Source organism: Vigna radiata, chromosome 6 (assembly GCF_000741045.1).
Source record: "Vigna radiata var. radiata cultivar VC1973A chromosome 6, Vradiata_ver6, whole genome shotgun sequence".
Classification (NCBI taxonomy): domain Eukaryota; kingdom Viridiplantae; phylum Streptophyta; class Magnoliopsida; order Fabales; family Fabaceae; genus Vigna; species Vigna radiata.
The window spans coordinates 35,543,218-35,613,904 of NC_028356.1; the positions used below are offsets into that span (position 1 = coordinate 35,543,218).

Here is a 70,687-nt window from a genome sequence, read left to right on the forward strand (position 1 = left end):
CGACACAACTACTTTCCAGATCTGAAGAATGGTTGGGATTCATGTTGTTCAAGAGGTGAAATTCTTAGCAAAGAAAGAGGATCGAAAATGGAGAGGGTCGTGCTGCAACTTTCGATAACGATATTGCAGTGATTGTGAAGAGGAAGATGATGGATGGTCAGTTGAAAAATAAATTTAATCCACCTATGCACTTGAAACTGTACCACCTGGAAGCGTCTGCATGTCACATATTCAAAGACTTCATGGCGTTATTTGAATTTAACAGAAATGGTCTTATTGAATCAAATTGACAAAATTAGGAACCTAATTGATCACTTTCAAAATTGAAGGACCCAATTGAAACAAACCCCCAAATATAGGAACCTCTGAACCTATTAAACCATAAAATTATAATCACTTGACTTCACCCAGGTTATCCTGAAATGGACAACCTTACTTATAATTATTACTACACGTGATCAATAAATAATAAACGAATTCTATATTTTTATAAAATTAAAAAAAAATTAAATGGATTTTTCCAATCGATTTATCTTAATACAATCTATTTGTGATTCAGTTTATTTAAAAAAAATCCATTTATTTGAGTCATGAATTTAATTACCCGTGAACGCTTACATTTTAAGTATTAATTAATATTTTTTAATCCTTGTTACTAGAATAAAAAGTATGAATTAATAGAGCAAAATAATTTCATAATTTCGTTCAATCATATACTATTAAATATGATAAATTTATTGAATTTTATGATAACTATCATATTATATTAATAATAAGAAGAAGAATTTGTTCTTCAATAATAGTATATATAAGATTGTTTTGCATTATTAAATAACAGAATAAAACAGTTTTTCAATTCAACATTATGAACAAGAAATTCTTATAAATAAACATGTTAAAGAAAAATATTTCAAAAGTTGTATGATTAAACAAAATAAAACGAGTTAAATTTGTTTTGCAAATGACAGTTTTGTGTTTGTTTATAGTCTTGAATTGAAACTATTAGCAGCTATATCCAACAAAAGAAGATAAAGAGAATAATGATTAATGAAAAGAAAAAAGACGTAAATAGCAATGCGACAAAACCAGTCAAAGGAAACAACATAACACAAACCGAAATCAAGAATAGTAAGAACAATAATACAACGTTGCAACTCTACAACCTAATCAATCAAACTTTGGATTTCATAATGAAAATTCAGCTTTCTTTTTATTATTTTACAATAAAGAAACTCTTATAAATTATTTAAATTATTATATTTTATGATCATGATAAAATAAAGCAGAGAATTAAAATAAATAAATAAATAAATTTTTTAAGCCTAGAAACCCTAAATAATTGAAGAGACTGTGCAAGACACATTTTCCAAACCCTAAATTACATAATCCCTCACCCACCTTCCTAGAAGCTCCCTTGAATTGCACTCGTGCATGAACCTCACACTCTTTTTTCTCATATATAACCAAAATCAGACTGACTCAAAAATCAAATCGAAAAAGTAAAATGAGAAGATTCAAACAATGTTCTTCTTCATTCTCTTCTCATTATTCTGCTTCTGAATCCAATCCTAGTAATAATCATAACAGCAACAATGGTGTTAGAGTAAGAGGGACGTGGAGTGCGGAAGAAGATAGGGTTCTCACTGGGCTTGTAGAGGCCCATGGGCCGAAAAACTGGGCCTTGATAAGCCTACACGTAAAGGGCCGTTCTGGGAAGTCTTGCAGGCTTCGGTGGTGCAACCAGCTGAGTCCCACGGTGGAGCACCGACCGTTCACCACGCGTGAGGACGCGATTATCTTGCACGCGCACGACCGGTTAGGGAACAAGTGGGCAGCCATTGCGAGAATGCTTCCGGGACGGACCGATAACGCCGTTAAGAACCACTGGAACGCCACGCTCAAGCGCAGGGTCTCCCAACGACGTCGTTTTGGGGATGACCCATTGACTGCGCTGACTCTGGCGCCGCCGGGAAGCGGCGGCCGAGGTTGGACGGCGGGGTTTCGCGATGTGGTTGCGAAGGAAGTCAGAGAATATGTGTCTTTCTCGTTTTCCGACAACTTGGGCTCTAACGAGAAATTATCCAAATACTAATTTTTATTCCGTAATGGAATTTATGTTGTTAAGACTTGAAGTGTTCAGAGTAAATTTTATACTATTTATTAATATAAAATTAAATTTGTAATTAATAATAAATTTTAATTATGTGGTAATTTGTTATTAATATAATATTATAAAAACTAAGAGAAACACATTTCTCCACATTTATGTAAGAAAAATAAAGAAATTGTTATGACTAATCAAAATTAGTAAAACAATAAAAATTAAATTATATTGATTGAAAATTGATATTTTTTTTATATTATTCTATCAAAATATATATATATTTTATTAGTGTTTTTTTTTAAATAAACAGTTATTATTTGAAATATAAGAAACGTGTTAGAATTGTGCAATTCAAAATGTTTTTTTATTTTTTTTATTATATTTTGTATTATTTTATTTTTGATTTGGATAAATATGGTTAGAATAGAGGGTGAGGTTTCTTACCTATGATTTCCATTTGTTGGAGATATCACATTCATCTTCTTATGTGGGTAATGTGAATGTTGATATGTATCTATACGTGAAATTGAATTCTAAAGGATAAAATTGTACTGATTGAAAATTGACTTTTTTATATATAAATTTATATTATTCTATCAAAAGATACATTCTTTACCAGTGTCTTTTTTTTAAACACGGTTGTTCGAAATATAAGAAATGCGTTATTGAATTGTACAATTCAAAATGATTTTTATGTTACTTTTTATTTTATGTTGTATTATTTTATTTTTGATTTCGATAAATATGGTTATAATAAAGGGTGATGCCTCTTACCTATGATCTCCATTTGTCGGAGAGATCATATTGATCATCTTATGTGGATAGTGTGAATGTTGACATGTATGTGGATGATGTATCTATACATAGAATTTATAAGAGATAAGCAAACGTATCACATTCACAAATTGTGTTGATACTTTTGTTAGAATTTTTTAAGATGGTAAAGTTATCTAAGAAATTATGAAAAATGAAAAAACCCTACCTGATCGTAGGCGATTGAGAAACAATTGTCAGATAAGAACAAATCGACAATTAAACAAATAAAATCTACTCTTATAAAAAAAAGCAAATAAAATTAAATCTTCTTAAACAATGAAAACTTTTACAAAATTCAAAAAAAATCAACTGTTACCCCACTAGGATCATCCCAGATGAATACGTATACACCCTCAAGTGCATCGCTATCCAATCTTATTCATCCCTTTTGAAAGGGAAAAGGGAAAAGATTTGTACCTTTAGGTTGCAGAGTGTTATACCTTTGCTTCTCTTTCCAAGTGTTCTCAGAACTTTAGATGATGGTGGTAGAATCTTCGACAGTTCGGCTACGACTGAGTGCAGCAAAGCCTTCGACGGCGGCGAACCTTCAAGGGCGATGAGACTTCAACATTAGCGAGCCTTTAACATAGTGAGAATGGAATGTAACGAGATCAGGAATAAAAAACCTAAACCACAGTTAACTAGTTAACTGTAGTACAAACAGTTAACTGCATAAAGTTGATAAAGTTGAGTTTTTTAAACTGAACTAAAAAATAGGTTAATTACTTTTAAGTATACTTTAGTTTAGTTTTTTTTTCTAGTATAATAGAGTATAGATAATTGTAATCTAGGATAGTTTCTAATCTTACTCTAATACCATATTAAGTCTAGCTCAACTTTACAAAATCGACTTGTAAGATGAGATTTGCACCTCACTTATTTATTATAATTTTGCCTTATCTTTGATCAATGTGAGACTTTCAACATTTTTTATTAGTTAAAAGGTTTAATACCTATTTTGGTCTCTCTTTTGGGAGGGTTTGTTCAAAGTGGTTCCCCTTTTTTAAAAAGTTCACTTAAGCTGAGTAAATAGGTCCTTTTTGGTAACGGCGTTAACTTTGTTAACGACAGATCTACTAGGTGGCTAATACCTGATGATGTGACATTGTTATGTGTTTTAAAAAAATAAAAAATTGTGACGTGTAAATTAAAATAGTTAGGGTTAAATTAAAAAATGAAATTTGGGTAAATAATTAGGAATTTGAATTGTTCGAATTAGGGATTGGGATTGGGAAAAATTCCTTATGAAACTGTAGGGGTTCATGGAAATTGGGAATCAATTGCACAGATTGGCAATACAATTTGAAAAATTAGGTTCATTCACATCTAACATTAATACAATCGCGAATTAAGCATCATGATTTTTGCAGGCTCTGAATTGACATCCTTGTTGGTTAAAAAGATGTTTCTCGTGACTTAGATATTGTTCTCAATGATGCTTCTACCTTCCGTTCGGCTTCTTGTGAAGTTGGTTTAGACAAGATCATTTTTTTCTTTTCTTCTTCAGAGGTGTCACTGTCATCCTTAGTCACCGTGATCCATGGCCGCATCCACTAGCATCTCCATTGATGCCACCACATCAACCACCACCGAGAACCCGAAATCGCGATAAACAGAACCCAAAATGCGAATCAAAAACCCAAATAAAAATTTTTCCTTTCTTCTTCCTTGTGGTTGGGTTTCGCGGGAGGGAGGCGAGCTCCGACGACAACGGTGTTGCGCTGGCGCTACGATGACGTGACAACGACGCGTCCTCCCTTCTCATCTCGCAGTGAGTGTTGTAATGACGAGATTGATTTTCTGGCAACATTGCGATAAGAGTTTTGATTTAGGTTTCTTGAATCCTCTCTACAGATTTTTGATTCCATGATTTTGGCTAGGGTTTTAATTTGGGTTTCTCTGTGCTTGTAATTTTTAAATTAAAAAATTAAATAGTTAGGTTACCCCAATTTCATTTTTTAATTTAACCTTAACTATTTTAATTTATACGTCACAATTTTTTATTTTTTTAAAACACATTACAATGCCACATCATCAGATATTAGTCACGCAGCTCTGCCATTAACAAAGTTAACACCATTACCAAAAAGAACCTATTTGTTCAATTTTTGCAAAAGTTGGGACTTAATGAACTTTTTAAAAAGAGAGGACCACTTTGAACAAACCCTCCCAAAAAAGGGAACAAAATAAATATTAAACCTAATTAAAACAATTCTTAAATAAAGTAGTTTAATAATTATTACTAAATATAAAAGTTTATTTTAAAATTAAACAATATTTAATAATTTAATAATATAAGTAGATGGTGTTTTTTTTTGGCAATATTAGTTAAGATTATTTTTTAATCAAAATGTCAGATATCATCAACTAAAGTTAACAAGAGTTTTTTTTATTGATATTGGTCGATGGATATTTTTTTAAATGATATCGTCTATAAATAACTTGATCAACATTAAGTAAAAATGTTGTTTCTTTTTCTCAAATTTTTTTTATTAATTTTGGTTAAGAAACTTCACCAATACTAAACCGATTAATCATGTCAATAAAAAGAACAGATTAATATAATCAAATTTTTTCAAAAACTTTTTCATTTGATATTATAAAGAAAGACTTGATCAACTTTTGAGAAAAAAAATAACACAATGATATCCTTTGAAAAACATTTTTATCGATATCAACGGAAAAATAAACTCCCATTCGTAGAGAAAAATTAGTTTTGTTTACGTTGGTTGAAAAAAACTCTAACTAATATAGGTCAATAAATAACTAACCAATATACACAAAAAATAATTTCAATAATGTAAATTGAAAAATAACTCCTATCAATAGTGACAAGAAAATTACTAACTTAAATTAGACAAGTAATAGATAAATTATTATAGATAAAACAACTTTGACTATCGTGTAATAAAAATAATCATGTTGTGAATGCCAATTACGAAAATCCATACCATGTATAAAATTCGAAGCATTCTTTATCTTTTTACCTGATAATAAATTACTACAAAAACAAGCCAACGACAGCATTGGAAACCCTGGAATACATCAAAATGTCAAAGGAATAAAAGAATGTTTTACAGAAATCATACAATGTATATTTACACGTGAATTTCTTAACTGAGAACAAGTCTAAATAACAGAGCCTCACTTTCGTCATGTACAGAAAAAACATTACTCAAAACAAACCAATATGAATTTTATGATTTCTTTTGCCTCAATCTTTGAGAGTACTTTTAATAAAAATAAAAAATCATGAATGACCGGCTTTTAGATCCCTGCATTACTTATTCAGCAGTGGAATTTATGCAACTTTTAAGCGTGATGAGATGCTTCAGAAATTTGTGATCATTCTCATCATGGTGGAAATGTTTCTGGAATTTTCAGCAGACATGTAATTGAGGGTACCAGGTTTCAATGTAGATTGAAGAATGTTCACTTCTGGAACATGAGAGTGACTAAAAGGTATAATATGATTAGACTCCTTGTGGTCATTGATTTGTTCGGAAGTATCACTGCAAAATGCAAATCAACAGAGAGAATGAAACTTCAATCAGACACCAGTGATTATATTTATTAAATTTACATTTTTTATTCACAAAACTAATACCCCACTAGTTTCTGAATCTTGTTAAAACACCGTGAGCTAATGGAGGCTTGAATTATGCCACTTCTGGTGGTGGTGGTGTCTCTAGGACTAGCTGAATTACCCTGCACAACAAACATTTTGAACAACGTAAGAAGGACTCCTTCCTGTCGAATTTTTCCTCTTTCTTTTTGCATTAACACCAAGCGTGTGTCGGTTTATGTATTGTCATTCATGATAAAGTATGCTTTTCCAACACTCTTTTTTGACATATTCTTTTATTGAATGAAATTCAAGTGAGTGATTCGATTTCCCATATGGAGTGTAATGCACAAACTAGTTAAACCTACACAAATTTCAACCAACATGAGGCAATGTACAAGAAAGAGAATATTAGAAACTGTACTGCTAAGACCCTTTTGGACAGTGTCAATGACTCAGATGGAAGAATTAATGAAATAAAGTTAACACTTACTCCTGGTCCAAGGTCTCCTCTAGGAAAGGATTGTGGATGACCTAGAACATCTTGATCATATAAATTCTGCACAAAGGCATGCTTAAGAAGAGTTGATGAAGATGGTCGATCTGCAGGGTCCCTTTGGAAACATTTTTGGAGGAAATCCTTTCCCACTGATGATAATGTTTCGGGTATGGGAGGGGACTCTTGCAGTGCCTTGAACATGGCTGAAGCCTTACAAATGAAACATAATAAAGTAGACTTTTTCTCATTCTTCTTGGAGTAGAATTATAACATGAAGTCATACCAAAAGAAGTGAAAAGAAGAACTGAAACATAGAATATATGACCACTTTTATATTGAACCAATAGTTAACATTCATAAGGCTTGGCTAAGATGAGCCAACAAGAATAAAAAAGGTGCTCACCCCTTCAGCTTCACTCCAAGGAGGTTTTCCTGTTAACATCTCTATAATGGTGCACCCTAAGCTCCATATGTCAATTCCCGTGACAACATCAAGATTAGATTCGTTCTTTATGGAACCTTTCACGACCTTCAATGGACAAATTATTGTCAAAAGGGGCATGTTATTACTACACAATAGATAATTTGAGCTATAAAATACCTCTGGAGCCATCCAGTAAGGACTACCCTTTAGAGAAAGATCATACGAATTCCCCATCAGCTGGAAAAAGCAGATTGGTCAGATTGCAAACCACCAGAAACAAAAGCAGAAGACACAAGCTTCAATAATAATGCAAACCATAAAAGACAAATAACATGAATGAGGTGATTATAACCAGATCAGTAGAACAGCTATACCAAACTAAAAGTATATGTAAATCTAATTAAAAGTATAGAATTTAGTAACTTACAATTTTCGCTAGCCCAAAATCTGCAAGTTTCACAATGCCGGATTCATTGACCAGCAAGTTTGCACCTTTGATGTCTCTAAAGAACCATAGCAATCATTTAAAAAAAAAAAACTTCAATTTGCAAGGCCTATCAGAGTTAATTAGCACTACATAATGGTTTTTTTCATCAAACAATCCTTGTTACCTGTGTATGGTTTTGTTACTGTGTAAGTAAGCTAAACCAGAGAGAATATGCCTTGTAAAATTGCGAACTACAGATTCTGTCATAGCTCCACAATGCTCACGCATAAATTTACTGATTGATCCTGGATGGACATATTCCATATATATGTACAAATGATTGCCAACCTGAAAGTACAAATGCCTCAAAAGTCAACACGTCAATCTAATTTACAATCACAAACACACATAAATTTTCATTACTTAGCATAGATTATACTTGAAACAAGAAGTTAACAAACCAACAATTAACTCACTATTTCACTTCCGTAATACCGCACAATGTTGGGGTGGTTTAGTTGATGGAGAATTTTGATTTCCTGTAACAATAAACTTTTACTGATTGCAGTCTATGTACCATCCATTTGAAGAATGTGCAAAAGTATAATATAATCACAATGGAAAAGGAAATATTAAGATCTAGAGAAGCATAACTAAATTATCATCCTAGTCTTGAACTCTAGGCTTCTCTTTACCCTACTTTTCTTTTCTCTGCAGAAAACATTTTTTGGATTACTTATACTAGTTATCAGAACAATGAATTGAAAAACAAAATGTAGTAAAAGAAGAAACCGAGTCAAGTAAACAGGAGGGAAAGATGGAAACATGTCAGAGCCGTTTCCAATATTACATACAATTAAGGATGAAAATAATATTCTTCCGATGTTCCACTATACATTCCAACTTTTCCTGAACAGATGAATTTTTCTTGTGTAACATTTACATTAGAAATTAAATTCCAGTTGTATGTGTTTAACTTCAATAGAAACTGCAGAGCAATAGTTAAGATCAATGGTTGACGCTAATAAATTCTTACCACAAGATGAAAACTAATTTCTTGTACCCATATTTTTCGACAGATTACTAAGCATATACATATATAACTAAGGGAAGAACCTGGTCCAGTTGTTTCATGCACTCAGCAGATGTAGGATCATCAGGAATTAAATTGATCTCCTTCATTGCACACGAGGCTCCATTTTCCCTGTTAGATAAAGTAGTAAAGCACATGAGTAACTGTACAAAAAGGTAGATGATTTAAACTAGTAACTATTGGAAAAACAATAAGAATTAAATAGTTACAGGTTGGTTGCATGAAAAACACTTCCAAAGGTTCCTCTTCCAATAAGTTTTCCTTTCTGCCATTGACCTTTGACTGAAGGCATATTTTCGGTAGCGTGATGGATGGTACTGGATTGATGCAGCACAGATAATTGTGCAGGAAATGAAGCTCTAGGAGGAAGAGGCAAGGGATGTGCATCAACATGGTTATTTTCAGGGCACACCTTGGACAAAAATTTATGGTTCTGAGATCCCTCCTCAATTTTAGGATTGAAGTAACGAGTGAGGCTTAGAGGGCAAGGAATAGGGGAATGGTCTGGACTATGTACACTTTTAGCCGATAACATTTTCAATTTGTCATTAACTTCTGAAGAGAAGTTGAAGGTAGAATCAAAGAAGTCTATGTTATTTGATCTATATGGACTAGTATCAGGACTAGTGACCACACTTGTTGGAGCACTCTTGGGCTTGGCAGCAACACCCAAATTCAAGTGGGGATTAACTTCAGAGTCATTACCATGAGATGCTGCTCTTCGATTTTTCAATGAACTATGGCCTGTATTTACAACAGCAACATAGGAAGGCAAGCATGTTCAACATTCAACTCTTGAGGCATAGAACAACAATGGAGAAAAGAAAATACCTGTCAAGAAACTTGCTGCAGGAATATGCTCTCTCAGATTGTATTTTGCATTTGCAGGAGTAGAATCCAAATGGAGTGTAGGTTTTGCACGTGTCACTGCATCGTGAGGCAACGCCTTCCTGATAAATCATTGCAACAAATCAACATGTCGCATAAACATAAAGCACAGTTGCAGACTCTATTAAAGGTTAATTACTGAAGCAGATCCCAATTGTTAATTATGTATACAATACAAGTAATACATTCTCCTTGCTCATAGCAAAGCAAGTTCTAGAGATCAACTTCCATACAAAAACCAATATTAAAAAATAAAGGGTCACCAACTCCTCAGAAAACATTAATGTAATTTGACAGCATACACATTCTTACATTGCCTTAAAACATTATTTCACAATAACTTTTCCTTGATTAATCACTCCAGCCATGTTCACACCATTTCTTATCAAAGACTCAATTAATCTACAGACTGATTATTATATAAGCAATAAAATTGGTATACAGATAGTACCCTGGCAGTAAAAAGGAAACAGTTTTTCAAACTCTAGCCGATTGTGGGATCCATTAGGATAGGAAAAGTAAAAAACAAAAAGAAAAGTAAAAGGAATTACGAACACTCTTTTCCTTTTGCTTATGATATTAATATACGAAAGCTCTCACAATACACATACTTAATTGACACTGTTTTTTTTTTCTTTATCACATAAAACTACCTATGAAGTTTACAGTTTTTTTCTCTCTTTATCTCTAGGCAAAGATTGGCACATGCTATGCAGGAATCGTTCTTCTAACCAACAAAAATACACTGGTTTGATTTCTTTTCTTCTTATAAGGTATACATGTGTTATTAAAATGAAATGTCTACCAACTTTGCGAGTAATAGATTAGCACGAGCCATGCAAGAATCATATAACCTACAAAACATAAACTAATTTTATTTCTTTATGTCTTTTTTTTCCCAAGTAATATTCAATTTTGCACTTCTTTTCAACCATATTATATAGTGTGAATATCTTCGGAGGTTACTGTTGCAAGCTTTTGAATTCAAAGCCGTTACTGCACTTGCATGCTTGTTTTCAATTTTGTACATTGAATTAGAGTACAAAGCATTTTGAACGATGAAGCAAAGTTTACCCGGAAGAAGAAAAATTAGGATGTTCTAAGGAAGCAGAGAGGGGAGGATGTACGGAAGCGGAGCTGACCGACTTGGCTCGACGGGTCAACGGCGCTTCAGGGAGAGGCAGCGGTTGCGGCAGACTAGAGAGGGAGCGGTGTCCGGAAGCGCAGCGGGGCTCCGGCGAGGCAGAAAAAGAGTCGGTGGAGTGGAAGAAGGAGAAGCCAATGTCATGGTCGCTGAGGTGGCGGAGCTTCCTCTGCCTGGTCAACCGCCGTGTCGGAGTGCTGTCATCGGGTCCGGCATCGTTGAGGTGGGCTCCGGTGGAAAGCGATTTTCTGGAAAGAGGCATCGGAGAGGGGTGATTGTTGGTGAAAGAGGGTTGTGTATTTAACAATTGGTGGTTGCAATGGAACTATAACATTGCGAAGCAAAACTATGGAAACAACCTACGCTGTTTTGGGTAGACTTTGGTTCCTAATAATTTCCATGTTCCAACGAGGATTGTCTTGTGTCTGGAATAACACATACTGCACTGTCTTCGCCATGACTTTCTGTTGACTGTCGTTTTTCTCTTCTTGGACGGTAATACAAACTCTAACAGTAACTACCTTCTACTGTCTAATTACCAGACACAAACTAATAAATTTTTACATTTATTTTATAAGATATTACTGATATGAAAAAATATAAATTTTTATATTTGTAAAAAAATAAAAATAATGCAAATTAAGTATAATAATATTCTCTGTGTGAAAGTATCTGTTCTATTATATGGATCCAGAGATAATTGTTTTTACCTAGAGTGAAAGTTTATATAATATTGACATGTTTTAAATATAAATATTTTGTAGATCATATCGGTAACATATATTTTAACACTCAAAATAATATACTTAAGAGTGTCATTAGTATAATGAACCGTGTTTTATATAAAAAATTATTTAATTTAATTCTAGTAAATTTTTAATACATATACAAATTTTTAAAATTTAAGCATCACAACATTTCCGATTTTATAATTTTTTTATATATTGTATATACAATTTGACATGTGGAATATTATTTTAAAATGTTGTTGTTAAAACATAAAAAATATTAAAATCCTTAGATTAAAATAATTATATTTATTTATTTTAAAAAAATTTAAATTAAAATATATTATAAGAACAAAGTTTAAATTTTTACAAGTGATAGAACGAATAAGAAAAATATGTTTGTGTTTATGTGTTGGAGAAAATAGACGTTATGTATTTCCTGTGCTGTAGAAAAGGCAACCGACACCTTGACACGGATTTGTGGAAAACGCCTCTCCAAACCAAATACAAGTAAAACCTTTATTACTCTTTAAAAAATAATATATATATATATATATATATATATATATATATATATAATTTAAATTCAATTTTAATATATGTACTCTTAAAATGTAAAAAAAATATAGATATTCCCTAATTACACGTGTTATATGTCATAAATAAAAAGTGATAAATGAAAAATAGGTTAAGAAATTTACTAAATATTAATTGCTACATTTGTTTTAGCAAAAATATCTACAACTATGCTTGTTTGAGAAACTAAATAAATTAGGAAGATTTGATGAATATTGACAACAAGAAAGAACAAAGAAAGTAGAGGATAGAATGATCATCATTACTTACTTACGTATTTTAAATAAGTTTCTGTGTTGAGCAATATAAACAATAATTTTGATTTTGGTTCTCTTATATTTTTAAAAACTTTATTTTACTCCCTAAAAATTGAAAAAAAGTTTTAATTATTAAATTTTAAATTTGTTGGACAAAAGTTAAATTTTTTAAAAGATTTAATAATTTGATAGGTTCTATTTTTGGGTCAAAATCTCAAATAGAATTCCTACTTATTTGTTTTCTCAAATTGGATTCTTATTTTTTAAAAATTGAAACAAATTGAGTTTTATCGTTAAATTAGACAAATATCGTTTAAGTGTCCTGATTGTGTTTTTTTTAATGATGTGACATAGTTTATATGGTAATAAGGATAATGTGATTTGTAATTTTTTAATTAAAAAATTAGGAAAACTCTAATTCAGTTAAATCCTTTCTTCAAATTCATATTTGTGAAAATAAATTAGAAAAAAGTGAGAGTGTTTTGAATTAGGGTTTGTGGCAAAAATGGATAATCAATTGCATATTTGAGTATTTCGAATTAGGGTTCAAGCTTTGTGTACAAATATGGTACCAACTCTTAAGCCTCCTTTCATAACATTCAAGGACACATGATAATTATCTTCTAATCCTTCTTCATTGTTTTTATGAGTGATAAATTGCACATATTCATTATGATTATCAAGTTCAAAATTTGGGATATCAATAACTAAAGGTGAATTTTTCATCACAAAAATAACATAAACCTTTTTTTTTCTCCTCAATTGCATCTCAACGGGTGTAATAGTTTTTACATTTGAATTTTTTATTGGAGGAGTGGTAGACGTGGGTAGAAGCGATGGTAAGGACCGTTTAAGTGTAATTTGTGCTAAATTAAGATTTTACTGGTAGATGAAAGTGAAGAGTATATGTGATTGTAATTGGTAGAACGTTACTTTTCTTCATACAATTTGACTAAGAAAATTGTTCTAAGTAGGTTAATAAGACATTGAGCCACAACATCCCTTTCTGACAATACAATTTAAGCCACTTAAAAGGTAATTCAACATAGATGCATCAGTAAGACCTTTAGATTTATTTGCTAGTGCCATGAATTTCAAGTAATATTCTGAAAGAATACTTGACTTATACAGTTTGAAAGGTTCTGTCATGGGGGAGTCAAAAGGAAATGGTTCAAAATGGCTCTCCAAAACTCAAGTCAGATCTAATCAAGTCAGAACTACTGACACACATTGCAATATTTGGAACCATAGAATCACATTTCTCTCAAAATGGATTTAAGCTATATCCATTCTCTCTTGGTAAGGAGTACAATGATAATTGAAAAAGTTCTGAGCCTTAAAGATCCATTATAAAACTGGAGTTATGCCATTAAAGTGAGGGAATCCCAGGGAGATATCGCATACCAACGACGTAAAATCACACAGTGTCATTATCAACGATGAACTATTTGAGTTCGAATCATCATTGTATTGAGTCTTGCCTTGATTCAACAAATCTAATTATTTTTGCATCTAGTCCATTCGATCGTTGTTTGTTGTTTGGAATTGGACGATCAAATCTCAATTAGCTTTATCAAGATCCGATTGTTTCTCGACCCAATTCAAAATGGAAGTGAGTTGGGTTTGCATATCTTTCATATCAGTGTTCTGAGTCATTGATGACGATAAAAACACCAATGAAACAGTAAAATTATATTGATAATGAAATTACCACAAATAGCTATAATATGAGTTTTTATTACAACAAACTAAAAATGAAATATAACACAACACTCCCAGTTGATTCTCAAAAGTTCTACATAGAGAAAATAAAAAAAGAGATAAGGTAACAATATTTCAGAAAGAATAAAAGGATTAGTCAACATAGAAAGAAAGAGAACACAGAAAAGGTTAATACCAAAAACCAAAAACCTGGTCTCTTAATGATCAAAATCTTTTAAAAGCACATTCTCCTATCTCTATCTCGTGCTTCTCCTTATATCCTTCTTCTATTGGTCCTCTTTCACTCGTCCAATTCTTTCAATCGAATTTCTCGCATAATTTGATTTCTCCATTCTACTTGTTACAATTAAAAGTTTAAATTTATATTATTTTTTTATACTATGTTGTGTAAGTTTTTTATTGCAAAAAACATCATTAATTAAATAAATATTATAAACATTTTATGTCACTTATTACTTAAGGTACAAAATCATATATAGTTATCCTTTATTTTTCAATGTTTTACTAAGTCATTTTTGTCCTTAGTATGTTATTACTAGTGACAATAAAAGAAGTCATTTTGAAATGCATATAAAACTCTTAGAATGTCTAGACTCACACGTGTTGGATTATACTTAGAATATATATATATATATATATATATATATATATATATATATATATATATATAATATTTTATATATTTGATATTTCAAAAGAAAATTATACATTTATATACAAATTTTGTGATGTCCAAAATATTTGTTAAATATCCGTCATGATATTTTAAAAAATAAAAATGTAATTTAATTATAAAAAAAAAAAGTCAACCCATTCCCAACCGTTGTGGTGAGTTAGATTAGGCTAATCTTATAATGCACTAAATTCAGTAAAAAAAAAGATAATTCTTTGGATAGGAATAAATATGACACCGAAAGAGTTTATTCGTTTTAACCGAAAATTGGTTCATGATTTTGAAGAATTGGATAAATTTTTTAACTTGTTATTACAATTTTTTACTAATTGTAACCGTGATAGACAAAGACTCAAAGTTTTATATATTTTTTGCTTAAAAAATTATTTTATGATTATTTAAAAGTTTTAAATTAATAAAAAAAATATCGTTTATTTTGTTAAATTTTAGAATTTGGAGGACGGATTCCTAACCAGTCACATACACCTAAACACCATCTTTCCTAACATTTTCAAATATTGAAGCATACTAAACAATTTCAACAGATCTTGTTGACACAACAGGGGCAAAGCTAGGATTTCAAAACTCATGGAGGTGCATGGAGAAAATTTTGGGAGGTGCAAAATGTAAAAGCCTTCCAATAGCCACCCAACCCCAAAAAAAAATCAAAAGGTAAGGAAATGTGTAAAAACCGTGTACCCTACCCTCCAAAAAACCGCAACGCAAAATTCGCCGGCGAAATTTATTACCGGCGGGAAACCTGGTCGCCGGAATTGGCACGCTTCATCGGAGCCTATGAAACCAAAGCCGTTCATATTCACGAAACGTTATTCAATTCCATCGATATTTTCACGATATTTTCCCTTCTCCACTCACAATCGCCATTCCTTTGACGACTCCGTTGCAGGATGCAGCGCCGTTTATCGTCACGCGCTCCAATTCCAGCGCCCCGCCACTATTCGGTGGAGCCCGCGTTTGGAGAACTCCGCCAGCTTCATCGGCTCTGTCACGCGCGAGCTGGCTCGTGTTAACTCAAAAACCGGTTACTTCGGAGTTCATACTGTGCTCAGGGTTCGAATATCCAGCCAACCAAACAGCTCCTATATACGGTGCGTTCTATTTTTTCTGAAATTAAAATGATTTCAATTCAATGAAATTTGCAGTGTTTATTGCTTTGGTCGGGAGATTGTGACAGAAACTACATTATGCTGTGCCTTTTGTTTACCAGGGTGCTTCTGATGATGCGGAACAGTGTGGCAGAACTTGCTTTGGAACACTTGAAACCAAATGATTTTATTTATGCTTCAGGTTCTTTGTGGTCTTACACTAAACCTGATGCCGGTGGAATCCCTCGGTTGAATTATAAGGTTATTTATACAATTATCTATTCATAGATGTCTGATAACTTATGGGATACTTACTTTGGATGTTAGAGCAAACTAAAATGATACCCGATTTGATGTTGTCGTTTATCGTTTATAGTAATCAATGTATTTCTTGGATGATCAGTGTAGTCTATTTCAATCAAATAGAGGGGTTAGCGTATTGCCTCTTAAGATTTAATGTTCATGTTTCTAAATTCCTATCCTTGAAAATGTATTCGTGGTGTTCGTATGCTCAAATTGCTCACTTATCATTACACTTTTTTTTTCTTAACTTGCATAACATAATTTGATATTTTTCCCTCTTTTGTGTGTAAATTTTGCATTGACTTACAGCTAGATGTGAAGGAGTTCAAGTTTGTTACTCAAAGGTCTGGTTATCAAGGCCACAAGAAGTCGGAATCAGCTAAAGGTATGTTTTGTTGATTGCTTAAGTTCATACAAATGCTAAAAACTGTTGTTTTTCTTTGATTTTTTCATCTTGTTTGGAAGTACCAAAACATATTTCCCAACCAGGTCAGTAATTGATGTCAATGAATTAAGACAAATTCTTATTTACGAACAAAGTTTCTAGCATTGGCAATATTTATTTTCTATTGATAGAACAAATTTTACTTTAGCCAAAAAAACGCAGATTTGGATGCACATTAATTTTGTTAATCTAGTGAGTACAGAGGAAAAGGAATCTTGGGAAATCTTATGCATTTTTATGCATATTAAGTAATCACATTTTTTCTGGGAAGTACTATTACTAGACAGGCGCTGTTGTGCACTTCAAGACATATAAATCCGGTGGGCTATATATTTTGGGATAAACTAGTATTCTGTTATCGTTTTCATACCCCTTTTTAAATTTTTTCTTGAACAGGCTTCTCGGTGGTTCTTGATTGAGTTGGTTGTACAATTTTTGTGGTTGCTTCATTAGTCTTAAACTGATTTATTTTCAATTTTTAATGCATTTTCCTGGTCTTATTCTTCTTATCATAAACAAAAAATATAGCAAACGTTGGCATGCAAAATAATCAAAATCGGCTTCACCTCTGGCAAGTGTTTTTTTCCAATCCAAATGAGTGGTGGGATCAAAGAAAGCGCAAGTTAAATTCAAAACAGCCTGATTTTAAGCACAAGGATACTGGTGAAGTTCTGTGGTTAAGTACATATGATCCTCCATGGGTTAGAAGGCAACTCCAATTGCTAGACTCAAAAATGGCTGGAGGACCAGTAGGTCATCATCATTCTCGTGTCTCAAACTGGGATTACGATGATTAGTCTATATGGCTAAAAGACGATGTGTGTCGGTAATGGAACTTATTCTCTATAGCTTTGTGCATACTCTTAGCATTTGGAACGAAATGTACAGCAGAGTGATAGTGGCACCATTTATTAAGAGAATGGAAATCACTATGATAATGATAGTGACCATATTCTACGGGCAAACCATCTCAGCTGTGAGAAAGCTTGGCCCTGTTGATAATTACTCAGAAGCCTGAAAGAATGAAAGAGGTAAAGTTAATGACTCGAATTCTTGGTCTAACCTGAAAAGGTTGTGGTTTGACCAATTTGGTGAAGAAAGATTTTAAAATATTTCTTTAGTATTTGGTTTTAGTTGAGTGGTCGGGTCGATAGGCCCGAGACAAGAGCCCACTACTAATCCTGGTCGGTCGTGCGAGGCTCCATCCCTATGATTTGGACCTTTATGTTTTGGGTTAGGATTTTATAAACACTAATATAATACTGCTATAGCATTTTTTGTTTTTTCATCTCTCTGTGAATTGTTTCTTGTTAAATCTGTGTTCATTCTTTCTTTATACCTATTCCACATTATTTCTATAAAAAATAAATCATGATAATTTATTATTAGTTATGGTTAGGTAAACCCGTAGTATACCACATTTGTGTGTACACATGCATCAATGATAAGGTTACGAGGTTTGAAATCTTCGGAACTCCTTGTTAAATAGGTTTGAGAACTTAAGATGATGTTTGTCAATTCTCAGATGGTGGGAGCTTCACGTACTGTTTTTTTTTTTTTTTTTGACAGACTACACTTATGTAAGACATATCATACTTGCACATAAACTGTTTTCTGCCTTGTGCTACTTAACTGTGTTGGAGTCCGTTATTATTTATGACATTACCAAGTGTCTTATTACTTTTTCGTTTTTTTCTTACCACTTCAATTTTCCATGGCCAAATCATGTAGTATCAGCAGCATCAGATCCGAGTACCATTTATAAAGAATATAAGTAATTCCACCCTTCAACCTTATAAGTATCATAAATAACTCTTGAAATATTAAAAAGCTTTCAAATTTATTTTTGAATTTGATTAGAATATGTTAACTTGAGGATTACAATGATGAATATTTGATATTTCAGAAATTACTTTAAATAGTATCATTACTTTGAATATTACTTAGGAAAGAGAGTGATAATTGGGGATCAAAATTAGTGGTCTATTCAAACAATTAATTCTTAAGTGCATGAGAAATATACATTTAGAAGGACATTTGGTTTTCCTTCTAGCTCCTAGAACATCTTTAGTGTAGCCTTAAATTTAAGACTTCAAGTTTCATAAGAAAAATTTATATAAGCATGTTGATATGATACAATACAACGAGGTCTTAAACATTTAAGAACTAGATCATTTATAAATTTTTAAACTCTTGAGTATTAAGAATAAAAAGAACAAATTTTCAGTATGTATCATCATATCTTTATTATGCTAAATTTTAGAGGGAATTGAACTGCAAATAAAATATAAGAGTAAGCTGTTGATTAAAATTTGTATGAATTGTTTTAAAGTGACATGAAATGGATGAATCCGTTTAAAGTAGAATAAAACTTCATCAGAGTTTTTATATAAAACACTTGTATGGTAGATGTTCTTAATTGTAAGTTCCAGGTGTGAAATACCTTGCCATCATTTTCATGACAAATTAGAGATTGCTTTACACTGGGAAGTAATTGCAACCGTTCTTTATATTCACTTTATTTTTTTCTTTGCTTTCTGAATTGAAGACTTTAGAGGTGGAAGTGTGTCTTGGTGGGTGGTCATCACTTGGTCACATATAGTTAGCATATTTTTCTTTTTGGTGGTGGTTCTACTTCTGTCTTAATGGCTTGTTATGGAAATTTTGAAAAGCCTGATTAAAGCGATTCACATAAGAGAGTGTGAAAACTGAAAAGTGTTTTCTTTACAAGTTTTCTGAATGTTGAGTGCAATTGTAACCTTTAAGTTTTCACATTATGAACTTTTGGACGTGGTCATGTTCAATCCTTAATTGACTTTAGTATTATAGTGGATGATGTTGCTTCAATAGGGAACCAAATGCAAACCTACCTCCCCCAAGACAAAGTCGTTATATACCACTTTTTCTCATGTAACCAAAAGGAAAATTAAAGTTATGTTCTATGCACGACCCAAGTTCTTTTTTTTAGAATATGTATCCTCTGTTTAAGTTTACCTTGAACATAAATACGTAAGTTTAAAATTTACAAATGAAAATTTTTGTAGCAATTATTTTATATGTTCCCTTTATAGGTATAAATTATATAATTTCTAATTAATCACTTAATGCGAGTTACATACTATGCTATAATATTTATATTCTTTATTTATATTTAGATTAGCTTAACCCGAGTGATATGATTTAGCAAACTCAATAAAGTGCTAATAAACAAAAAAACACTTCAGATGGTCCTAATTAAAAGATACCAATTTGATTCAGTAGGGAATAATATAGTCTATATCTAATAAAGTATACATCATATCAAATAAATAAAGAAATAATATAAGAAATATTCCACTAGAAATAAAGAAACTCAAAACCAATTATTAATGACATTAAAGACTAAGCTTTGATGTCTTTTTTGTCTCTATTTTACACACAACTTGACAATATACATTTTTTTAGAAAAATAAATTAAATATTAAATATTTATTTGGTTTGTATAAAATGGGAGGTACACCAAGAAAACACAAATATAACTTTCATCTTCTAGTTAGGTATGTGATAAGTGGAATATAAATTCCATGGACCTATAAAGTAAAAGACAAATAAACAATATAGAAAAATATCAACACAAAGATTCAGGTCTGCCACTCGAATTTATCTTTAAAAAATCATGAAAACATTAATAATAGGTTAAAAGTTTATTATCATGGAATTTAGTGTTTAGGTATTTTCCATGATTTAAGGTTGGTGAAGGGCATAATGGTCATTGCAGAGGTCAACTCGTCTTTTATAGATTTATGACTTATCCTTCAACAATTATGGCTTCCAATAGTTAGTGATCATCTTTTCATTTTACATTTTCTATCTAATTTTTAGTATACACTCATTTTTGCACTATTTTAATTCTGCACTCTCACTTTTCACAATCATGCTCATTTCAATTCAACTCGATTTTTATGTGTTTGTTATGCAAAAATGATAAATAGAATTAGATGAGACAAATTCACAAATATTTTTCCATTTTTCTTTTACTAAAACTTTTTTTTCCTGACCGATATTATTTAAGATAAACATAATATTTAATTAAGTGTATATATATATATATATATATATATATATATATATATATATATATTGAATTCATCAATATATTTTAAAGTAAATATGTTTTCATTATTTAACTTTTAATAAAAAAAATGAAATTAATCTATTTTTAAAACTTAGGTCTAATTTAGTTTCTTATTTTTAAAATTATATTATTTTAATTAAATTTATTAAATTTATTTAAAATTTTAAATATAGTAACATTTGATTTATTTATATTATTTGATATTTTTTTAATATTAATTAAGAAAAATATTTAAAATATCAAATATATAAAATTTAGTTAAAAAAACTAAATTCATCTGTTTCTAAAAATAAGTAACTAAACGAGTTTAAAGTTTGAAAAAGGAAGTTATTTAAATTTTTAAAATTAAAAAATAAAACATAAAGGAAGGTATTTAAGTTAATTTAGTGACATTATTAAAAATAATTATTACTTATGAGATATTGTATGTTGTTGAACTCAACTTCGTAACAATTCTGGTACTATTATTTAAAAATGTGATAAATGATGAAAAGAGGAGGAAATAGTTAAACAATTCTTAATCTTTATTAAACATTTTGTATTTAATGTTTATTTTCCCTTTTAATTCTTTTATTAAAAGTTATCTTTGTTTTTCTCCTAGAACCAATAACTTTTAAGATAAACATAATATCTAATTAAATCTATTTCGACCCTTTTTTTTCCTTTATTAAAATTTATCCTTTGTCTTCTATTGAAGCAATATTTTTTAAGATTAAAGTGGGTATTTATTTATTCTCTTTGGGAAAGTTAAGCCGTCTTCTAGAATGTTGCAGTGCCTCCACTCTTCGTCCAACAAGTACTTATCTAAAATAAAAGTTCCTTTTTCAGGAAAATGAAAATCAAGACAATCAAAAGAAAAAAAAGTAGTTATTTAAGCTACTTTTATTTTTTTTGGAAAATGATACTTTGACACAAATTTTTTACATCAATATCGTGTCACGTTCTCATTGGTTGAAATTTAAGAAAATAAAAGAAATTAAAAAATGACGTGAATATTGGATTAGTGGACGTTTGAAAGATAGGAGAAGGAAACATTTCAAATTTCATTTTCCTGAGAAAGAAATCCTAAAAAGAGAAAGTCTCTCTTCCAACAATAAAATTTCGTTGTCACCGTGGTTCGCCGTTGAACGGCCACTGGAGGATTACCCAAACTCTACCGTCGATCATCTTGTGTAAAAAATTTGTCACACTCAGAAGGAGTCAAAGTATTATTTTCCTTTTCATAAAGTGAGTGAGTCATCTCCACTGAAAACTCAAGTAGTGAGAAGTTAGGAAAAATATTGAAAAGTGTTCTTTAGGTTCTGATCATCACTGAATTTTCAAATTCCCATTTCATTAAAAAAAAAGGGGTAAATTTGATGTAATATAGATTAAATAAATACTAATTTCAAAAAAGAAATTAGGCTGGGTTACCATTTTTTCTGTTTTTACTTGATTTCTTATTTATATATTTTTTATTAATTTACCAAAAATTACTTTTGGGTAAATATTTGTGCTTTTGAAAAAAAAAAGTTCATGTTTTTAAAGCAAATTTGTTCATGATTAGATTAGGGTAGATTAGATTCGTTATCTAGGTAATATATTCTGTTTTTTTTTTCACCTTTTGTAGCCTCACTTTATCTTTGTTTTGATTTTGCATTTATGTTATTTAAGATTTCTTTTATTATGGATATTTAAGATTAAAGTGTTATATTATAAAAATAACTTTAAGTGTATAAGAAATGCTTTGCAGTTTACCAAATCGGAGTTAGATGTTATATTTAGTTTAATTTATTATTCTTTTTTAATGTCATTTTATTTATCAACTGGGAAGATAACACTGAAAGTAATAAACTCACAGTAACACTTTTTATGGAAAAATAAGATATGTTGGCAAAAATTACTTAGAAACAAAAATAAGTTTATACAATTCAAGGTTAACGACTTCACATTATTTACATAGAAAAGATTTAGAAAAAGGTATCGGTATAAATAAAAAAATATGTTTCAAAATTTCTAATCTAATATTTTTATTTAATTTTAAATTAAAAAATTCGATTAATTAAAAATAATATATATTAAAATTCATTAATTATCTCTGTTTTCTTGTTTTCTCCTCACTTCACAATAATACATGTAATGTAAGGTTTGTTAAAAATAAAGATAAAAGATAACATAACAAGAAGCTCAAGACATGAATAAGGAATCACGTCATTTTTCTCACACTTCCTATTAATATGTATAACACTTCTAGAATGGTCAAAATGCCATAATCAAAAGAAACATTTTATTTTTGGTTTAATACCGCTTGATCCCTAGTGTGGGAGGGTTTGTTCAATATGGTCCTACCTTTTTTTTTTCATTACAATTGATTCCATTTTTTGAAAAAACCGTTCAATTGAGTCATTTTTGTTCATAGTGGTCCCATATTCAAGTTTAAATTGTTTATTATAGTCTTTATTGTATACGATGATGACATGATTTTTAACATAACATTATGTTAGGACGGTTGGATAGGTGAATGCATGAAAGAACTTATTGACGTCGTAACTAGCACAGTTAGAAAATTGANGTCGTAACCAAAAAGGAGTCAATTGAACAGTTTTTTCAAAAAGTGGGATCAATTGTTACTAAAAAAATGTAGGACCATATTGAACAAAACCTTCCAAACTAGAGACCAAAAGCGGTATTAAGCTTTTATTTTTCTTACATAACTGAGGTTGGATATAAAGTGTTTGATGTATTAAACCTAATTTGAAGAGCATCAAAGTCTAACTATGGACAGAATAATTGTTTAGGACAATAATATTTTAACAACTCTTTCTTAACAACTTTTTTATAACAGGATACGTGTCATCATTTTATTGGTCTGTTTAAATTTATTTTAAAAAAGTATTTGAAACATACCCATCACAAACTTCACAAGTGAAAAAATTGTGAAAATTTTTTTGTTAAAAAGACTTTTTCCAATTGTTTATTGTAGTTTACTTATCTTAGTGTTGGACAGTGACTAATAGAAAGAAGTTAGTTTAGGAAAGAAGAGCGAAATAACGGAATAGAAGAGAAAGAGTAACGAATGTTTCAGGAAACAGAGGAAAACAGAGCATAAGAGAGTGACACTCAGAGTGCGGGGGCTCATACCACATAATGGCCCTCAATGACTTCTTCGCCGGAGAGATCGCGACGGAGCTTCTCAAAATGCTCATCAGCATCTCCCGGAAGTCGCTCCTCTGCCGCGCCAGTGCCGACCAACTCATCACCTACATCCACGAGCTCCTCCCCACCATCGAGGAGATAAAGTACTCCGGCGTCGAGCTCCCCGCCCTCCGCCAGTCCCAGCTCCACCGTCTCTCGGAGCTTCTCCGGTCCGGCGTCGAGCTCTCCCACAAGGTCCTGGCCTCCAGCCGCTGGAACGTTTACCGCAACCTCCACCTCGCCAAGAAGATGGACAAGCTCGAGAAGACCGTTTCGAAGTTCCTCCTCGGCCCCATGCAGGCCCACGTCATGGCCGACGTCCACCACACGCGCTTCGAGATGGCGGAGCGCTTCGACCGCGTTGACAACTCCGTCCGCCGCCTCGAGCAGTACTTCGGGAACATTAAGATTGGTGTCGGCGGCGGCGGCTGGGTTGAGGAGGCTGTCAGGAGCGTGGATGAGAATGTTGTTGACGGAAGCTCCGCCGTGGGGTTGGAATTCGGGAAGATTAAAGTAAGGGAGATGATTGTCGGGAGGGAGGATCTCTGGGTTGTCGGGATTTCTGGGATTGGCGGCTCCGGGAAGACCACTCTCGCTAGAGAGGTCTGCAAAGATGACCAAGTTAGACGTGAGTTCATCTCGTGAAGTAAAGTTCCTTAATTTTTAAACTCGTCAAAGTTATTTATGATCAAAGTCAAACTTTTTCCTTCGCAATTCGTGCAATAAAAAGATAACATATATGATCAAGGAAACTGTTTATCGTGGTTCAACTTGTACGATACTGTTCCATGCATGGGTTAGTTGGTGTGGATTTTTTCTTCGCATGAATCAAATGTTGCATATTGTTTAGGCTTCAACCAGTTATTTCAAGTTGGAGTCATGTATGTATATCTGTTGCTTACTGCGATTCTGTATTACGTCAAGTGGGATTGTTTTCTGTAATCGATTGCTTTGGTCTCTGGAAATAGTGTTAGAAGATGAAATTTTAGTTCTGATGAAAAGTTAATGAAAAAGAAAACTTGCATACAAGTTCTGTGTATATGATTGGTTTGAGAATAGAAATGGGAGTTGGTGCGAGGAAATTGAGTTTATGAAGTGATGGGTTTTTGCTTAGTAACTTTGGTTATTGTGGAAAGCGTTTGACAATTTTTTTGCAGGTTATTTCAGAGAGAGGATTTTGTTCCTGACTGTGTCGCAGTCTCCAAACGTGGAGCAACTAAGAACGAAGATTTGGGGGTACATTATGGGAAATGAGAGATTGGATTCGAACTATGTGGTTCCACAGTGGGTGCCGCAGTTTGAGTGCAAAAGTGAAGCAGCTCGAACTCTGATTGTTTTGGATGATTTGTGGACATTCTCTGTGATGGAGCAGCTTGTGTGCAGAATACCTGGTTGCAAGTATCTTGTGGTGTCCAGAACTAAATTCCAAACGGTGTTGAATTATGAAGTGGAATTGCTGAGTGAAGAAGATGCCTTGTCTTTGTTCTGTCACCATGCTTTTGGACAGAAATCAATCCCTTTAGGTGCTAATGAGAATTTGGTGAAGCAGGTAATGTGTGGTTTGTAACTGTAAACTCTGCCACTGCATGGCATGTTTGGATTCCCATTAGATACAGATTCATGTTAAATACCATCTAAAAGATCTTAGGAGAATGTACACATGTTTGTTTCTATGTTAAGAAATTATTTGAGTTCCAAAACTGGTTCGAACATGAAGCAGTAAACAAGTAGAGTGCTATGCATGGACTTTACTCATTTTTTTTTTCTTGTGTCTAATGGCAAATAGGTTGTTACTGAGTGTGGAAGGCTTCCTTTGGCTCTTAAGGTGATTGGAGCTTCTTTGCGAGATCAACCTGAGATGTTTTGGTTAAGTGTTAAAAACAGGTTATCTCAAGGTCAAAGCATTGGAGAATCCCACGAAATCAATCTGATTGAAAGAATGGCAATCAGTATCAATTACCTTCCAGAAAAAGTCAAGGAATGCTTCTTGGACCTGTGTTCATTTCCTGAGGATAAAAAGATCCCTTTGGATGTACTCATCAACATGTGGGTGGAAATCCATGATATTCCTGAAACAGAAGCTTATGCCATTGTTGTTGAACTCTCCAACAAAAATCTTCTCACCTTAATGAAAGAACCTCGGTATGCAACATCAAAAATGCTCTAAAAACTTGGTTTTCTTGTTTTACCTGTTTCACTCTAACACCCTTTTTATGTTTTAATCTACCAGTGCCGGAGGCATGTATAGCAGTTGCTTTGAGATATCAGTTACTCAGCATGATATACTACGAAACCTAGCCATTAATCTGAGCAACCGTGATAGCATTAATGAACGCCGGCGGTTAGTAATGCCAAAAAGAGAAAATGCAATTCCTAAAGAGTGGTTGAGATACAAGCACAAGCCATTTGAGGCTCAGATTGTTTCAATTCATACAGGTATATCCCAATTACCCTCTGAAAAATGGCCTTCTTATCTTCTCTTTTCTTGCTTCTGTTGTTCTTTTTTGTGATGAATTTCATATTTTTTGCAGGTGAAATGAAAGATGTGGACTGGTGTAATATGGAATTTCCAAAGACAGAAGTTTTGATCATTAATTTCACATCCACTGAGTACTTCTTACCTCTCTTCATCAACAGAATGCCAAATTTGAGAGCACTGATAATAATAAACTACAGTGCAACATACGCTTGTCTTCACAACATTTCAGTTTTCAAGAACTTACCCAACTTGAGGAGCCTCTGGCTTGAAAAAGTTTCCACCCCAGAATTATCAGGCACTGTGTTGGAAAACTTGGGAAAACTATTTATTGTCCTCTGCAAGATCAACAACAGATTGGTTGAAAAAGAGGTAGATCTAGCCAAAGTCTTCCCAAACCTCTTTGACCTCACTCTTGATCATTGTGATGATCTAACCCAGTTGCCTACAAGCATCTGTGGAATGAACTCACTTCAAAACTTGAGTCTCACCAACTGCCACAATCTGACTCAATTACCTCTTGAACTGGGGAAACTAAAATCTCTAGAAATTCTTCGTTTATACGCTTGTCCTGATCTGAAAACACTGCCTAATAGCATATGTGAGATGATGAGATTGAAGTATATTGACATATCTCAATGTGTGAACCTGACATGCTTCCCTGAAGAGATTGGTAGACTGGTAAGCTTGGAGAAGATTGACATGAGGGAATGTTCCATGATCAGAAATGTACCAAAGTCTGCATTGTCATTGCAGTCTCTGCGACTTGTAATTTGTGACGAAGAGCTATCTGGGATTTGGAAAGAGGTTGAGAAGGCTAAGCCTAATGTGCTCATTCAAGTATCAGAGCAGCACTTTGACTTGGACTGGCTTAAAGAATGACTCATTTCTGTCTATGTTCTTGTCATCTTTTACTTTCCAATTTCGTGTGAATACTTGTATATAACTTCTATTTTACATGGAAATTATCTTTCAATTGAAAATCTAAGTTACATATTAAATAAAAGTTACAAAATTATTATACTAAGAGAAATGACTTTAATTATTATATATAAAGATTTAAAATATGTTTTTAGTTTCTAAATTTGAAATAAAAATTGAAATTTGTGTATGTTTCAAATTTTATATATTTTGATTTCTAAATTTTAAAAATAACAAATATAGTTATTTTTGTATAACAACATTAATTTTATTAGACATGTTAAACAATAGTTGAAATCGACATTTGAGCTGAAATATTTCAAATGGTATTATAAACTGCTCAAAGTTACTTTAAAGTATGTTTGATACATAAAAAATTTAATGTGATTCGACTAAAAAAACTGTAAATTGATAAATTTCAATCTATCCAAATATCTTTTATTTTTATTTTTTAAATATAAAAATACATTTTGGAAACCAAATCTAATCAAGTATAGTATTTCTTACAAATAGTTATATTTTAAATAATAAATAAAATATCTTTTTAGTTTCTTTAATTTTGTATAAGTTTAGTTTCTGATATTAAACTTATTTTGAAACTGAACAATATTATTTACTTAATTTAATTTTATAAAATTAATTTGTAAATAAAATTAAGATATATTCAAATCATTATTTTTCTGATATTAAAATAAGTTTTAAATCTAATTTAATATCATAAAATTAATTTAGAAAATAAATTTGTAATCTCTTATATATTATATTTATATACTTGCTATAAAGGATCCATTAGATGGTTTTCCGTACCTACGTATAAAGAAACTGAGGAATTTTCTCTTGTCGAAAAAATATCTCTCGGAAAAATGGTATGAATATTATATTATTATATAAAGTAATTGAAATTTATATTAATAGAAACAAAGAAGGGCATAGTGAGAACTTTCGTGGAAATGCACAAAGTGCGATTTTTAATTTGTCTTCATATAATTACATGTGACTTTAATCACTCATCTTTTTCTACAGGACTTTTTTTTTTTTTTTTTATTTCTAAATTTAAAAATAAAGATAAAATTTTATATTATTAGAAGCTAGTGCATTTTATCCTAAATCTGTTTCCAGATTTGACGAAACATTTTGATATTGAAAGTCTCTATCAATGGCATTGATGATTGCAAATAGTAACCAATGGAGTGCGTGAAATAGGTCAAAATTACACATTTCATTGTTGAAAATGAAATAAACATTATCAGCTTTTGAAATTTAAGACTTACTTTACTTTAGTTTAGTCAGAGCTAACATCCCTTTTCTAACTATTTATTTCTCAAGATAACAAAGAGACACAGATTACATAATATATCATATACTAAGGAAATCGACAGAGACTCATGAATATTCTAATCAGTTATATAATCTGATTAAAAAAAATAGAAGAAGCAAATGATATTACGTAATTACTTACATATCATTGTCTGTTGCATTTTTAAGGATTTTCTTTTATTAATTTAGTGTTTAGGATTTTGGATGAGATTAAAATTTCAATTTTATTAATTTTGTTTAAATTTTGTAATGATTGAAGTAATTATTATGTCTGTTTATTAAAATAAAAATTAATATTATAATTTTTTTATTAATAATAATTATTTATTGAATCGACTATTTAATTTGAAAAGAATATCACAATTTTTTTAACTAATTTTGATGGTTACCAGTAAATAAATATGAAAGTAAAATAAAAACATTAAAGACAGTTGAAAAAATGATTAAAAGTAAAAATACCAAAGTGTTTCTAGAATATATACTTGAAGTTGTGAAGTATGACAAAGTACGAGAGTTAACTAACAGTTTGCGGTGTTAGTTAAACGTATGTTCCCAGATCCAACGGTTGGAAATGAATGTTGTTTCCCCTACAAAAGTTGATCACGTCACGTGTGCCTGAACGCTATTGGTGTACTGAGAATTGAGAAACGATGATTGGCAACTGAAGGACAATAGCGTCATTTCGCAAGAGCCACCATTTGCTGACTCCTTTAATACCAAGAAAGAAGAAGAAAAAGGAAGAGAAGAAGAGCACCACCACCACCACCATGGCCCTTACGGACCTATTCACCGGAGAGATAGCCTCCGATCTCTGGAAAATGCTCATCACAATTTCCCGAAAGGCCCTGCGCTGCAAGTCCAGCGCGGAGCAACTCATCACCTACGTGCGCGAGATTCTTCCCACCATCGAGGAAATCAAGTACTCCGGGGTGGAGCTTCCGGCGCCGAGGCAGTCTCAGCTAGACCGCCTGTCGGAGATTCTGCGCTCCGGCGTGGAGCTTTCGCACCAGGCGCTGTCCTCCAGCCGCTGGAACGTGTACCGGAACTTCCAGCTGGCGAAGAAGATGGAGAAGCTGGAGAAGCACGTGACGAGGTTCCTGCAGGTGCCCATGCAGGCGCACATACTGGCCGACGTGCATCACGCGCGGTTCGAGATGGCGGAGCGGTTCGACCGGGTGGAGGCGTCGAACCGGCGGATGGAGCGGTTTTTGGAGGAGATGAAGATCGGAGTGAACGGCGGTGGGTGGGTGGAGGAGGCTGTGAAGAGCATGCAGGAAGATGAGACGTGGGTGGAAGGTTGCAACGGGAATAACGGTTTCGGTGTTGGGTTGGATTTCGGGAAGAAGAAGGTTATGGAGATGGTTTTCTCTAATAATGATGCTGATTGGATTGTCGGGATTTGTGGGATTGGTGGCTCCGGGAAAACCACCCTTGCCAGAGAGCTCTGCAGAGACGACCAAGTCCGATGTAAGTCCACCATTCCACCTTCACCCATCATAAAAAAAAAAAAAAATTAATAATAATTTCTTTCCTTCTTGGTAATGTGAATGCAGCTGACGGAACACTAAATCAGTTGTTTCAGTTAAAAAGTGATTTGCATGAATCAACTGACACAGACTTTTTTCAGTTTAACAATCAGTTCTCGCGAATCAATTGATACAAAATTGTTTGAGTTTAATGGGTGGTCTTGAATTTAAAGTTTTCAGTATGGGGGAGCCTTTAGTCTTGTTCAAAAGAATTGGGCTGTGAACAGAACTTTTGAAAACCTCGGGGGAGATTATGTTTACTAGATAGGATGAGGGATGATGTTAGTTTCATGTTTTATGCTAACTCTGCTTGTTGCAGTTGTGGTTTTTTGACTGATGGTAATTTACAATCTTATTCTTGTACGTGTGTGCGGCAAGATTGCAGTTTTATAACTTGAAATGGGTGAATGCATTTGTTGTTTGTTTAAAAGTGTTTCGAGAGTGTGACAGTTGCATTTTGCAGGTTATTTCAAGGACAGAATTTTGTTTTTGACCGTGTCACAGTCTCCGAATGTGGAGCAGCTGAGAGCGAGGATCTGGGGACACATCATGGGCAACCAAGGCTTGAATGGAAATTACGTGGTTCCGCAATGGATGCCACAGTTTGAGTGCAAAGGGGAAGCTCAAGTTCTTGTTGTTCTTGATGATGTGTGGTCGCTCTCCGTGCTGGAGCAGCTTGTGTGGAAAATCCCTGGCTGCAAATTCCTTGTGGTGTCTCGATTCAGATTCCCGACATTCTTCAGTGCAACTTATCACGTGGAATTGCTGGGTGAAGAGGATGCCCTCTCTTTGTTTTGCCACCATGCTTTTGGACAGAAGTCAATTCCTTTGGGTGCTAATGTGAGTTTGGTGAAGCAGGTAATGGTTGGAACTGAAGTTGTGTTCTTTGTCCCTGACTATTGATTAATAGCTCAAACCAAAATCCTGTGATGTATGACGTGTCTTTGTATCCATCCAATGGAGAACAGGTTGTGGCTGAGTGTGGAAAACTTCCACTGGCTCTAAAGGTGATTGGAGCTTCCTTGCGAGACCAGAATGAAATGTTTTGGCTCAGTGTTAAGAGTAATCTTTCTCAAGGTCACAGCATTGGTGAGTCCTATGAAATCAATCTGATTGATAGAATGGCAATTAGTACAAACTACTTGCCAGAAAAGATCAAGGAGTGCTTCTTGGACCTGTGCTCTTTCCCTGAGGATAGAAAGATCCCTCTCGAAATTCTAATCAATATGTGGGTTGAAATCCATGACATTCGTGAGGCGGAAGCATATGCCATTGCGGTTGAGCTTTCGAATAAGAACCTTCTAACCTTAGTGAAAGAAGCACGGTACGCAAATTGCAGACTTAGAAATTCATTTCAACTTGTCTAATCTGTTTATTTTTTTCATTTATCTCTTATCAGAAGCATTATTCTAACACCCTTTTGATCATTTTAATCATTCAGTGCCGGGGGCATGTATAGCAGCTGCTTTGAGATTTCTGTGACTCAGCATGACACGCTGAGAGACCTTGCTCTTATATTGAGCAAGCGCGGGAGCATTCATGAACACAGAAGGTTGGTCATGGCACAACGAGAAGAAAATGGACTACTCCCAAGAGAATGGTCAAGATACCAGGACCAACCCTTTGAAGCTCAGATTGTTTCAATCAACACAGGTATGTACAGAGATATCAATAACTCTTAATTACTATAAATTTTCTGTCTGGTTGTGTGATTCATCTGTCATGAACTTCACATTGCAGGGGAAATGACAGAAATGGATTGGTTTGAGCTGGATTTTCCCAAGGCTGAAGTGTTGATCATCAATTTCACGTCCAGTGATTACTTTTTACCTCCCTTCATCAGTAAGATGCCAAATTTGAGGGCACTGATAATAGTAAACTACAGTACCTCATATGCTCGCCTTCACAATGTTTCAGTTCTTAGGAATTTGACCAACTTGAGGAGTCTCTGGCTAGAAAAGGTTTCCACCCCTCAGTTGTCAGGCACTGTCTTGAAAAGCTTGAGCAAACTATTCGTAGTCCTCTGCCAGATTAACAACAGTTTGGATGGGAAACAGTTCCCTAACCTCTCTGAGCTCACACTTGATCACTGTAATGATCTAACATACTTGCCCTCAAGCATTTGTGGAATAAAGTCACTCAGAAACATGAGCCTCACAGACTGCCACAATTTGTCTGAACTACCTGATGAATTTGGCAATCTAAAATCTCTAGAGATCCTCCGTTTATATGCTTGTCCTGATCTAGAAACACTTCCTCCTAGCATGTGTGACATGAAGAAATTGAAGTACATTGACATTTCTCAATGTACTAACCTCACCTGCTTCCCTAAAGAGATTGGTAGATTAGTAAGTTTAGAGAAGATTGACATGAGGGAATGCCCCATGATTAGGTATTTACCAAAGTCTGCAGTGTCATTACACTCTCTGCAGCTTGTAATTTGTGATGAGGAGGTGTATGGTACATGGAGAGATGTTGCTGAGATGGCCAAGTCAAATGTTCATATTCAAGTACCAGAACAACACTTTGATCTTGACTGGCTTCAAGAATGAAGCATCACTTCCCCCAATTCATTGTATATACTTGTTCATAGTAAAAGGAAATTTTCTCTGTTTCCACAAGTTATGGTATGGCACAATCTTTTTACTTGTCTGAAGTACACCATAGCATAATAACCACTGTTATTTCAGACTCCTTAGATTCCTGTACTTGGTTATTATTAGTATAGGTAGATAACATAACAGACAGAAAGTTTCAATTTTTAAAAGCATCTTTTCAAAAAACCACATTCCCAATGTTGATTGTTTGAGATGAGTTAAACAAGAACACAAAAATCAAAATATATACACACATATACTAGGGGCGGCTAGAAATAAATGAAAATGGACAAGTTAGATTTCCAAAAGGAAGTGCTTTTCCCATTTTGAAATGGAAAGTTGAGACCCTAATGTTGGAATTTTGAGGCCACCATCATTGTCTGTGTACATATACATTGTACATGTGCCACCAGTTTCCATCACATGGCTCCACCCAAAGGCCATGTTCTGCATTCAGATGAGAAAACGCGTAAAGAGAAACATAACGACAAAAACTGAAAGCAACCTTTGGATTTTGATTCACCACACTCGCAAATTTGCTGTCATGTGTCTACCTTGAAGCTTCCTTCTTATCTTTCTTCTTTTTCACTATTGCCGTTTTGGTCAATGTCTTTCTTTCATTATTTATCCTCACACATTGTTCAGTCCGTATATAGTGCAAGTCAAGCCTCTCAAGTCAACATCATCATCATCATCATCATCAAAACTTATAAAATTATTTTTGGCATCACCTGTACGAGTCTCAAACAATTTTTACCATAGAATATGAAGCATAAAAGATAATGTATTGTTAACAATTTTGAGAAATAATACTTTGACATGCATAAATTTTTTATATTTATTTTTTCATATTCATTTGATATCATTTTCTTTTTTTAAAAAAAAAATCATTTTTATGAATATTTTATATTTATGTATATAAAATATTGGGGAAAAACTTATTGGGTATTTAAAAATAAGTGGCCAATGTTTATTTGAGAAGTTACAATGAGAAATATCTTAATAGAGATTTTCCAAATAATTTTATTTTCTTAGGGTAGCATTACGCCATGCTTTCGCCTAATACATGATGCAACTATGAGAAATATATCTGTCGATAAACAGCGACACAATTGAAATGAAAAATGCAATCACACCACTCAATTTGTTGATTTTTCTTTCATCCTATTGTAGGGTGATAAACTAATTGTCGAGGACTGAATTTAAATTAATAGCAATTATCTTAGTTAGGTCATTTTCTTAGAGTAAGACTTAGTCAATTTGGACCAACAATCGGTTTTAAAACTTTAACATATGAAACATGTGTTTTAAGAAATCTATCTTTATATTTTTAACTTAAAATTGTAATACATGTTATTACAGTAAAAATATAAGTGTTTCTCAAGGTTTCAAAATATAAGTGTTTCTTGTGAGCAAACAAAGAAAAAATGTTGTTATAATCTAACTGGTAAAGTAGACATTTTATCCTCTAAACATAATAGTATGTAGAGAAACAAATGTTTTATAATGAATATAAAGTCTAAAATTGTTTTCAAGTTTTGAATAAAATAAGGAAAATAGACACCAAACCATCAGTGTAAGATAAAAATAAAACAGTTTCTGATGAGGAAATTGAAAATCAAAGGCTTAAAAATTCTAGGAAAGTCAATTTTATTCCCTATGTATGTGTGTGTGTGTCAAACGAAGAGATAAGAGAATGCATGAACTCAAAATTCAATTGTAATACATATAAACAGATAAAAGACTTGGACTTAAGAAAAACTACAATAATAATACTGAGAGTGACACAATTGAATACTCTATTCCAAGTCTTTGATTAGAGCCTCAGCATCATCCAACTTGGTGATGAACAAAATCTACCATCTCAAACTGAACTTTTGCACTAAAGAAACTACAATATAAAGAATTGGAATAATTTGCACTCTCCTGCAGTAAAAAAATTCCTCATATTACATTTTTCTCACCTGCTATTGAAATACACATTCTATTCACTTGAAAGATGAATATCTATTCTAATGTAAGTGAAATTATTAGAGATTTTTCCTCACAACAGTGATTGCAGTAAGTTTTCTGTATGAGCTATCAACTTTGAAAACTCAGAACAAAACACCTAAATGAAACTTTAAAAGCAACAATACAAGTATTTAGCACTTCATCATACCTCATGAAATACTGAAACCAATAACAAAATGTTTCAAAAATAGCTATTGATTATTCTAAGACTTTAGGAAAGAGCACAATATCATAGGGGGAACACATCAACAATTATTCAGTACTGTTAAGTTCATTTGCATTATAAAGGACTAAACTGCGTCTGATTTATCTCCTATAAAAATCAAGAGTATTTTGAATAAGAGGAGAAAAGTAATTTCAGCATCTTTCTGGAGTAGTTTATCCAAAGAATTACTATTCCAATCCATTTATACAAGGTAAAATTTGGCTTCTGACCACTTGAGGAAAAATTAGTTTAACCATATTTTACAAGGTCATTGTACATGAAATTTTGAGAATTAAGCTCACAGAAGGGGTTAAGTAGAAGCATATATGAGTACTTTAGAGAAATCTGGTGGGCATATACTCATTTATCCTGAGAGGTAGACGGTAGAACTCGTCATTTCTAACATCTCCCTTCCTATTCTGAAAAGGAACCCACCATGGAAGTCCTCTGTCCACAGCTTTAGATTTTCCTTCAAGTGTGTTGTCAATAAGGGTCCCAACAATTATAGCCACAGTTGGGGAAGAAGAGAATATGGTGTTCAAAATGTCATTAAACTGTTGACAAATAATACAAGGTAGGGTCAATAGTCAGATGAATGCATGTCCCAAAAGGTAGGACATCAAGCAAATAAACAGTTCAACAACAATCTTATTTTAGAAGGAAAACCAACTAAATATAAAACAAGTCTAATGGAAATTCCATGTCCTTGAGTACATATCAGTTGGATATTTTAGTCCTTGAGATTTTAAAAAACACTTAAAGTTGAAAAAGGTTAATGTTAATCTCCTTTTTCACTTTATTTTTCAGTCTTTTTTGCATGGAAAAACGACTGAGTGAATGATATTGAGTAGAGCCATATTCGTGTTAAACATTGGAGACAGAAAAATTGCACCTAGATACTGCATAATTCATAGACTTCACTGATCTGACAAAATAGTGTTGTTGCCGGAAGAAATTATTTCCTAAAACATAGCATCTAATTGTTCCACTTCCTTAATATAAACATGTTACACATACTTATAACCTTAACTATGGATTAAGGAAAGCTGATATGCATAATGATCACATTGAATGTAGAAATGAGATATTTTAAGAGTCACTTACCCATCCACCATCTGTTTTAACTGGACCATGACCATCTGGTGCAGTGTTATTGACAAAATATTGTTGAACTGATATTGCTAGAAACAAGGTTATGCCCAGAACATAGATATTTCTTATGGAGTTAGTATTTGCAAACTGTATAAAAGAAATTCCAACAGCAGCTGCAAAAAGAAGAAAAAAACAACAATAAAAATGAAAGGCATGCATCTACTGGTAAAAATTATTGTAATTTATGTAAGGGTAGCAGCAGCACCTACCCACAATACCAAACAAAACACAGTATATAGCAGCAAATATCGGTAGGGGAATCGAAGCAAAAAAGGCTCCAAATTTCCCTGAAATGGAAAGTAAAAGGATTACACCAGGAATGTAAAAGTGAAAGAAAAGTCTAGTAGCCACATGAGTTTCAGGTGGAATAGAGTACCAAAAATAGAAAAGAAGATCATGAAACCACATGATATCTGCACAACTCTGCGACTTCCTATATGTGTTAGACCAAGTAGGCCCACATTTTCACTGCAATCGCCAAAGGGATTTGTTAGACTATTACTCATACAATTCTTGATCTCAAAATTCTACTAATATTCATCTTGCATGCAGATGATGATTTTAACTTAGACTTATATACTAAATATAAATAATACTTGAGTACGTATAACTAGAACGTATAGCAGTAGTTTTTTAAAAGACTTAAACATATTTTTTTTAAAAGTAGCCTTGCATTCATACCTTAAAGGTAAAGTAACAGAGTACAAAATGCTCAAACAAAAGCAAAAACACTCCTTAGAGGTATTCTGCAAATGATTGGTGTGGACTTGGGTGTAACCTAGTTAGGGTTGCAGTCAGCACACTGATGCTTTTGCATACATAATTTGATTGAAAAATAACCTTGAAGTAATTTAACTACCAACAGGTTAAGCAGTTTAGTTTTCTAGTGAAATCATTGATGAAGGATTTAAAATTGGTTCAACCGATACCTCAAGTTCTAAATAATTAAAACTTTATAAAGCTGAGCTGAAATCCATCTAATTTTCATGAATGGATATAATATAATAGCTATTATCCATAAACCAATAAGGAAAAACTGAGATAAAAAAAGATAACTTCACAAGAAAGAAACCAAAACTTTAAGACACTGCTTTCTTACACAGATACAGTAGTACCAACAACGGAACCAAATATGCCTTCAATCAACATGCCAATGCCCTGCCATTTGGAAGGGTGAGAAACAATATAAAAGATTTTGCATGCATATCAAGATTTTGCAACAATATAAAAGAACAACTAAATTAATTGTTCGGAAGTAAGAATCACCTGAAACCCAATGCTTCGGCTAAGCACATGTGCAGGAGGTGGTGTTGCACCAGAAAGCCTGGCTGCAGCAAAGAAAGCACCAGTTGACTGCATTCCAAATTTCATCAAGGAAAAAACTCCACATTAGATACAAAAAATAAGTAATAATAATTTTCCAGAGGGAAAAGCTGTCAAATGCTTCAAAAATGAGACTTAACATATAAACTATTAGAGCTACGCGTAGAATTCAAAATTTTAAGGAATAGTTGATAGACCTCAGCAGAAGAGACAAGTGCAGCCCCCATCATCCCAAAGACATGACTGGCTCTGAATATGGGGGTACCCCACTGGAATGGATATGGGACTTTAATCCTGGAATAAAAAAGTAATTTAACTGTCATTATAAAGTTCCAGAAACAGCAATCAAACTCATATAAACTGTTGAACTGATTATTTTGTGAACATACCATGGAGCAGAAGACATAAGGTATGAGCGATCTGTGCGACAACTCACTTGGGTCTGTGTTTTAGCAGTATTATATGCACCTGCAACAGTAAGGATAGCAGCAAATGCCCAGATGACAGCAATGCAGAGAAGTAAAGCAAACCTCTCAAGTACATGATGTGCAGCATGATGAAGACGCTTCAAATACTGCCATGGAGAAAAAAAAAAGGCATATTAGTTTTGGAGAAAAAACTCAATTAAGAAATTATTTCAGATAAGATATAAACCTGTTGTGTTATTACAAGTAGAATGAGCATAGGTAAGCCAATCTGCACACAATTTGCAAGCTGCACAAAAGAGGAAAGATGAGTTCACAAGTTCTTCGTATTTATATCATCTACAATAATAAATAACCCGTTTATTCAGGGAAAGAGAAATTAGGAATATTTACCAATGGAAAGCCCCTGGAGAACAGACCAAGACCCACCACACATACCACAGGTACAATGCTTATGGGACTAAACAACCTGTTCAGAAAATAAGACTCACCAACAGATTAATTATTTACAATTAAATCTAACTAAAGATGTTACTTTTAACTTTGACCATGAACTTAAAATAAAAAGGGAAAACAAGTCAAGAGGTTTACCTTGCCAAATTTCCCCATGTCTTACTAAAACCAAGGAAGATATTGACAAAAGAAGAAACGATGAGGGACCCTTGAATTGTTCTGATAGTGTAGACGAACCTCTACAAGTGCCAGTATAATAATTCATTAGCAGTTTGATTCACCATTTTCACGTTAGAGAAAACAATTTGGTCAACGAATAACAAGACAAAGTATACTGTTAGCAACATGGCCAACCTAAGATGACTACAAAGAAGCTGAACAACTTGCAAGATCCAGTGAGATCACCTATGGTAATGTTCCATTGATGCCTCTAGATAACATATTGCTATAACTGTCAGCAAAGCACATTTCATAAATATGCATTACTGTTAAGTGTTTGGGTGGCGAATGATTGGCACCTGTACATGTGTATAAAAGAACCATTTTATGGAATGAAGAGAGAGATTTCCTGTAGAATTAGTGTAGAGTAAATAGAATTATCAGTTTTAGCCATCATAAGCCTAACAATCGGCCCAACCTGCCATGGCAAACTACAATACCCACAAGTCCCCCACTGATAGCCTAGAAGATGTTGCCTCCATCTCCCACGTAGACAATCTACCCTCACCAATAACCACCAGGAACTTGCCCTCAAGGTTGAGACCATTCTGGATCATCTCTCTAGTTTCACTACCACTACACCATCCAGTACAACACTACTAACACCACCCTCCTTGCATCATCCTTATATTAAACTTGAGGTTACACAGTTTGACAGCCACGATCCCTTGGGATGGATGGTCAAAATATGGCAATTCATCAACTATCAAGGAACCTTGGAGGAGGAGCAGCTCATCATTGCCTCTTTCTATATGGAGGTTCCTGCTTGCTTTAAGCTGATACTAATGGGTGTACCAGAACAGGTTTATTACAGCATGGGTGAGACTTCTTCAGGCTCTATAAACTCAATTAGCCAGGTCCAACTACAATGATTCCAAAGGCACTTTGTTTAAGCTTTGTCCAAAATGGATCTTTAGTCACTACCTTACCAAATTTGAGTGCCTTTTCAATTGGTCTTGCACCAAAATTCCTATTGAGCTACTTTGTATTAGGTCTATCTCCCCGTGAGGTGCAAGCTCGCCAATACCTCACCAATCCCTTTCACTTCCTCAAGCCATAACTTTGTGAAACTTCAAGAGACCAAGCTCAATGAGTGTAGTTACAATTCCTTGGTGCCCTTGCCAATACCCACTATCGCCTCCCCCACTGCTCCAGCTTCTAAATCTACCCTGTACCAGCTTCCAATTAAAACCACATCTCAGAAGATCACCACCTAACATGAGGAGGGTCTTTGATATTACTTGGATGAGAAGTTTATAAAAGACACTTCCTACCTCTAATCAGTGATACAAAGGATGACCCATTCATTTCCAATTCTATTTTCATACCCATCCCCAACAAATTGGAGTTTGAAGATGTGACAACTCACACATTCCTCCTATCTTTGTCTTCATGCCCTCTTTAGAAAACCAGGTTCCAACACACTTGCATCCATGAATAATTTCACAATTCTTGGGTCATTGTCCAGATTGACAGTGGCAGCACACATTATATTGTGCCATCTTGTGTTGCCAAACACCTTGGTCTTCCCATGGTTTCTACATCCTCTCTCTGTGTTATGGTTGGGAGGTGTTCACTTTTAGATCACCAGCACCTTTGTCCCTAAATATCACATACAGGATCACATAATCAAGGTGGACTTTCATCTCAATCCCTCATCTTTTGTTTTTTGCACATGGGCCACAAGGTGATATTTCATGTTGATGTTCCTATTGGACCTGACAACATTACAGAGATGTTGAGCTCTAAGTACAAGTTGGGCCTTCCTCCTGAAAATGTGACCTGAGTGAAGTGGGAAGAAATTCATACACAATCACCTTGAGGACAAGGTCTTTTCCCAGTGGGGAAAATTGTTAGCAACATGGCCCAAACCTTTCATCCAAAGATGACTACACAAAGAAACTCAACTTTCAGGATATTGTGTGATCACCTATACTTCACCATCATAATCTAGAGAAAATATCCAAAAGCTATCATCCCTTTATATATCTTAGTCCAATTCGGTTTCGTCCTGTAGTCACGCCACATAGTCAAGTGAGAGTCGTTGAAGCTCATCCACTTAGTTATAGAAATGGTGCTAATTTTGGAAAATTGGTCTGTTATTGGAAAAAAATGTTTTGTTGTCAGTGAGAATAGGGATTCCATGATTGGGTTCAATAAAAAGACAGAAAGATCAGTTTTTCATTCCTCTAACGCAGTGATCTTCACAAATGTCTTGGGTATCCCATCTACATGCTTCACCAGGAATCCACCTATAAATATGAGTGCAACTAAGGCTAAAGTCACTTAACTTTGAACCAGAACAGTCACTTTTCATACATGCTTCTAGATGATATATTGCTATGGCGGTTATTGGTCAATGTTTATTATTGTTAGTTAGATTATATTTTTTTTTCTGTTTATTATTGTTAGATAGATTACATTTTTTTTTTCTGTTACCAAAGTGACGTGTACTGATATATAAAGAAAACAGTTTATGGAATGAAGGAAGAGAGAATAGATAGAATTATCAGTTTGAACTATCAGTAACCTAGCACATAGACCACCAAAACTGTAGTGCAAAAATGTTCAGTTAAGAGAAAAGCTACAAAATTTCAGAACAAACATTTGAAGAAAGTCAAGCACGATGCTAGAAACAAAGAGAAGACATTGCCAAACAAATAAAAAAAGAAATAAAAATTTACCCACTACTTAGAAAAATCAATAAATAGAAAGCTTTTTTGGAAACCAAGGTGGAGGAGCATAAGTAACAATAAAAAGCCACACATTCCAATATAAACTTTTCACTCTTGTTCGCATTCATTATCTTTCAAATAAAGGTAAGTTCCATATTCTTGAATATTATAGAACATTTGAATTCAACATAAGTATATCATTAAAAGTCGTTAGTTAAAAGCTATTAGCAACGTTATCATTCGCAGACCTCGTGCTCAGAAGGAAATGTTCTGTCTGTGTAATCGTTTATTATGGACAACACTGGGAGTAAAAAAGCAAACGATCCACCCATCACAGTTGGAAGCCTTGACCCAAACAAGGTCTGAAGCAGTGTGTTCACCCCAGACATAAATAACAATGACTGAATAACGCGGGCCTTGTCACCCTGTCCAAAAATAACAAAGTTTCATATAGTTATATCATAAGCTATACAACAGAAACAAAAACTATAATCTTTATATTATAAATTTCACTTACATGGTTCCCACCCATTGCAGGAACCAGCGTGGTTGCAATCAGAACAGTTGTTCCAAGCATCACAATGTAGTGCTGAAAACCCAGTAGAAGCGCCTCCGCTGCCAATTTTTTTATGCAATCAAAAAGGTGGAAACTTTAAGAGACATGCACCAATATCATCATAAGATTGAATCCCAAAATTAAATTAATAGACTTTTCACCTAAAAGATTCTCAAAACTGACAAGAGGAATAAACAAAAAACCTTTTTTCTTAAGAGAATAAAATCAGAGTGGAATAAAGGTAACAAAAAGCAATATGCAGACACACCAAGTTACATAGAATTGTTTTATTTATGATAGAGACACAAAACTGAGTAAAAAAAAGAAACTTTTACAAGAAGAGATTCCTATTTCCTAACTTCTGTTGACATCAAGCATATTTTCTTTTCCATCTTGTAACACAAAGAATGAATCGAAAAGGCTGGGGAAAAAAAAGTGAAAGATACTAACGCCAAGAAGGATTTGAGTGGATGCAATAGTGAAGTTGCAAGAGTTGTTCAGCTGGATTCCACACTGGGCCTCTAGAAAGTGCAAGATTCGGCGGTGGTGGACCAGCTGGAGGCGCCTGAACTGGTGGCGGTGCATGGTGGTGCTCCTCACCCATCTTTTTTTCAGAGAAAGAGAGAGTCTTTGAAGAATATTTCGGTTTCAGTTTGTGGGTAATGAAAAGAAAAGCTGGAAAATGAAAGTATAGTCTTTTTTTATGGTGAATGAAAGGGGTGTCTTTGAAACAAAGGAAAGAAAGTAAAATGTATTGAAGGTAGAGTCTTTTTCTGATTTCGAAAAAGGAGTTATAAGCTTATTAGAATAATTAAGTAAAGAGTTGTTTTTTCCAGAAAAGTACAAGGAAATAGGGAGGAAGAAGTTAATAGGTTGCGTTTTATTGTTGTCGTGTTCTGAAGAAAGTATTTTTCTCTTCTTCTTTCTTCTTTGGTTTGAGATTATTAATGAAAGTATGGGTCGAATGAACACGTGGATTGCAGTGATTTTTTACAGTCTTCGAGGATGTTCAAACCTCTTCACATTACACGCACTTTACATTGAAACACTTCTCCAAAATTACAATTTGCCATTTTTGTCAACACACTTCAAATTTTCAATTCAAATACACAGCTTCTTTTTCTTTTTCTTCATTCTTCATTCTTCGGATACAATGTCATTATCTGTAGTGAATATGAAACTGATACTATAAACTCGTACATCTGATTCTGCATAAACTGTTATGGTCCACATCTTTTTTGTTCTTTTGACAATTTCACAAACCAGTCAACAACACAGACAGATAAACATCAAAAAAAATGTGGTGAGTGATAAAACTACTGTTACACTTTCAAGTAGGCAAGTTTTAGTTGTTTGAAACAGTTGTGTGATTAATCTTTAGCTCTATTATTGACTCTATTCAATTATTAATTGAAATTATTTCACTTCCTTCATTCATTAACTAGGATAGATGAAAAGATTATTACTGTTGAAGAATTCAAAATGAGTACTACATAAACATTTAATGTTATTAGAAGTTACAACATTAAAAAAAACAAAACAAAACAGACTTGGTGATGAACATTAATATTGTACCAGTTGCCAATAATGAATCGTTTTCAGAAGTAGATAACTAAAGAGGTTTTTTATTTTAATAATATATTTGTTATTTCATTTAGTAAATATATTATATTATTTATCATTTCATAATGTTATCAAGTATAATATGTGTTTATTAAATGTATGACATTTTTATTAAATGATTATTAAAATTAAGTTTGATAATATTATTAAATATATTTTTTCTAGTAGGGCAATAGATTACTTAAATATATATATATATATATATATATATTGAAATATTAATTATTTATTAAAATGTGTATTTTAAAATATTATGTAATTTAATCCATATATTGAATATTAATAAAAAAACTGTTATTTTTATTTTAAATAGTATATAAAAACATTTAAAATAGTATAGTATATATATTAATTATCCATGTACAGTTATAGAGTTTAACAAAATGAACTAAACTGCTCAGACTATAATTGAGTGTCTTTTTTTCTTGGCCTGCTTTGTCTAAAGAATAAAATGGACATAAAGAAAAAAAATAGTATTATATGTATATAACATATTTTAATATAAAAACAAATTTACCTAGTTTACTTGCAATTCAAAGTAGCAATATAGTGTGGCAATGCATTATAAAAAAAATCGTTTAATATTTTTATTAAATAATATCATCTAAAATGTATGGATTGAATAAAATACCATAGCATACCATGTATATTATGTTAATTATAAAATATTTGACCAATTTAATGTTTTTTTTAATATTTCATTAGCATGCATCAAAATAAACAGAATATTTTTTTTTTCAGTTTAAAATATATTTCTAAAACATCATAATAGGGGCTATTTGACATCAAATTATTAAAATTGACATCAAATTACATATTTTTTTATTCCAATTAACATTTTATATAAGGTTATTGTGTATAGTTAATATAATTTATAATATTAGTGAAAATTTATACATAACACAAATGTTTATGATATTATCACATCAAATATTGTATTGTTTCTTCTTCTTGTTTTTTGTTAGTTTGAGGTCATAAGGACTTATTTCGTTTCCAAAACGGTGCTTAATTGGTTTTCCTAGAAATTTCTCGCGTTTCAAGCAATCGGTGAGGCATTCTTAGAGTTGGACGATTCTTTGTGAGGTAAGGGAAGCTAAACTTTGATTAATTGATGGTTGTGATGTAAGTTTGGTGTTTATACGTGTATTACATTGATGGTATGATTTCTATTTTTGTGCTAGTGTTGACTCATTGAAAGGTGTGTATTTAAGTAGTTGATGATGAAATTCTAATGTGAGACATTTTAGATGATAATGGGGTCATGAATTGTATGTATAAGTTGTATTATTGATTGGAATGTGTATTGCAAAGTTTATGAAGAAATTAATGAGTTGAAATCTATGGGTTTGGTAGTTAAATTTTGAGGTGTTGATAGGCAATTTGATGAAATAGTGGTTGGATTGTGAAATCTATTATTTTCAAGTTTGTTTTGTGAGCATTTGAAACCTATTAAGAGGATGGTTGGGTAGAAATTTATTCCATAATTAAGGATACTTCAATTGTGGTGCTTTTGGTGGTTTAAAAAGTAAAATTTGTGCTTTGAGGTAGTGAGATTGTGAATTAGAGGATCTAGGCTAAAGTGGAAAGTTTGGGGTATGTAATAGAGTCAATTAGAACTTATTTAAGCCTTTGGTTTTCTGAAATTGGTGTAGAAAGTAGTAAAAGTAAGTTTAGGTAGTCTAGATTGGCTAATTGGGGTTTAAAGTGGTTAATTCAAGTTAGAATTCTTTTTTCGGATGATTCTCAATGTCTAAGAGGTTGTAGAAGCCATTTAAACTTGTGTAGAGGTCATCAAAATTAGAATAAGAGAGTTTTAAAACCTGATGCAGTGTTAAGCTCCTTCCAAGCGCTTCCTAAGCGCCCTTTTGCCTAGAGGATCATGCTCAAGCACCTCTCAAGTGCCCTATAAGCGCCCTTTTTGCGAGAAGAACTCTCCTGAGCACCCCCAAGCACCTGAGTGCCCCTGCACCAGTTTTGGGATTTCTGCTTTTGGTCTATCTTGTGTTTTCTGGTGTTTTGAGTTGGTTTTTTTGATGCATATGTGATAGCTTATCACGAGTTATGTGGTGATATATGAAGAGGTATATTTATTTATTTGTTTATTAGTTGGAAAGTGTTAGAAAGGAGTTTCATGGATAAGGGTTTCATGGGTTGTTAATATAAATGTAAGAAACTCAATATGAGAGTTATTTTGACATTCTAATGATCGTCTATGCTCAATTAGAGAGTGATAAGTCATGTCGTGAGAGGAGTAAGAGGTCCTAGCTTGAGGGTCTTTCTTCAAGGTGGCAAAGGGCATTTTAACAGAGTAACCCTATGTGGTAACTTTGAGTGGGTCAGTTGTTCTACCACATAAGTACATAACCTTTCCATGGTTTGACATTTATACTATATAGTAAATGGTTTGGCCAAGTCTAAGTCAATGGTGTGAATGGAAATGATGTTTTAATATTTGTGATATGAATTGTATGATGAATTTTATCTTACCATGTTTAATTATTTTTCAATTAGCTTACCCTTCTTGTGTGTTTCTTGGTTGTGTTGTTTTATGTGTTACTTTCTTATGGCAATGATCATTTGGTGGATATGAATGCTTGATGAAATGATGACCCATTAGGAGTTACAATAGTTTACTTTCTTTAATAATTATCATTTCTTTGGTTTTGGTTGTTTTGAGACATCTTTCCATTCATAGTTTTGTTACTTATATATTATATATAAAATTTAAATTTATAGTTATTTTAAATAATTATAAATCTTATTATAATTTTTTTATCTATTATATTATGATGATTATTATATAGTTTAATGTTATATTTTAGATTGTAATATTTTTTAAGTCATATATTTGCTACATTGTAAATTGATTCTGTAAGGTAGTGATGGTGAAAGGTGAAGGTAATATTCACTTGTAGGTCAAAATACAATACAACTGTTTATGTTATAAAATATACCAATGTTTTAAAGTGTTTTTATAAATAATTAGAATATTCACAATTTATCATAAGTCATCATAGTTAATTATTTTTAATCAAATAAAATTAATAATTAATTTAAAAATAAGAGTAAATAAAAGTACTATTAAAAGAATTTTTCATCCAAATTATATTTCTACTTTAATTTCCATTTTTATTCATCTCCATTATTGTATGTCATGAAACCTTTGAGTTAATTAAAGACTATCTACAGAAGTAATAATTCATATATACTCTGATATTCAACTTTCAATGATTAATGTACCTCTCTAAGGCAACCTCATCCAAGTAATAATGATTATAATCTTTATGTAAATATTTCATTTTCTTTTTTACAATATACTCTTAAACCAAAACTTTTATTTCTCCTAAGTATTTCTAGAAAAGATTTCATACTATAATTTATTTTCAAATTTTACTTTACCAATCCACGATATTTTTTATTTTTCAATAAATAATTTGATTTTAATATTTTGATTATCAACCTCTTAATTAGGCTATTTAAGCATTTTTAATTATACATTAGTTTTCAAAGTAAGAATAAGTGTACTTATGCTAATATGAGTTTTGTCCTATTAATCCACTAATTGGACTCTTAATCAAGACTACAATTAATATATAACCAACTAAACTACACCACTAATTAATACAATACAAATAATTAAAAGCACTTTTTTCAAAAGATTTGATCTCAAAAGTCGTTCACATCTAAATCAAAAAAGCAGCTATCAAGTAAAGCATCATATGATGTAAGAATTCACAAATGAACATTTCATCAAACATCATTCCTGCAACTTTAATCATTCTCTTATCTTATCTCTTTTTCTTTTCTGAAATATTTTCTCTTATAATCTTCTCACACATGTACAATCCGAGATCTTGAATTTCTCGATAATGAAGTACTTTGTCCATATTCATTATTAAGTGTCGCTTCAAAATAATCCAAATTATATAATTAGATTCACTTGTTTAAAAAAACAATAACTTGGATTTTTTTTAATTTATAATATTTTTTTATGATATTTTAACATTATTTATATATTATTATATTATTGGTGTATGGTATTTATGATTATTACTATTAATTATCAAATGTAAATAATGTTAAAATATTATTTAAAAATATTTTCGAAATATGTTATCTTATAAATAATAGTTAGAATAAATAGGTATTATCCTTTATTTTATAATTTTGTCATCCACACTTTAATATTTAAACATATTCCTCTTAGAAGTTAAGGTTTCTTTTTTTATCATCCAAAAATGCTTAAATATTGGAATAATGAGGAGAAGATACACGACACATTTTGCATGTTAATTATATATACTGTTATTAAAATTTTATTCTTATATATATATATATATATATATATATATTTATTTATTGTGATTCTTTTTTTTTTTAAATATCTATTTAATTTAACATTTTAAATTTTCTTATGCAATATAATCATTAAAATAAATATATACTTTTCTTGTATTTTATGTTTATCAAGTATCTTCTTTTTATTTTGTAGTAATGGATGGAAATGTATTTTGTTTACGAAAGTATTTTATTCACTACAACTTATTTGATTTGTATTTGACTAATATTTTTTTAAAAGGTGTAATCTATCCTTGGGAGAAAATTCATCCCTTTCGAAATCAATTTTTTTTTTTTATATTTGACAAAATTTTGACCCATTAATTTTCAAATGATGTAAAATAAAGAAAATCATTTGAAAATTAATTATAATTAATATGCACCAAATTCTCATTATATATATATATATATATATATATATATATATATTGATAAATTAAAAATATTCATCTAATAAAAAATGTGTAATTACGCAATTCAATGTAAAACTATTGCTATTACTCTCTCGTTTTAATTTTCAAATAAAAAAAATGTGATAGTCGAAATTGAAGGTAAGAACAAGTTTAGTAACACGATATTTATTTCAATTACATTATCTTTCTAATATTACAATTTATTTTAACAACAGTTTAATTTTTTTGCCACAACATTATTATTGAATATTATTAACCATGGAGAATGTTAATAAACTGATAGAGTTATTTCAATTTAATTAACAAACTCAAATTCAAATCATTAATAAATACCCTCTGAACTATGCTAATCATTACTGTTAAATTCTTCATTATAATATAATGTGAAAAATCTAAATTTGACATTGATTAAATAAAAAATGTAAAAAACATATAAGCGAAGTGTGAAATTAAGTTAGATTACAAAATGAGTGGCCAAAAATCTAAATATTGAGACATAATATTAGGTGTAATATCAGGTAGAATATAGTTCAAAATCATTGGTTTTGAAGTCCTTTTTACCACTCAGAGTTGTGAAGTTTACAGAAAATCCTTTATAAGAGTTAAAATGAGAAGAGAAGAGCATGCAAATGCAATGGTAATTTGAGGAGGAGAAGGATTTAAAATATGGAAAATAATGTAGGAGCCATGTGATCCTTGGAAATGCTTCATTCTGTGTTACTCTCTTCAATTTTTTTATTATTTTGAGATTTGCAATGTCAGTGCCATAATATATAGGCACCGACCTTAATCATACAATGTTCTATATCTCCTTTCTTTATTACTTATTTCTGATCTGAATCCAGAGTTTCAGTTCAGCCAAACACCACACAAGTTTTGCAGCAAATGCCTCATAACTTAAGCTTTGGTAATAATCTACTCAAATTACCAAATACTGTGATTTAGATACAATTTCAAAGATTCTTTGATAGAACATTTTCAAGAAGGAAGAGAATTTTGTATTGTTTGAAGACTCCTATTAAGAAAGAGATTATGAATAATTTAAAAGAAATTGTTGAGTAAAAAATGAGACCTATTCAAGGCACACTGTATTTTTTATTTTTAATTTCATTTAGACCAGTTTGATGAATGGCCCCAATGAGACAGCTTTGTGATTTTTTCAGCATTTTTTTTTCATTAATTAGCTGCTTTCAGTCATACCTCATTATTTGGTTGTTTGGATGAGTTTAAGTATGGGATTCAAGTTTTGGTGGTACATACAGTTATGTACTAGCAGTGGCATCCATACTCATAATTCTACTTATATGCATGGACATTATTATTATGTCTGGAAAGTAATATATATATATATATAATATCCCAAAAAAAGTGTGTTATATCAAGTCTTGCAGTAAAATAACAATTAAATACATTTTCATGCATAATTCTCTGTTTTCAAACAATCAAGTAATTTAGAATACTTTGCCCAATTAGTTTAAAATTTTGTATAAAAATATATACATAACATGCAGATTCATATTTATTTTAACTAGTATTTCTCCAGCTTCAACTGGTACTTAACAACATATTTGTGAACACCCTCTGCTCAATCCAAACCTCTGTAACAAAGCACCACTAAGAACTCAGCATCAAGGAGTTTGTTTGAATTCCATGTTCCATCTAAGTCGTCCCTTTTATTTACTCAAGGTAGTTAAGTATTAAAAAAGAAAAAAAAAACTTCTTAGAGTATTTATTTTGGTCAATGTTTGCTTTTTTAAGTCCTTTGAATAATTTGGACTAGGCAGAGATCCAATATAGGATGGGCCTAAAACCAATCTATAACACATTTGACATTTTAGTCCCTAATCCTTTGAATAACCATTTTTATCCTATCTGCCTGAAGAATCATAGGAATTACTGATAAAATTTAACACCATCACTAGATTATATCTAGATCATTCTGCTACTTTCATGACAATTATGTTTTGTTGCATTCTGAGAGTGTTCTAACCTTTTAGTCTACCGGTATTGTCATGGTTATAAGATCCTATATAATACCCAGTTTTACGTCAGCTGACTCTATCACAAATGACTCAATGTTAATAGAAATGTTGAATTTCCATTATGGTATATTTGGTTGGCGTTTTGGAGCTTTGTTAATACAGATTCCAGCAGGGATGAAATCCCTAAGCATAGCAATTCCTTAGATAATGTCACTAAATCAACAAGATCAGTAAAGGAGGGTGAGTGGCAAGTACCAAGTTGAATGGAGGTCAACTTGAATGGTATGAATTGTATAGTATGCCCAAATCTGGGTACTAAAATTCAGAAATTGAGCTGTCATATAGAAAGTAATCATGCTGAAATTGAAGATGAATATAGTAGCAACTTCTCGTGCCATTGAATTTGGATCTATTTTGACGTTTTTATGTACTGTTCATTGTGTTCGAGCCAACTGGGAAATATACTATAAAGTTCTTAGTCAGATGTAACGACCCAGGAAGAGGAAAAAAGCCCAAGACCAAAATCCATGGTGATAGATTTAAATACAATATGCAACGATACAAAACTTTCCTAAAAATTTCAGCATGTCAACAGTGACATATTACACTAAGGATAACTTAGTTATTGCAGATTATATTTATAATCATGCATAAAGCACATTAGAAGCGCAGCCACTTAGCATAACAGCAGTGTTGCACACCATCTTAGTCCAGACTGCTTCATCAGAGGTACCAATTAAAGAATTAAGTTCATATAACGGAAGACTGTATAAACTGTGTAAAATCACTTCTTTCTCCTATCCTATGTTGGTATTTACAGGACCAATCATGAGTAATATTTTACAATAATTGGTGAACTCTTGCATATAACAAGATCAGCAGAAGAATCTACAGACATGATCTAGAAACACGTTAAAAAAGATATCGTAACTTTGTTTCTCTTACCATTTCACATCCAGTGTAAGAGGTTCTGGAGGAAGAAAAACGGGTCTCAACTTTGTATATGACATATTCGACATCAAATTTGCCCATGAAACCGAAACAGATTCAATAAAAGGTTTAACCTTCTTGATTGAAAGAGGCTTGAGCCTGTTTTCCTCAACTCTGGCCACTATCTCAAACAAAAACCTTTCAAAACTAGGCTTTGTTCTCCAATCAGGAATCGTACGATTAAGAGTGACATTGTTCCTTATGTCTCTTTCTAATTCTATGGGGAACTTTACAACAGCTGATGCTTTAATATTTGCTTTGAGAAGGCCAAAAAGCTGACCTTGAAGTATCTTACGACCAAGAAGACTCCTCAAAACTTTCTCCAACATACTTAACTTCAAACTTAAGGAATCAATTGGACATGCTCGCTTTTTAAACATACGACCATGGTAACATTTTTCTGGAAGCAGCTCAATAACATCCTCTGAAATCAATGTAGTTGCTAAGTGTGCATAAGGATTTCGAGCTCTATAAGCAACCAAAGATGCAGACCCTGATATGCGAATAGGAATCGGGGCCATGCAAGTTGAATGAAGAAAGGGCCAAATGTCACCCTTTCCTCCACTACACATGGCACTTCCATTCATTGGCAGATCGATATCAGAAGAGTAAAAAAGAGAGATTTCTTGAGCTCCTTTAACTTCTACTGTAATACCCTCACCAACAAGGATTTGTTTCAAACCAGTATACGAAACATTCATCTGCCAGACAGAAACATAACTCAGGTTTTATTGAAATATCAAGACCACTCGATATCCATAGGAATTAACTAGAACAGATCATAGATTGCTCAAAAAAAAAAAACAATAATAGCAGGACAATCATCAAAATCGCCAACAAAACTAAGCAGAACATGAAAAAAAAAAATGTAAAATATCTTCAACTTCTGAGACATGACTGGCTACAACAGACGAAAGATTTTATTTTAGGCTGTTAGCAATAAAAAAATCCGAAGTTACACAAGACTCAATCTTTATTCTGTAGTGGATGCACGAGTGGTGATTGAAGTGAATCTTGACCATATGTCCATACTTAGATAGTTCAAGATTGTTATAACTAATTTTAATATTAATAGTCTATTTTAACTATACGGCTGATATTTACTCTTCTCAATACTTTTCTTTTGTATTATGACTGCCGTTGGCACACTCACATGTATACGAGTTAACAGTGTATATGCATTGACCAGTAAGGAGTTTCTATAATATCATTCAATCACGAGTTTATTGACATTTTTTAGATCAGGGACTGAACCCAAAGGTATATCCTACAAAATAAAAGTCAATAGACTAGTGCAAGTGAGAAAGTAGAGTATCAATTAATACACAACTATGCTACCTACATATTGCTATGCGTAGCTAAGAATCAAACCACTGCTATATGCTTAAAGGACCAAGCTACCAGCTTCCTGGGTCACACCATGTGAGTTGGTATGTTTATTGACTTAAACAACATCTACTTAAAAGTCATACCTCTGGTAATTTCTAATGGATTGAATCTATAGCATAAAAATTAAAACTTCTCGCTACATGTTCATGCGTAAGTTTTTTTGTTTGTTCATGGATAAGAGTTTCAGCAATCAAAGTAAAACAACTACAAGTTGCAATGAAAAAATGAAAGAAAAAAACTTTAGGGCGTAGCATACTGAGATCTGAACTGATTAAGAAAAAAAAATTACTTACGGGAAGGGATAGCGAAAGGTGATGAAGGGCATCAACACGTAATGAAAAGGGACCTTCTAATTTGAGTGTGGGAAGGAGTGGGAAGGAACTGAGACGATGAACAAGAGAGGGTAAATCGGGAAAGGGTGTTCTGAACTTGTTCCAGGTGGCAACTTGGTCGGCGAACTTGAGGGTGAAGTTACCAGTGCCCAATCCGATTCGGAACTCGTAGCTCCGGGAAGTTCCGAATCTGACCTTTGCAACATTCAAATTGGCCACTCTCACGTCGTTCGAATCCCACTTCTGTTTCGCCGACACCACCCTCAGAACATCCTTGGTTTCCACGAATCGTGAAAGTGAATAAGCGAATTCAGAATTTTAAAAAAAATAATAATTGAAAAAGTGGGTACCTGGAGAATGAAGGTGAGGTTGGAAGAAGATGCAAAGGCTGTGAATTGAAGGAGAAATACGATGAAGAAGGAAAGAGGAAAACGAGCTGTGATCATCCTCGATGCGACACGTTGGTACCTCCGACGAAAGCAGAGGTGATCGGAACTGCAGCGTTTCTCTCAGATTCACCAAAACAATACTCTTTTCTGCAGATGATAAAGATAGAATTGAATTTGTGGGACTAAGTATCTGTTTTTTTCTTTTTTTAATTTCCATTGATGATTCTTTATTTTTAATTAAATATGTCTGTAGTTTCGAAATTTCGACCAAAAATTAATCTACTTGGAAATTTTGCCTGTAACTAAAAGTATATTTAACTATTTTTAAAAATTTATTTATATTCTATCAATTTACTAATATAGTTTAATTTCACCTTTTACTTGAATTTCTATTTTGAGTTAATTATTCTTTATTTTCATTCAATTTTTATAGATGATTTTTTCTAGTTATTCTTCATGAAATTAATTCTTCTACCTTTATTTTTGAATAATTGACAGATTTAAAAAATTGTTGCTTACTTGAGGTGAAACTCATTACTATTTAGACTTGCAACAACTTTTGAGTTTAATTAGTAAGCATCTGTTTCGTTTGATAGGTCATCCATTTTATTTAGCTTCTTTGTATGGTTTTTTTAGAGATGAAAATGTTTGTTATTCAGATATCTTAAATCATAACTTAAAAACAATGTTGAAATTAGAAATCTATGTGGTTCAAAATTCAAATTTTATTCTCGTATGTAGCTAGTGTGATTTAAGAAATTGTAAAACTCTTTTTTAGTCTAAATTTATTTATTTTTATATGATTCTAATTGTGTAGTATATATAAACTCGATATAAAAGAAACATTTAGGTAAAAATGGATAGTAGGGACAAACTTGGTGTTTTTTATAATTATTTTAGGTAAACATTTTAAATGATTATCAAAATAAGGTTAAGTGTAATATCTCGTTTAAATAATATGAATATTATTAAGGAAATATTACAATATCAATGAGTAAAATTAGAATAGTTGATTACAAAGATATATAAAATATCTATACAGTTATCTAAAATAACTATAATTCAAATTCATATACATATCTTTATTAAAATTATTTTCTTGTTTACAAAAAAGTCTTTAAAATTTACAATAAAAATAAACATTAACTGTATTAAATATTGAGTATCCACAACATCTACTCCCAGAACATGTTCCAGAAAAACTTCATCTTTCTTTGTTGACATCTATTAGGTGATCATTTCAAATCATACAGTAACAACACAAAAAGAGTAAGCTAATACTATAAAAGAATTCATTTATGCAATTATAAAACATTGTGTAACATAATTCATTTACAAACCAAATCAAACCTAAGCATAGATATGAATTATAGACTTCACCAATCTGAATATATATATTGATGTCAGATTATAGCAAGTTGTACACTAAAGAATTTTACCTTAGAAACTCTTTTCAAAACACACTTCAATACATACATAAACTTATGCATATATCATCATAATATTCAATATATATCACTAAACAAACCTCATAATATCAATATATCTCCCATTCATAAGAAACAAAAGAAAAGAAAGCAAAAACGATGAGCGTTACATAGGACCGCTCAACACCATACTAGATGACAATAACTTGTTTTTCTAGTTTGGGTGCATTTGAGACCTATCCAAAAGACCAAATTGGCTTCTTAAACACCAGGATAGATGCTAAAATATGTTTATGGTTAAAATTGAGTACCTCTTTGGTCATTTGGTTAAAAACTAGATGCACCAAACCAATTCAACAAATCAAAAGCACCTAAGATCAATTATACACATTTTGAACCAAAAATTTATAAACTAAAGGTTTGAACAAGTCACAATTGACCCAAAACCAGACCTCAAACTTTCATTTTCATCATAGACTCTCTCCTTTAGATTTTCACTTGTTAAAACCTCTAAAAATGAACAAAAAACAATACAAAACTTGATCTATCAAATACTGATCAATTATAGATCAAATTTTTTCTCAACTCAAGGTCTAAATAAGTTTTAAGTGACCATAAAACAGACCCAAAACCTCAATTTCTTCCAATTGACCATTTCCTCAACTCTTCACCTATCAACACTCCCTTTTTTCACTTAGATCAACATACAATTAAGCTTATTTTCCATTTCTCAATGCTACAACAGTTTTCCACCTAATCATACTCCAAAATAGTTACTTCAAATACTTCAACCAATTTCAATTCACAAGCATAAACAAAATGAACATCATATTTCAATAAACAAACATTTAAACACATATTAGTACAAATAGACAATAATTCATCATACCAACTTCAAATTTTAGAACATTTCAAGCACACACAGAGTTGATCAGATCATCTACGATATTTAAAGTAATAATTAGTTTCCCTTACCTGATTGGAAAGCTTAGACAACTCAAAAAAAAAACAAACTACCCTGTCTCATCTCAGACTAATTTATCTGTACCTATAAACCATAGAATTATCATCAGGGTAGGTTCTTAAAATCACTTATCAACAAAGAATTAGAAAAAGATATCTAATGACACATGCGTTCAATCTATTTGCATGTGTCTTAAATTGAAAATCAAAAGAGAAAAAGAGATAGTAGAAACTAACTTACTCGATAAAGAAAACTAATTGATTAAAGGTGAAGAGCGCATTGTCGTGATCACCTGAGTACTTAATGATCGTTAAATAGATATCTCTAGAGTTAGAACTCTTAGAGAGAAGGGAAAAATAAAGATTGTGGGTGTTTTAAATAATGAAAAGTGTTTATAAAATTTTATTTATATTATTGAATTATTTTATCATTTAAATAACCAGACTCATTATTTTAAAACATGTATCAACTTTAATACTTTATCTTCTAGGTTCTTATATTCTTCCAAAAAAAAAAAAATTCGACCTCGAAAATTAGACTTATCATAGAACATGTGAGGATAAGATTGTCTCACAACTCCCTCTAACTCGTACGTAGAGTCACTTGTTCTATTATCCCAGAGAACCTTGACTAAGTTGATATCTTTTCTCTAAGTTGCTTCGTGTGATTCTTCACAATCTTAACAGGTTGAACCTCTACAAATAGGTTTTCTCTAACTTGCACATCTTCCACCAGAAAGACTTCTTGAGATCCTCATACATTTTAGTCATGCTTGGATGCATGTTAAAATGACTTCGATGCCCCTCCTCAATAATCAACCTCTTCAACTTATAATCGTTCAGGGTACAAACTTTACCTCTGAACCTCAACACCCCCTTCTCCTAAGTCAAACTCTTTGGCCTGATCTATGCCCAACAACCACATTGTTCTCTACAAACCAACATCTAACAACCTCATTTCCCTTACCAAACTTAAAAGATCACTAAATATAGCCAATCTGCTACATCTATGAAATTCGCTTCCAACTCAACCTACAATTTCATATCTTTGTATTTCTCAACCAAATCCGACTCTCTGATCATCATATGCCACACATGAAGTGTCTTCCTACTTAGTACATCAACTATCAAATTTGCCTCCCTAGATGGTATAACAAATCAAACTCACAATCCTTTAAGAACTTTATCCACCTTCTCTGCCTCATGCTTAGTTCCTTCTTATCAAACATATACTTCAAACTTTTATGATTAATGAACACTTGGAACTATATATTATAAATGTGGTGCCTACATATCTTTAAAGGAAAAACAATCGCTACGAACTCCAAGTCATGTGTCAGGGATCACCAAGACATGAAGATTTACATGTGTCATGGATCACTAACACTAAAGCACTTGCCAACCTCTGTGTTTTCTCTTGAAAGCTAGCTTCACACTTGTTCGTTTAAGCAAAAGGTTGATCACTGCGAGTTAGCTATGTCAAAGGCACCATTATCTTAGAGAACCCTTTTATGAACCTACTATAATAGCTAACCAAACCACAAAAACTCTTAATCTCAGACTTCAATCTCTCCCACTGTAGCATTTCCTGAACCTTAGATAGATCAATTGATATATCACTTACCAATATCACATACAGTAAACAAAACTGTACATTTTTTATTCAAAACTCGCATTTGAAGAGCTTAATATATATAATGATCTCATGATAAAACATTTATAATTTTTTTTTCCAAATATCGAAGCATATTACTTTCAGGATTTAGGTAAACTTGAATATGGAACAAGTTAAACTATTGAGAAAAAAAAAATGAAAAGCATGGGTCGTAAAACAGAGTTATTTAAATACAACTAAAATAAAAACTTTTACTTTATAATACAAGGATTTACGCAACTATACCCTTAAAAATCACATATTTTAAAAAAATATTATAAATAAAAATATAAACAACCAAAATATGTGTTTAAAAAAACTGAAATTTAATGAAATTTAAATTTGAGTTTTTTTAAACCACACAGTGATAAAAATAAGTCTAGAACTTGAGATAGGGAAAAATACTTTAGGATACAGATAAATATAAAAAAAAGTCTAGAACTTGAGAGATAAAAAACGAAAATAATGCTTATCCAAAAATGTTATTCAAAATAAAATGGAATGTGAAAGAAAATAGTGATTGTTTTTGAAGTTATCCATTCAATTGATAGTTTAATAATTTAAAATGGGATAAATACTAAAACAGAAAAAGAACTTTTAATGAATTTTTAATGCAAAAGCTAAATTATTAATATATATATATATATATATATATATATATATATAATATGCATATTTTACAAAATTTAATATGAATTTTAATTAATATAAATATTATTCATTAAAATTAGAACAAATATAGATAATGACTATAAATAGAAATCTAATTATTTGACTTGTGTCAAGATGTATTTAATACCAAAAGAGAATTAAAAGTCAAACAATGAGTGAAATTCTTGGTTGACTTAATTTTCTTGTCTCCAATATGCCCAAAATCTTTAGCCAACCACTTTTATTTAAATCTTTCAATAAATAAAAATAGTGAATATTTTGACTAAAACCTTAACCAAGGTGATATTACACAAAAGAAAATAATGTAATATATATAAAAATCATGGTGAATATATTATTTCAATTTAGTTCATCACATAAGAAAATCATTTAATATCTAGAGGATAAAGTCTACAGGAATAAAAAGAGTAAAAAAAATATAAAAAGAGAAATAGGAGATAAAATATGTATTGGATCACAGATATTAGAATATGAATGATTTCATGAATAATAAATATAACCTTTTACTCTAAACTAAATTTGATAAATAATTATATCCTTCACCTAGGAACTAGATTTGTTTATAATTTTATCATGTTATAATTATGAATTATTTTATAATCAGTATTCCAATTTTACTTTTTTTTTTTCTCCATAATAAAAAGTATTCACTTTAATTCTTATACTTTTATCTTTGATTTCTATAAATTTAGAGGATAACATTTAAAGTAATTAAAAATGATATATCTATGAATTAAAACAATTAAAAATTATATAAGTTAAAAAAAAAAACAAGTAATTAACCTTTTACTATTTCATGGCTCTCTTACTCAATCTAATGAGAATCCAGGTCTCACGCGTTGGTGGTGCTGAACACAGACACGGCGTCGTTTCCATGGACTAAATTTGCACGCGCCCACATTACAATGCTAAACTTTGATGCAGAAGCGTACAATGAGACCCAAATGAAAAAAAAAAACAAAAAGAGAAATTAAGAATACCAATTTCACACCAAGCTTGCTCCATAGATCACAACTTCTACTTTACCCAAAGGTATCTTCTTTTCACTCCCTTTCTTCCTTTTCTTTTTTATTATTATTGTTTTTCAATTTCTGTAATGGTTCACATTTCTCTCCCTTCAGATGTGTGATTTGGCTATGATCAGGTCCAAGTGATTATCCAGAAATCGAAATAAAAGTAAAATCAGGCGCTTTGGGGTTGTTGATGTTGAAAAGTGCCAAAGCCTTTCGTTGTCAGAATCAAAATCGAGAGAGGAAGAGAGGAATAGGGTTTGATTGATGGGGTGTGACTGTGGGGGGAAGTTAAGTTTGAGAAAGCCTCATTTTTATGAGGTTTATTCCTCTGCCTTCAGTTCTCACAGACTGGTAACTGTCCAATTTTTCTCTCTATCTCTCTCACTCTCTGCTGTTCTCGTAGACCTAACTTCATTTTCCCAAAGTATATATTTAACTACCCTTATGAATGAAACTAGCAAATTCAATCTGAAACTTAGGTTTTACAATTTATGGTGCTCCTTTTGCTTTTTTGCACAATGTGTTATGACTAAACATCATTCTGCTACTGCAACAATGACAGGGTAAAGTGTGTTTAAATGGGAAAAAATATGCTTTTTCTTTAAAGAAAATTCTGGGTAACTTAAAAGTTTTTAACTTTTTTTTTTTCCTGAAAGGCACAATTTGTTATCAGTTGACTAGAAAACGGCAACAGTAATCTTGTTTTTTACACACTTAGTTGGATTATCCTATTCATGTTCTAGTGTTGCCTAGTCCTAAAGAGGGCTTGAGAAATGTTTGATGTCGCTATCCTATAATGTTTATCATAAATTTCTTGTTGGAATCTTTATGTTTAAAAGTAAGTTATCTTTTATGCAGAAAATTCCAGATGGATTTGTGTGTCGCATGGAGGGAAGGACGTATGGGTCATTTTCATTGACTGGTCCCAGTGGAAACGTATGGAAAGTGCAATTACTTAAGCAGGACAATGATCTATTCTTCCATCATGGATGGTCGTCATTTGTGATGGATCATCGTCTAGAATGTGGTGACCTTTTGGTTTTCAGATACGATGGTCACTTGCATTTTACCGTTCAAGTATTTGATAAGGATGCGTGTGAGAAAGAGGCAGCATTTATGTCTGAATGTAGTCAAAGTTCGAGTGACTTTGAGGAAATTGTTGGACAGAAAAGAGATGTGAAGGAGAGTTGTTCTTTGGATATTGCATTTGATGGTGTTGCAAAGAAAAGGAGAGGTTGTAAATATGAGAACCGGGAAATTGAACCAGGGTTTGTTGGTAAAGAACTATTGCGATATGAGGTAGTAAGACCGATTAGAATGTTCAGAGAAACTGAAGAAACCTCGAAAGCTTGTTTGGCTAATGATAGCCTTGTGCCTTTTCACATGGACAATCGAAATGAAGGTACAGTTAATTTGATCAAATTCTGGTTCTCACACAAAATGATCTATAAAAATTGTTCTAATAATAAGTCTGTACGTGTCTAGAAAAACTTATTTTGCATTAAAATCATTAATCATATGCCACAGTATACTTTTCTTTAGTACTTGTTCCTTTAAGTTTGATATGTGAAAATACTGTCTAAAATACAGAATATTGACAAAGTCATGAACTCATGATTGCTCGAATTGTTTCAATGCAATGCAGAGGCTGCCATCCTGTACAGAAGTGGAAAGGAAGATGGTCATTATTTTCTTGGTGGAGTTTCATTATCTAATGTATCAGCACAAGATGAGAAAAAAGTTGCTCAGTCTTTTACTTCCAAATTTCCGTATTTTGTTAGAATCATGAAAAGCTTCAATGTCAGTGGTTCATATACTCTGGTGAGTTGTTAGTTTCCAAACAATGTTGTTTTATGACTCTACACTAAGTGTTAAGTTACTTTCGTAGTGTTTCATTGGCTTGAGAAATTGAATGGATATATATTATACTTTTCCTTGAGAGTCCTTCATCCTTCATAAACATAGGATGAAAAGCATTTCAGATGTACACTATTAAAAGATGCCCTCATTGAAACTTTCATCCATACAAGTCCGAATTAGTGAAAGTCAACCTGGGTAGATTGAACTATTATTTTCCTTGCACTTAAATGCATCTTGGAGTGATTTTCCCACACCCGGCATTATGTATAGTACTTAGAGGTTTTTTCTTATTCGCTGTGCCTGCCATTAACCTTGAAATTTTTCTTGTCCATGTGTGTGCACGCGGATCAATTTCTTGCTGATGCTGATTTACAAATTTTGTAATGCAGAATATCCCATATCAGTTTTCCATGGCACACCTTCCCAATTGCAAGATAAAAATTATTCTTCATAATTTGAAAGGAGAACATTGGACTGTTAATTCTGTGCCAACAACTAGAGTGCATACTAGTCACACACTTTGTGGAGGATGGATGGCTTTCGTTCGTGGTAATAACATTAAGATTGGAGATATCTGTATTTTTGAGCTTGTGAACGAGTGTGAATTACGTGTTCACATTGCTGGGATTGGAAAAGATGGTCTAGAAGACGACCAGGTTGGAAGAGTGAATGCAGGGCATGCTGGAACTACCAGATATATGCCAATGAATGCTAAAGTAAACTCAAAGTCCATAAGAAAAGTTGATCTATCAGATAAAAAATGGCCCAAGATTGGTCAAGAAACTGTTTTATCCATTGACCTTAAGAAATCTGGTAGAGCTTCAAATACTTCTAAGAAGATGGGCCTTTGCCCTCAGTCCAAAGCTGCCCATAAAAAGTTGGGTAAGTTTTTTCTTTGTTTGCCCAATTTGTGATCCACTCACATTGCAATTCCATGTCAGATTTATATCTTTTAATTTGTAACAAATTTCTATGAAATTTCTTCATTTTCAGAAAGAAAAAGGAGAACAGCGTAACTCAATTCCTTGAGAATTGGAATTGTTTCACTTTGCTATTGAAAGGAAAAACAAAATGAATAAACATTGAATACTTTCCTTCTTTGAAGGTTTCTAACTTCCAAATTATGACATGTTTTGAACTCTGAACAATGACAGCTACTCCGAGGAGACATCGAGTTGAAGATGAGCTAAGCTCACAGGCTAAATCTGGTTTGAGAATGTTGTTTGCACTCGATGAACAAAGAGTAGCTCAAGCTTTTAGTTCCCCTTTTCCCAGTTTTGTTAAAATCATGAAAATGTTCAATGTCAGTGGCTCGTACACTTTGGTGAGTTATGCACAACCATTTAGTATCCATATTTACATTTTATTATCTCTCTCTCTCTCTCTCTCTCTCTCTCTCTATATATATATATATATATATATATATATATATATTTAATATGAATGTTATGTTATTTAATATCTGTTACATTGTAGAAAATCCCATACCAGTTCTCAGCTGCACATCTCCCAACTTACAAAACTGAAGTTATACTTCGTAATTCAAGAGGTGAATGTTGGACTGTGAACTCTGTCCCAGATGCAAAAGGCCGAACAGTTCACACCTTTTGTGGGGGTTGGATGGCATTTGTTCGTGACAATGACATAAATTTTGGAGACACATGCATTTTTGAACTGGTTACTCAATGTGAGATGCAGGTCTACATATCTGGGGTCGGAAAGGAAGGGCCTGACCATCAAAATGCCCACTTAAAACTTGACAGATTATCTATCCTTCCATCTACCTGCTAACCTTCTTTTCTCTTTCTCAGAATCAATTCTCACTCAGGATGTTTGTTTCCAGAGTCTCTAAGATCTTTTCTTTTATTATGTACATATTTCAGTAATTTCATACTCTTTTCTTTTATAAGGTCCATGTTTCTTTGTCTTCTACTCCGAGTACATATTTAACAAACAATAAAATACGTAAAAATTAAAAATATGATGAAAATACTTAAAAAAACTTAGTGGCAAAATTCACTATAGTGTAATTGTATAATATCTTTTTGTTTATTTAAAGTCTGAAGGTTTATATATATATATATATACCGGTTATATTTTCCTTTTTATTATAACTCATTACTTACACATTCTTTTTTACATTTCTATGTTTTTTTTATTGATTTTAATTTTATTTAAATTTAAATTAAGTTATAATGCAAAGTGTATTTATAAACGTCTGATTCATATAATTAGTTTTATTCAATTATTCGATCTCTAATAGTATGGAAAATATAGTTTGTTTAATTTTAATACCTATCAATTGACACAAATCGTAAATTTTATGAACTATTTAATTTGGCATTTAATATTTTAGAGAATTAAATTAATTATTCACTTTCTACGAGGATTAAGTCGTTTATTCTTTGAGATTAAGTCAATAAATGCACAACAATTCTGACTGGTAAATTAATTATTAATTATAAAATCTGTTAGTTATTTTTATATATGAATATTGAAATCATTCATAATGTTAATAAAAATATGTTTGATGTTAATAAAGAAACCAAAATTTTCTATAAACAATAACCAACATTTTATTTTCTTTTTTTATTCTATTTAAATTTGAAAAATAATTTCTCCCTCACTTTCTCTTCACCATGATTGAAGTCTCATTTCCCACAAGTAGTCTTTCAACGTATGATTACAACTAGCTTTGGGTTTGCCATGTCACTGAATCTTGACCTTTTCTTTTTTGTAATTATATTTTTGTATAATTAACCTTTTTTATTGATAATTTAATTTAAAGAAAGTTAAAAAGGTAAATTTATAATGCCATTACGTATTTTAAAACTTGAATAAAAGCATTTAATGGATTAATCTTTGTAAACTATTTCATCTCATTTTTAAATGAAAATTCCTCCTTAATTGTTTTTTCATCTCCAATATAATATTTAAAAGATTATTTTTCTCATTTATTTGGAGAAATAGATATATCATTACATGTCCTCGTACTTCTTTCTTTACTATATCAGTAATTAATTAAATAATTAAAAAATAATACATAAAACATGATATTATAAAATAATTAATATACATTTCTTTTTTCAGCATCAAATATAAAATAGTTATAGTATATAGTTATTAAATACGATACCAAGTACCAATTACCTGAGCATAAAATAATTAAAGACAACAGTAAAAATATCAATGTCTTACAAATGAACTAAGAAAAATTGAGTATCAAATAAAAATAATATAAATTTTTTATATTACCAAGTAAATTAATTGAAAATATTTTACTAATTTAAAACTTAGTTATTTTTATTTTTAAAATTATGAACTTTATCATCTTCTGTAATCAATAATATTGATGGTGGATAAGACTTCGTAATTCGTTACTGTCAAAACTCTTCACAACCATAATTGCTGGTTGAATTAACACACTCCAATACCAAATTACACATCTTTTTATGAAACTCATTTTTAGGATAAAACAACATTTACTCATATAGAAAATTTTTTTGTTCAAAAATATATTTAAAAATAACTTTTTACACTTCAACATGTTTATGCAGAAAAAAAAAATTAGGGTTTTGAAGATTGCAGGAATAATAATAATGTGTTGAATTGTAGCATCAATCGCTTACCTGTTCAATGCACTGTGCTGTCTGTGATTTTTCAGATACAGTTTTTTGAAAATCGGACCTATGTTTAGCTTCTGCCATTTCAATTCCAAGACAAAACCAGTAAGTTCTAGAAATTATTACAACAAAAACAATCCAAATTTAACCATCAATGTTTATTAAAATAATTTTAATATGAAAGTAATCATTAACCTAATCCAACAAACTAACACTAATTTATTTTTAATTTTCTCATTTTTGAAAGATCCTTAACTTAACTCAAGTTCTATCTATATTATGTTAATTATGTTTAACTGAAAATAATTATGTTTAACACTAGTTAATCATTGCACTTGAATAATAACTATAATCAATTCTAGCTTAATTTTTCTGTCGTTTATATTAATGAAAAAAAAAAAACATATTACCCTTGATGTAAATATATATAAACATTTGAATAGTATTGAAATTACATATTACAATAGCTAAGGAGTTTATGATTCTTTCTAATGATGAAAATTCATAACCACATTAAAATCCACAACTTTACAACATTAAAAGTCTCAAACAACTTCACATTTTGAACAAGAATGCTTTTCACAATAATTTCTTAACTTTCTCATATTTAAGTTAACCTTAGTATTTAAATTCAACAATGTGACTTTAAATTTGAAAGAAATTTAGCTTTTCTTATCTTATATAAGATACTTATCATCGTTTTTTCTCTACACGGCTTCACCCCTTTGCTATAACTACACAATAAAAAACCCAATCAGGCCATGATTTTTAAATCAAAACAAGATAAAGTCTCATCTAGAAAATAAAGAAATTACATGCAATCCAGGAAAAATCTGCATGTATAAGAAAAACAGATCTATTGTACAGAAATTAAAGAAATTTGAACTTAATCGGGTTATATGGTAAAACCCTTCACAATAGCCATCTCCATGACTTTGGATCTTGAAGAAAACAAGGAATGAGGTCAAATATTGTTTGAGGGGAAGGAAGAATGATGAGTGAACCTAACTTATGGAAATTGAAAATGAAAGGCTTCAAAAACTGTTTTTTAAATAAACCTTTAACTTTTTATTATATGTAAATTAACAAGGAAAAAATATAATATTGTGATGATAATTTTTAATTTTAATTTATATCTAGGTTATCACAAATTATGCAATGTGGAAATTATTATCGAAGATGATACGATTTTTTATGTTTGAATTATTGTTTGATTTGTGTATTAAGTATTGACATTATAATATAGATTTTCTTATTTCGTTGATGACTTAAGTCACATAAATTACAATATTAGATGGTAATGTTGAGGGAAAGTTCTTACATATTGTGACGTGTATATCTACGACTTCAAGTGTAATGAATTTATCTCAATCCTTTATCTTAAAGTTGCTTGTAGATAAAAATATTGGGTATTAGATAAGATGTTCGTATATGTTAAGGCATACTTAATGTGAGTATTCCGAAAGGCATTGGTTGTTATTTCGCTTATCGAATATCTTTGATGTATAGATTAATTTGTAATTTATGAAATAGTTATGTGTAGTGATGTCAAAATGGATTAGAATCCGTAGGTCAATTCGATCCACTACAGGTTTGGGTGGGGTTTGAAAAGAATGAAATTTTTTCATATGTGTCAATTTTTAACTTGACTCAGTTGAAACCTGGTTTATACGGGTTGAATCTGTGGTGAGCCGAGTTAGCTTACCAATCCACCTAATTTAATTTAATTATTTATTATTTTGTGTTTCATTATTATTAGTTAACATTTTTATTTTATTTTATTCAAAATGGGAATAAAGAAAAAGATATTTCAAAAGAGCAAAATATTATAAATTTATCCATTCAAGACTTTAATCTTATAAATGGATACAGGACACAAAAATTGTCAATATTATAAACTTATTTATTCGCTTTTTGAGTTTGCTTTTGGATTACATTTGAGTTGTATGTTAATTTTTTTATTTTGAATTGTCTTTAGTGTTTAACATCATTTTTAGAGTGAAATTATTTAAATTTGAAATTCCAAAAAATTGTATTTTTTTATTTAAAAAAACTTGTAATTCAGTGAGTGTTAGTGAACTAACCCATTTAACTCATCAGTCCGTGGTGGGTCGGGTCAGATTTAAATTTTTTCGACTTGCTAATAAATAAGTCGGGTTGGGTTGGTTTACTAAGTGACCAACCCGTGGTGGACGGACCAAATGTCCCATTTTAACAACTAGTTGTGTGTTAAATTTTGAATGAAAATGAATTATTAGACTTATTAATATATATATATATATATATATATATATATATATATATATATATATATATTATGTGTATGTATGTATAATTACTAAAAGGAACATTTGGAAGAGAATAAAGTTACATTTTTTGGTCATTTTAACTATTTATATTTCTGCATGTATTTTATATTCTAGGTTGTATTATTTATTTCTATAAGTCTTTTTATTAGTTTTTAGTATACTAGATAGTTTAAATTTTTAGGATATTCCATTGGTTGTAATAAATAATACTTCAAACTATCAAAACAAATACTTGAAATGTAAGATGATAACTTTATCAAAATATTTGTTGTTATTGTGACGTTAACTATATGTATTTTCATCATACTTGGATGTTATTATTTTTCTTTATATTCCTGATAATTTATATTCGAGGATGATGATACGAGAGTGAGAGTTATTCATGAAAAATGTTCACTTGCTTTTGAAATTGTCTAATGTTATTAAGTGAATCCTCTCTGGAAAGAAGTGATAAACTTGTGTTGAATGGTTACACAAATGAAGACATGACTTGTGATGTAAGATTATCACAAGAAAAAAAAACATAGTATTGTGATCATGGTCAATATGTAGTCTATCTCAGCAAGAACTTGACCTTTCATTCAAGGTCAAAGGATATTGAAGTCTATTTACAAGGAGAAAGTGAGTTTGGTTGGAGATGACCCTAATTAACTGGTGATAAGGGAATTTGTCAGGTGGTGTACTTTTAATTATTATTAGTGGAAGTTTTTAATAAATCGGATCTTGTGAAATTTTTCTCTATATTGAGTTTTTCCATGTTAAAAGTTTTAATGTATGTTGATTTCTTTCTTCTATGATTTGTGTACCCATTGCTTTGCATATTACTTATATATGGAAGAATTGATTTGAGTTTTGCTTTCGTTTGTTATATTTGTTATATTTCTAACAATAAGTAATATAAAAAGTTAATATTACGACTATTATCAAAGTAAGATTTTAAAATCCAACTCAAACATACTTAACAATGAAGGTTCTTATTTATGAATTTGAACACCATAAAAGCATTTAAGTTATAATATTGTTAGAAATTATATTAAAAAAATAATTGAAGTCTCAAATAGTGAAAATGTAACATGGTATGAATCTTTTTAATAGGTAAAATTTTTGTATAAAATATATTTGTTTCTATTTAGTAACCTCTTTACTAATTCGTTTTTACGTTTTATTTTAAGTGTTTCTTAGGTGTTTGGAAGCCTTAGAAGTAATTAGTTTAAGATTTCTATAGTTTAGAATGTGTTCATCAAGTAAGTGAAACTAATAATTTTACCTTATGTCAATTGATCTAAATATTGAGATGAAGTTATATTATTAAGTTCAACCTTAATGTATTAAGATGAAGGGATACAAGATTGTCAAAATGAAAAACTTGATCAACATTGAAGGATTTTAGTATTAACTTTCAAGCTTAGAATTGTTGTTAATAAATTGTATATTTGAAAAAGTTGGATTTAGATGTTGCAAACACATTATATTATAATGGTTGTTTTAGTTAAATTAATGTGAAATTATATAGATATCACTAGTGCAGAATCGTTGTTTAACGTCACCCTTAGACGTCGGTTATGGTGTGGCGAGACGAATATGACTGACCAGTGATATTTTAGTAAATAAGTTGGCCATATAGACGTCAGTTTGTGGTTCGCCCGACGTCTATAATAGTGTAGACGTCAGTTTCACCCTAAACAGATGTCCATGTGCCTAACAGGTAGGTGAGAAGTCAGTGTATTTCTACTATATAGACGTTAGTTACGAGGGCTAGCCGTCTATCTTGCTGCAATTAATGCGATTCACCTACCTCGCAGGCACTTAAACATCACTTGGTACAGGACCGACGTCTACTGGACTAACCAGTTATTGAAAAGTCACTTCGTTCAGCACTTTGGATGTCAACGCCCTGTCGTCTGACGTCTAAATGGCCTGAAAAGGCAGTTGAATAGTTTCTTGGACGTCGGTTTAGTCAGGCAGTCGACGTCTATATGGCTGTAATTAATGCGATTCACCTACCCCGCAGGTAAATAGACGTCCCTTTGTTCAGGACCGACATCTATAAGTGCATAGACGTCGGCGCCCCCGGATCCCCGTCGTCTACTGGACTGACCGGTTACTGAAAAATCACTTCGTTCAACACTTTAGAGGTCAATTACCCTTGCATTCGACGTCTAAATGGCATGAGAAAGGTAGGTGAAAAGTCTCTTGGAGGTCAGATTAGTGAGGTAGTCGACGTCCATAGACGTCCGTTGGTACGATGACCGACGCATAAATTCATGTTAAATAAACCATGAACTCGCAGTTACGCGCACATCATCTTCTTCCTCCTCTCCTTTTCTCTCTCTCGCAGTTATGCACACAATCTTCTTCTTCCTCTCATTTTCTCTCTCTCGCGGTATTGCATTGGAGGTGCTTTTTTTTTTAAACCGTTTAAACTTTCTTTTAATCCGATTAAATTGGTGTCTTGACCGATTATCATCTAATAACCAATTAAAATGTGTTTTCATTGTGTTTTAGTGCAGTTTTGATCCTCTCTTTGGGTAACGTAGTACCACATTCTCCCATTGCTAGCTTCCTAACAAGAAAAGCGACGTCTTTTGGATGTTTTATGGCGTTTCAACTCAAAATGGAACTTGGATCGTTGCCTAGTTCTTGTGTCACCGTAATTTTTTCCTTTTGTAGTTGAATGAGAACTAGGCATGGACCCAGGTTCTGTTTTGGGTTGAAATGTCATAAGAGATGCAAAAGACACAAACTTTTTTGGCGGGGAAGCTAGCGAAGGGAGAGTGTGCTACTAGGCTATCGAAAGACCGGATCAAAACTGCACTAAAACACAATGGCTATCTTAGATGTCGGTTAGTGCTATGTCGGACTTCTATAGTGACCATAGACGTCGGTTAGTGACATGTTTGATCTCTAGATATTCCCGTAGACGTCAGTTAAGGCATAGGCCGACGTCTATATAGTGCCATTAGACGTCGGTTGAGGCCTAGCCCGACGTCTATATAGTGGCCTTAGACGTTGGGGATGGCATGAACTGACGTCTAAATAAACGTTGGTTATTTGGAATTTCGACGTCCCATTAACGTCACCTGTATAGACGTCGGTTGTAGAAGTGACGTTAAAAGCCTAAAATAAAAAACGCCTAAAGCCCTTTCTGCACTAGCGTGTGATGAATGCTTACATTTTTAAGTTGCTTGGGTGATGTTTAAGTTATATTATTTTTTAATTTGATATAGATATTTTAAGCTAAACAAGTTCTATATGAGTTTAAATGCATTAAAATGGTATTAAATGTTATTTACAAATCTATCAAGGATGTTATAATTGCTAAAAAAAAAAGTAAGTTTTGGATCAAGTGTTTAATATAATTTTTGGTTCATTTATGGTTAAGTGAGAGATATGTGTCAAAGATATATATGTCATTTTATTTTATGTTTTCTTAATATATATTCTTACTTAAACTATAAAATATCATTTTTTAACCATAATATGGAAGAAACTAATCTTTTTTTTTTTTTTGAATTTCACTTAATCATTGTGTTCTCAAGTGACTTTTGTATGATAAATTTTATGTATATGTATGCATAAGTAGAGAAAAGTGTTATTTGATTCATGATGTGAGATATTATTATTTAATAATAATAAGTTAGGGATTGTTGAATGTGGTTGATGATAAGTTGTAAATAACCGGTGTGGTTGATAGTGTGATCTTTTGTATGTGTCAAAAGTTATTAAGGAAGTATTATTAAAATGTGGTGTAAGTATCATGTTATGTGATTAAATAAGATATTCAAATTACAATA

The 70,687-nt window shown here is 31.8% G+C and overlaps 8 protein-coding genes across 11 annotated transcripts; 5 read left to right on the forward strand and 3 right to left on the reverse strand.

The window, feature by feature from the left end:
- Positions 1-1,227: 1,227 nt before the first annotated feature.
- On the forward strand, positions 1,228-2,180 carry LOC106764453 (transcription factor MYB44-like). The gene has a single exon (XM_014648737.2). It carries the CDS (start codon positions 1,505-1,507, stop codon positions 2,090-2,092), a length of 588 nt encoding a protein of 195 aa, XP_014504223.1. The 5' UTR covers positions 1,228-1,504; the 3' UTR covers positions 2,093-2,180.
- Positions 2,181-5,939: 3,759 nt separating this feature from the next.
- LOC106763087 (mitogen-activated protein kinase kinase kinase 5) lies at positions 5,940-11,457 on the reverse strand. 2 transcript variants are annotated; one of them, XM_022782561.1, is made up of 12 exons: positions 10,891-11,457; positions 9,760-9,878; positions 9,138-9,687; positions 8,952-9,039; positions 8,312-8,374; positions 8,020-8,183; positions 7,836-7,911; positions 7,586-7,645; positions 7,388-7,513; positions 6,979-7,194; positions 6,528-6,628; positions 5,940-6,432 (listed from the first exon to the last, which is right to left on the reverse strand). In XM_022782561.1, exons 1-12 carry the CDS (start codon positions 11,220-11,222, stop codon positions 6,252-6,254), a joined length of 2,076 nt encoding a protein of 691 aa, XP_022638282.1. In that variant the 5' UTR covers positions 11,223-11,457; the 3' UTR covers positions 5,940-6,251. The 2 variants fall into 2 exon arrangements, with proteins under 2 accessions (XP_022638282.1, XP_014502749.1); XM_014647263.2 differs by having other exon boundaries at positions 9,138-9,672; positions 10,891-11,456.
- A 4,096-nt stretch (positions 11,458-15,553) lies between these two features.
- LOC106763994 (protein OSB1, mitochondrial) lies at positions 15,554-18,577 on the forward strand. Of its 2 annotated transcripts, none has more exons than XM_022782562.1 (4): positions 15,554-16,025; positions 16,145-16,283; positions 16,635-16,710; positions 18,340-18,577. In XM_022782562.1, exons 1-4 carry the CDS (start codon positions 15,712-15,714, stop codon positions 18,546-18,548), a joined length of 738 nt encoding a protein of 245 aa, XP_022638283.1. In that variant the 5' UTR covers positions 15,554-15,711; the 3' UTR covers positions 18,549-18,577. The 2 variants fall into 2 exon arrangements, with proteins under 2 accessions (XP_022638283.1, XP_014503672.1); XM_014648186.2 differs by lacking the exon at positions 18,340-18,577 and adding an exon at positions 17,299-18,058 and having other exon boundaries at positions 15,575-16,025.
- Positions 18,578-23,904: 5,327 nt separating this feature from the next.
- LOC106765225 (probable disease resistance protein At4g33300) lies at positions 23,905-27,532 on the forward strand. Its single transcript, XM_014649766.2, has 5 exons — positions 23,905-24,686; positions 25,216-25,607; positions 25,845-26,200; positions 26,289-26,494; positions 26,590-27,532. Exons 1-5 carry the CDS (start codon positions 24,011-24,013, stop codon positions 27,414-27,416), a joined length of 2,457 nt encoding a protein of 818 aa, XP_014505252.1. The 5' UTR covers positions 23,905-24,010; the 3' UTR covers positions 27,417-27,532.
- A 1,861-nt stretch (positions 27,533-29,393) lies between these two features.
- LOC106764928 (probable disease resistance protein At4g33300) lies at positions 29,394-33,081 on the forward strand. The gene is made up of 5 exons (XM_014649368.2): positions 29,394-30,239; positions 30,762-31,156; positions 31,267-31,622; positions 31,740-31,951; positions 32,039-33,081. Exons 1-5 carry the CDS (start codon positions 29,540-29,542, stop codon positions 32,848-32,850), a joined length of 2,475 nt encoding a protein of 824 aa, XP_014504854.1. The 5' UTR covers positions 29,394-29,539; the 3' UTR covers positions 32,851-33,081.
- A 1,559-nt stretch (positions 33,082-34,640) lies between these two features.
- On the reverse strand, positions 34,641-42,520 carry LOC106764781 (nucleobase-ascorbate transporter 3). The gene is made up of 14 exons (XM_014649174.2): positions 42,367-42,520; positions 41,878-41,975; positions 41,609-41,785; positions 38,605-38,705; positions 38,407-38,482; positions 38,243-38,302; positions 37,978-38,162; positions 37,786-37,882; positions 37,532-37,618; positions 37,365-37,423; positions 36,642-36,733; positions 36,475-36,552; positions 36,218-36,378; positions 34,641-35,667 (listed from the first exon to the last, which is right to left on the reverse strand). Exons 1-14 carry the CDS (start codon positions 42,518-42,520, stop codon positions 35,449-35,451), a joined length of 1,644 nt encoding a protein of 547 aa, XP_014504660.1. The 3' UTR covers positions 34,641-35,448.
- An 8,115-nt stretch (positions 42,521-50,635) lies between these two features.
- On the reverse strand, positions 50,636-53,546 carry LOC106763976. The gene is made up of 3 exons (XM_014648167.2): positions 53,334-53,546; positions 52,945-53,256; positions 50,636-51,963 (listed from the first exon to the last, which is right to left on the reverse strand). Exons 1-3 carry the CDS (start codon positions 53,427-53,429, stop codon positions 51,214-51,216), a joined length of 1,158 nt encoding a protein of 385 aa, XP_014503653.1. The 5' UTR covers positions 53,430-53,546; the 3' UTR covers positions 50,636-51,213.
- A 5,385-nt stretch (positions 53,547-58,931) lies between these two features.
- On the forward strand, positions 58,932-62,893 carry LOC106763041 (B3 domain-containing protein Os11g0197600). 2 transcript variants are annotated; one of them, XM_014647201.2, is made up of 7 exons: positions 58,932-59,120; positions 59,210-59,452; positions 59,960-60,503; positions 60,747-60,922; positions 61,351-61,843; positions 62,116-62,285; positions 62,438-62,893. In XM_014647201.2, the coding sequence occupies exons 2-7, from the start codon at positions 59,366-59,368 to the stop codon at positions 62,750-62,752; spliced, it is 1,785 nt and encodes a 594-aa protein (XP_014502687.1). In that variant the 5' UTR covers positions 58,932-59,120; positions 59,210-59,365; the 3' UTR covers positions 62,753-62,893. The 2 variants fall into 2 exon arrangements, with proteins under 2 accessions (XP_014502687.1, XP_022638284.1); XM_022782563.1 differs by having other exon boundaries at positions 59,233-59,452.
- The last annotated feature ends 7,794 nt before the right edge of the window (positions 62,894-70,687 follow it).

Excerpts from the sequence above, each read along its gene's own strand:
- LOC106765225 (XM_014649766.2), top strand. The coding sequence starts at position 24,011 with ATGGCCCTCAATGACTTCTTCGCCGGAGAGATCGCGACGGAGCTTCTC. Across the intron at positions 26,201-26,288 it reads ACCTTAATGAAAGAACCTCG|TGCCGGAGGCATGTATAGCA; the intron begins GTATGCAACATC and ends TTAATCTACCAG. Across the intron at positions 26,495-26,589 it reads GATTGTTTCAATTCATACAG|GTGAAATGAAAGATGTGGAC; the intron begins GTATATCCCAAT and ends TATTTTTTGCAG.
- LOC106764928 (XM_014649368.2), top strand. The coding sequence starts at position 29,540 with ATGGCCCTTACGGACCTATTCACCGGAGAGATAGCCTCCGATCTCTGG. Across the intron at positions 31,623-31,739 it reads ACCTTAGTGAAAGAAGCACG|TGCCGGGGGCATGTATAGCA; the intron begins GTACGCAAATTG and ends TTAATCATTCAG. Across the intron at positions 31,952-32,038 it reads GATTGTTTCAATCAACACAG|GGGAAATGACAGAAATGGAT; the intron begins GTATGTACAGAG and ends TTCACATTGCAG.
- LOC106764453 (XM_014648737.2), top strand. The coding sequence starts at position 1,505 with ATGAGAAGATTCAAACAATGTTCTTCTTCATTCTCTTCTCATTATTCT.
- LOC106763994 (XM_014648186.2), top strand. The coding sequence starts at position 15,712 with ATGAAACCAAAGCCGTTCATATTCACGAAACGTTATTCAATTCCATCG. Across the intron at positions 16,284-16,634 it reads TCCCTCGGTTGAATTATAAG|CTAGATGTGAAGGAGTTCAA; the intron begins GTTATTTATACA and ends ATTGACTTACAG. Across the intron at positions 16,711-17,298 it reads GAAGTCGGAATCAGCTAAAG|CAAACGTTGGCATGCAAAAT; the intron begins GTATGTTTTGTT and ends CAAAAAATATAG.
- LOC106763976 (XM_014648167.2), bottom strand. The coding sequence starts at position 53,429 with ATGATCACAGCTCGTTTTCCTCTTTCCTTCTTCATCGTATTTCTCCTT. Across the intron at positions 53,257-53,333 it reads ACCTCACCTTCATTCTCCAG|GATGTTCTGAGGGTGGTGTC; the intron begins GTACCCACTTTT and ends GTGGAAACCAAG. Across the intron at positions 51,964-52,944 it reads ACCTTTCGCTATCCCTTCCC|ATGAATGTTTCGTATACTGG; the intron begins GTAAGTAATTTT and ends TCTGTCTGGCAG.
- LOC106764781 (XM_014649174.2), bottom strand. The coding sequence starts at position 42,520 with ATGGGTGAGGAGCACCACCATGCACCGCCACCAGTTCAGGCGCCTCCA. Across the intron at positions 38,483-38,604 it reads ACATGGGGAAATTTGGCAAG|GTTGTTTAGTCCCATAAGCA; the intron begins GTAAACCTCTTG and ends TTTTCTGAACAG. Across the intron at positions 35,668-36,217 it reads TTAAAACAGATGGTGGATGG|TTTAATGACATTTTGAACAC; the intron begins GTAAGTGACTCT and ends ATTTGTCAACAG.
- LOC106763087 (XM_022782561.1), bottom strand. The coding sequence starts at position 11,222 with ATGCCTCTTTCCAGAAAATCGCTTTCCACCGGAGCCCACCTCAACGAT. Across the intron at positions 9,040-9,137 it reads GTTTTTCATGCAACCAACCT|GGAAAATGGAGCCTCGTGTG; the intron begins GTAACTATTTAA and ends TTTATCTAACAG. Across the intron at positions 6,629-6,978 it reads GAGGAGACCTTGGACCAGGA|GGTAATTCAGCTAGTCCTAG; the intron begins GTAAGTGTTAAC and ends TTTGTTGTGCAG.
- LOC106763041 (XM_014647201.2), top strand. The coding sequence starts at position 59,366 with ATGGGGTGTGACTGTGGGGGGAAGTTAAGTTTGAGAAAGCCTCATTTT. Across the intron at positions 59,453-59,959 it reads CCTTCAGTTCTCACAGACTG|AAAATTCCAGATGGATTTGT; the intron begins GTAACTGTCCAA and ends TCTTTTATGCAG. Across the intron at positions 60,504-60,746 it reads CATGGACAATCGAAATGAAG|AGGCTGCCATCCTGTACAGA; the intron begins GTACAGTTAATT and ends AATGCAATGCAG.